This window comes from Neomonachus schauinslandi, chromosome 5 (assembly GCF_002201575.2).
Source record: "Neomonachus schauinslandi chromosome 5, ASM220157v2, whole genome shotgun sequence".
Taxonomy (NCBI): Eukaryota; Metazoa; Chordata; class Mammalia; order Carnivora; family Phocidae; genus Neomonachus; species Neomonachus schauinslandi.
The window spans coordinates 160,025,664-160,088,237 of NC_058407.1; the positions used below are offsets into that span (position 1 = coordinate 160,025,664).

The following is a 62,574-nucleotide window of genomic DNA, read 5'->3' on the forward strand; positions in this document are numbered from 1 at the left end:
AGAGTGAAAGAGAGAGTGAGCACGAGCAGGGGAGGAGCAGGGGAGGAGCAGGGGAGGAGCAGGGAAAGAGCAGGGGGGAGGGAGAAGCAGACTCCTTGTGGGGCTCGATCCCAGGACTCCAGGATCATGACCTGAGCCGAAGGCAGACACTTAACCAACTGAGCCACCCAGGCGCCCCTAGACTCCTAACCAACAGTTGAGAACACACTGATGGTTACCAGAAGGGAGAGGGGTGGGGGATGGGGATTAAGTAGTGCCCTTGTCCTGATGGGCAGAGGGTGATGTATGGAATTGTTGAATCATTATATTGTACAGGTGAAACTAATATTTTTATAATTTTTAAAAAGTTGCTCAGTCATTTCATACTAGTTGTTTTTAAATTACAATTTTGTCTCTTTATTCTGTTTTTACAAGAAAGTGAACATGACTGGAATATAAATGTGAAAAGTTTCCAAGTAATATTCTGAGTTCATTGCATAATTTAAACCCGTATCTTCTATGTCTATTCTAAACTAGAAAACTTGGGGCGCCTGGGTGGCTCAGTTGGTTAAGTGTCTGCCTTCGATCAGGTCATCGTCCCAGGGTCCTGGGATCGAGTCCTGCATCAAGCTCCCTGCTGGCGGGGAGCCTGCTTCTCCCTCTGTCTCTGCCCACCTGCCCCCCCAATGCTTGTGTGCTCTCTCTCTCCCTATCTCAAATAAATAAATAAAATCTTAAAAAAAAATAAACTAGAAAACTTGTTGCAATTCTGTTCTTCTTCCCCCTTATTATAGTGGTTTGTTGTTGATTGCGGTCAAATAAACATAACATAAAATTTACCATTTTAATCATTTCTAAGCGTACAGTTCAGTGGCATTAAATGTATCCACATTCTTGGGCACCATGACCACCATATGTCTCCAGAACTTTTTAATTTTCCCAAATTGAAACTCTGTACCCATTAAACAATAACTCCCCATTCCCTCTGCCCCAGGCCCTGGGTAACCACCATTCCACTTTGTCTCTGTGAATTTGTCCAAGTGCCCCAGATCAGTGGAACAATACAGTGTTGGTGCTTTTTTTTCTGGTTTGTTTCACTTAGCATCCTGTCTTCAGGATGTTGTGGCGTGTATCAGAATTTCATGCCTTTTTAAGGTTGAAAAATATCCCATTGTATATACACACCACCTTTTATCTACCCAGTCACCCATTAGCAGGCATTTAGTTTGGTGAATGTGAATAATGCTGCTATGACCGGGGGTGTACAAGTATCTGTTCAAGTCTCTGCTTTCAATTCTTTTGGATACATACTCCAAAATGGGATTGCTAGGTCTTATGATAATTCTATGTTTGATTAACTAATTAATCACACGTCAATTACACGTTAAATTAATGTGTTTTTTTTAAGATTTTATTTATTTATTTGACAGAGAGAGACATAGCGAGAGAGGGAACACAAGCAGGGGGAGTGGGAGAGGGAGAAGCAGGCTTCCCGCGGAGCAGGGAGCCTGATGCGGGACTTGATCCCAGGACCCTGGGATCATGACCTGAGCCGAAGGCAGATGCTTAGACTGAGCCACCTAGGCACCCCTCATGGGTTTTTTTTCTGAGGACCTGCCATACTGTCCTCCACAGTGGCTGCAGTATTTTACATTCCTATCAGCAATGCACAAGGATTCCAATTTCTCCACATCCTTGCCCACACTTGGTATTTTCTGTTTGTTTGTTTTTATTTATTTTTAAGATTTTATTTGAGAGAGAGAGAGAAAGAGCAGTGGGGAGGGGCAGAGGGAGAGAGAGAACCAGACTCCCTGCTAAGCAGGAAGCCCGAGATCATGACCTGAGCTGAAGGCAGATGCCCAACCGACTGAGCCACCCAGGAGCCCCTGTTTGTTTGTTTCTATTTTATTTTTTTTTTAAGATTTTAAAAACATTTATTTGAGAGAGAGAGCAGAGTGAGAGAGAACACAAGTTGGGGGGGGAGAGGCAGAGGGAGAGGGAGAAGCAGGCCACGTGAAGCCACACCCATTGCTGAGCATTTCACTTCTGGGATCTTCACTAATCAGATCCAGGCAGCTTTTGGGGCACCTTGCCTTTTTTTTTTTTTTAAAGATTTTATTTATTTATTTATGTAAGGAGAGAGCAGGAGGAGGGGTAGAGGGAGAAGGAAAGAGAGAATCTCCAGCAGACTCCAAGCTGAGCACAGAGCCTGACTCGGGGCTCGATCTTACGACCCTGAGCTCATGACCTGAGCCAAAACCAAGAGTCGGATGCTTAACCAACTGAGCCACCCAGGTACCCCAGGGGGCACCTTGCTTTTTGTGATGATTGATCCCAGAGCTGACCATCAACCTCTCAGAGGCCTTTTCTGTTCACTTGTCCACTTTAGGTCAACGTATATCAGACTTCTCTCTCCTTCGTGTGGATGTTGCCATCCCATATGACAACAGAAGAGCTCACTCAGCAGGTGTCTCCTAGTGGGTGCTTGCCCAGAAAATCCACTATATGGTGGCACTAACTTCCCCTAAGGCCCTTAGGAAGCTGTCCTTGTCATTAGGGTTGCTCACAAGTATTCCAGTTTTTCCAGGCATGTGGAGACATCTCTGTTCTGCCCCCTTTGAAGTTAGGTCAGGTTATGGATTAGTCAATACAATGTGAGCAGAACTGTCACATGGAAACTCATATCAAGATGGAGCCTCTTCCCTGAGTGACTGGAAGGAGCAGACCACCCCCCACTAGACATGCAGCATGAGTAAGAAACAGACCTTTGTTGTTATAAGCCACCCAAACTTAGGTGTTATTTGTTATTGCAACTTAACCTAGCCTATCCTGGCTGATATAGAAGCTATGAACATCTACAGAAATCTAGAAGAGATCGAGAAGGACAAGCAGCGAACAGCCTTCAGGATAGGGAGGAATTTCAGGATAAATGGGCTGCTCCAGCTCCTGAATTCAGTGTGCTCATTCCAAGGTTGCAGATAGTTCTGAAAGTAGGCAAGTGCCCTTCATTCCTTTTTAGCAGTTCCTCTAGATACTGAGTGGTCCGACCTATTTCTGAAACTGGTCTGTAGTCCTACAGTCCAGGCCCTCACAAAGAAAACCGCACCACTGAGTAGTCCTAAGCCATCCACTTCCAAAGTGTCTTAGACAAAATGCATAAATAAGGTTTATGAGCCTGGCACTGGGGTGCTATATATACAGTGTAAGAAATGATCTTTACCCTCAATAGGCTTATACTGGTTGTCTCAGTTAATGGAGTGGGGCCCATAATGTTTACATTAGAACTGAAGCAAGCTGGGGGGGCAGGGGAGGGGACTGTGTTGAACTGGTGAGTACATGTCTTATCCAAAGGGGCAGCCATTTGCTCAGGTCCACTTGTTTCTTGTACAAGGAACAGGGCCTCAGTATTGCTAGATTTCAGGAAAGTGGAAATCCATTTTTGCAGGAGAAATTTGTTGTTGTGCCAAACTAAGCATACACATCGGGCTGGATTTGATCTGTTTGTGGATGTTGCAGTAGTCCTCAGGATGGGTTCTGGAGTTCTAGGTTTGAATCCTGGCTCTACCACTCATCTGTCTGGGCCCCAGTTTCCTCATCTAGAAAATGGGATTCTACCTCATAGGATTCTTCTGAAGATCGGATGAGATCCTGAAAGCACTGAATTAATATGTGAAGTGGACACCTCATAAAGCTTACAGTGTAGTGAGTCAATAAATGAATTTCATCTGGGAATTACAGGAAGACTTCATTGGGGCAGTGGCATTTAAACAGAAACCTGAAGGATGAAGAGTAGAGAAGCGAGATGGGAGAAGGGGAAGGACCTAACAGGCAGTGGGAAAAGCCCTTGAGAAAGTCCTGAACAATCATCAAGCCAATGCTAAAGCAGCGAGGACACAGAGGAGACAATCATGTGGGAGCCAAGGATTTCCTGATAAGGTGGGAAATGGAAGGAGCCTCAGTTCAGCCTCAGGCCAGTCCCTGCGAACTTAAGACCCCACTACACTGGCCAGAGTTAACTTCCCCGGAGAGAAAAACCACACCCACCAAGTCTTCCGCAGGGCCCTCTAACCCTCTTCTCTCAAACAGAAGAGAGAGGAGAGCAGGGGTGCTGGCTTGGGGTCAGAAGTGAGTAGTTTTCCGGGCAGAGGAGGAAGATCAAGAAGACAGGTAAGAAGGCACAAAGGTGGGAAGCAGTCTCATTTGCTTTGGCAGCTGAGACGTCTAGAGGGATGCCTCCAAGCCGGGTTGGAGCTCAGGCTGGGCAGGACGCACAACCTACAACTTCAGGCTGAGCAATCTGGCGAGGCTGCAGGACCTCAGTCAAATGGAGAATGGGCGCCCCCTGGGAGCAGTGCTCGGTAGTGGACGCTGGAGGACTCAGATGAGGGGGGCGGGGGGTGGTGGTGGAGGAGGGGGTGCGGCTCAAGATGGGGGCCGACTGCCTGCTACAGTTTTCTTCTCACAGCAGCTAACCCCTTCCGGCATGATGGATTCCTGGGATCCCAGAAGAGCTAGGCAGGAAGGGACCTCGAAAAAGGAACTACCAACACGTGCCCCGTGTCAGGCTCAGAGCTGGGCACTTTCGTGAACATTGTCCTAACACACCTAACTCTACTTGGAGGTAGGTATCATTATCCCCATTTTTCAGATGAGAAAACCGAGGTTTGGTGACTTCCCAAGGAGGGGAGGGGATTTTTTATGACTTCAGAGCCTCTTTCTTCCCTGGCGTCCTCACGACCTGGAAGATACCGATTCCATGAGGTTTGGGGAACAAGCTTTGGGTGTGAGGCGCCCAAGCTTTCCGAGGGGACAACAGCGTGATGGTACTTTCGGCGAGAACCACGCCTCCCTTGTCGCGACAATACTGATTACTGTTGCTTTCCTTTAAGAGCCTTACCCTCAAATACGAAGTCCTTGCCACACGCGGAGGCGGACATTATATATTCCTTAGATCTCCCGGACGTCTTTCTCCCTCACCCGCACTGAGCCCCACTAGTGACATAAATTCTCCCCCTCCACTAGCGAGTGGAGGCGTGGGACTACAATTCCCGGCAGGTCGTTCAGAAAGAGGTGGTGGCGAGAGGAGGAAAGACACTCTCGCTTTCCGTAGGCTCGCAATTTGGCGTGTCCACCGTGATGCACATTTCAACAGCCCACGTCCTTTCTCTGGAGAGCTAAGGAAGGGACTACACCCCCCAGCAGGCACTGCCGCAGAGAACGAGCCATGGGCCGCCATCATCATTGTAGTCCTTTCCCGCGTTTCCACAAGGGAACAGTCTTAGCGCATGGACTACAAATCCCAGGTCGCCGTCTCCCCTTCCCTTCGACCGCCATCTTTGCTGGTTGTCCCCGCCCCTTTCCCCTTCCATTGTCTCGACCAAAGATAATAGAGCGGAGCTGGGAAGACTGCAACTCCCGTCAGGCTCTGCACCACCAGGAGGGGGATTTCGATGTTTCAGGCGGGCGAGGTGCCCAAGGTGGTAGAATGAGGCGACGGGGAGAGGCCAGGTAGCCTGCCATCTTTATGGTAGTCTCCTTATTCTCGTGGTTCCGCCATTCTTAAGGCACACTAGAAGGCTAGAAAACTACTATTCCCATCGCACCTCAAAAGACCGACTACTAGTCAGGTGTACGCCCCTCTTCCGCCATCTTGCTTGTAGTTCTCGTTCCTTTTCACCTTTCCATTGTTCCTGACGAGTAGAAATGGCAGCGGGAAGGCAGCAGATGGACTGCGACTCCCGTCAGGTACCACACACGCGGAGGGTTGTGGACAGGAGGGCGTGTGAGTGCCTGGGAAGGAGGTCAGGTCGGGGGAGAAGGCCATCTTGTTTGTAGTCATCGTTCCCGCTCCTTCTCTATCCTCTGCAACGGGGAGCCTCGGGGCAACCGGACTATAACTCCCGGCATCCTCAGCTCCCGGCTTGGCACGCCCTCCGCCATCTTCTTTGTAGTCCCCGCTGGCCCCAGCATCCCATTGTTCCCACGGTATCACCAGCGTCCGCAGGACTACGATTTCCGTCGTGCCCTGCGCGTGTTCGTCCTGGAAAGTGGAGGTGGTGGGGAGAGGAGGGGGCAGGGGGCGGGGTTCCTCTGGGAGAAGGAGGGAGTAAAGAGGAGGAGGAGGAGGGAAGGAGGAGGGAGGGGTGGGGGAAGAGAGGAGGAAGGAGGAAGGAGCTCAGGAGGGATGAGAGAGGCGGCCAGGGCCCCGGGCCGAAGCAGCGCGGGGCCGGGGGACCAGGGGGGCTGAGGCACCCCAATTGCCCCCTCCCCCTTTCCCTGCCCCCTTCCATCCTTTCCTTCCACCCTCCGGCTTGAGGAAGGGGATTTATTCAAATTTTATTTAAATCCCTATCTCTGGGGGGTCGCGCGCTGGGGGGAGGGGGAGAGGGCGGGGGCGCGCGCAGGCTGGGGGGGCGGGGCCGGAGCAGCTTCCTTCACCCCCCTCCACTCGCCCGGTAGCCCTAGGGCAGGGGGCCGCAGTCTAGGGGCGGGCCCAGGGGAGGGGGGCAGGTTACAGGGACCCCCCCCTCCCCGGGAACCGGCGGTGGGCGGGGCTTGAACCCCGGAAACGGTGGGGGGCCCAGGCCTGGCCCTGGACCCCTGGGGGGTGGGGGCCGGGAAGGGGCCAGTTAAGGGGCCGGGGGCGCTGGGGAGAGGCGGGGTGGGGGGAGGGGAGCTGTGACTCGGACCCCGGACTGAGTGGGGCCCGGGCAGAAGCTGAGCACCCTGCGCCCGAGGAGCCCCCGTTGGCCTGGGGGGGCTGAGGGACTGAGCCCCCCAGAGCAGGACCTCCCCCTGGAAGGGCCGCGCCGCAGCCCGTGGGAGGGCCTCGCCCCCGGCGCCCCCCATCTCCACTCGCCGCCGTCCCGGCCTCCGCCGGAGGGAGGGGCCGAGCGCCCTCGGGGGGCCGTGGACCCCGGCGTTCTGAGCGTTCCGCGCCCCGCGCCGCCCGGCCCCCCCGCCGCCGATGGCCGCCGACCCGCCGGGAGCTGCCGAGAAGGGAGAGATGGCTCCCGGGACACGTGTGAGGTGGGTTCATGCGGCTCCTCCTCACCCCCAGACCTGGGCAGCTCCCACTCCCATTCATCCTCAGCCCGGCCTCTCTCCACCTTCCCCGCCCCCAGCCTCGCCCTCTCTTTGCTCCAAACTCCTCTCATCTCCAGCCCTCCTTCCTGTTACCTCTCAACCCTGGGGAACTGGCCTTCCTTCCTAGACCCTGCTTCCCCTTGCAGACCCCCATCCCCGCCTGCAGTCGCCGCCCTCCAGGCCCCTCCCCTGGAGCGCTGGAGGGCCCCTTCCCCCCATGGATGGGTCTGGAAGTCCCTGGAAAGGGGGAAGCTAGGGTAAGACTCTGGCCACGAAGAGACCCCCTCCAGGCCTGCTGAGTCTGTATGGGATCTTGGAGGATCTGGTTTCCATGGGAAGGGGAGCCCAAGGGATTCTAGACAATTAGGGATGGAAAAGTAGCCTGGGAAGCTTGGGGGTGGGGGAGAAGACATGTAGGATTGAGCCCATCCTGAGTTCTGTGGAGATGTCAGGGTGGATTCTAGAATCCCAGGGAATCTGGGAGATTGCCCAGGCTGACCTGAGAGATCCAAGAGGAGGATGTCTTGGGGCAGAGGGAGCTCTGTGGGGAGCAGAGCAGTTGCGATCTTGGGCTGAGGGGGGGCTCTGAAGCAGCATGGGGGGGGTGGAGTGTCTCAGAGCCCTGGGGCTGGGGGAGGGCAAGCATCCCATTGGATCTGTTGACACTGTGTAGGTTTTGGGGGAAGAGAGATTGGGTGGTAGTTGTGTGCCAGAGAGAGAAAGGAGGGAGGAAGAAAGGTCTAGAGCTTCTACCCAGGAATTTGTGGGTATCTTGGAGGTAAGTCTGGGGGAATTTTAGGTGGAGTGCATTTGGATACCAGGGGAAGAGTTGGGGCCTCTCTAAGGTAACTCCACAAACTAGGAGCCCTGGCTTTCCAAGGAGCTTTGGTGTGGGGATGTCAGTGCAGAGGCCCCAGTCCCTTTCTCCCCCGGCTGGGCAAGGGGATGCTGAGGAAGTGTGAGGAAAGAGGAGTGAGGTCAGGAAGCCAGTTCTCAGGCTCCCAGAGGAGGCAGGTGAGCGCTTTGGAGAGAGGCCTTGAGTAGAGGGAGTGGTGCTCCCCCCCACCCCAGGAGGGACAGTCTCCTTGTTCCTTGTCTCCCCCGGGGTAGGAGAGCAAGCTCTGGCTGCCTAGGAATGGGGGGAGCTACCAGGAGTTTCCCAGGCCAGGGCCTTCCCTGACCCTGCTTCCGTTGACCCACAGCCCTCGGCGTTGCTGACGCCCCCAATGTCGTCGAGCAGCCGGGGGCCGGGGGCCGGAGCGCGCCGACGCCGAACCCGCTGCCGCCGCTGCCGGGCCTGTGTGCGCACTGAGTGCGGGGACTGCCACTTCTGCAGAGACATGAAGAAGTTCGGGGGGCCCGGGCGCATGAAGCAGTCGTGCCTGCTCCGGCAGTGCACTGCCGTGAGTTCTGCCCCCAGCCCACCCAACACCCCCGGGGCTTTGGGTGCCCTTCCCCAGCCGGCCCACGAACCTTTCTGGGCTGGCTGCTTCCTGGCACACACTGTAGAGTTGCTGTCTGTTCAGATGTCCACCAGGCCCGTTTTTGTCTCCAGTTGCAAGCGGAGGGTGATGTTAGGGCACCCAGAAGAATCTAACCCCGTGCTTACCTTCACGTTTTTCCCGGCTTCAGAGGCAAAGACCCATAGAGAGCTCAGCTCAGCCCCTCTTGTGCTCCTTCCTGGAGGAATCTGTGCACAGGGGCGCGCTTCCGGAGCTGGCCCAAGGGAATAGGTCTTAGCCTTCTCCAGCCTCTTCCCCACCTGCCAGAGTGGTCTCGGATTTGAGGCCAAGCTTACCCTTTGTGTGACCTTGAACAGACACTTTGAACCTCAAGGTACCTTTCCTGTGAAACATTTCCTCTGCTGAGTTGTAAAGATGAAGAAAGAGCGTGGATGTGAGTGTGCCCAGCACACAGTAGGTATCAGAGAACATGGGTTTCTTCCTTTGAGCCCCCTTTGTGGCCCTTCTCCAGCAGCCTTGAGGAGCCAGCTGCATCTTGCACCTCCTCCTGGAGGACCGCCACCTCCTTTTTCCTCCAGCCCCTCTGCTGCCTCTTTACCCTCCAGCCCCCCTCTTCTCTTTCTTTGTCCTCCAACCCTTGCCTCACTTTCCTTTTCCTCCTTTCCCTACCTCTTTTTTCCTTGGGCCTGTCTCCCAACCTTCAGCATCCCTCACATGACTCCATATTACCCTGTTCCCTCCACTGTCTGAGGGCTGCTCTCCCCTAGGACCAGCCAGCTGCCTTTAGCATGCCCAGGAGTCTTGCCAAAACCTGATTCATTGTAGGGTCCAGAGCAACCCTTGGGCTGCCCATTGTGCAAACTCAGAATCATCCCAAGCTGCGGCCACGTCCCCTGCAGCTCTCTCTTTCAACAGTATTGTCCTGTTTGCCATGGTTTCTATCCTTCCCCAAAGCCAGCAACAGTTTCAGGGTCACACACACAGACCCTGACTCCAGCTGCAACATTTGCAACAGCGATAACAACTATGTATCCAGTGCCTCCCCAAGTGATCTCATTCTTCCAGAGGTCTTGCAAAGGAAAAATGCCTAGCCCCATTTTACAGGTGGAGAAACAGACGCCAAGGAGGTTAAACCACTTGCTCAAGGTCATACTGCCAAAAAGGAACAAATTCAAGATTTGACCTAGCTTGACCCATGGGTTCTGAACCTCACCCAGCAGCTGGCCAGGCTCCCCAGAAGAAAGGGTCTTCCCCCTGTCGCTTGCTTTCGGGGTCCCTAATACTCCCTCTTCCCCAACAGCCCGTGCTCCCACACACAGCTGTGTGCCTCTTGTGTGGGGAGGCTGGGAAGGAGGACACAGTAGAGGGAGAGGAAGAGAAATTTGGTTTGAGCCTCATGGAGTGTACAATCTGCAATGAGATCGTCCACCCTGGCTGCCTGAAGGTGATGGCCCTGGGGGCCCTGGAGTCTGAAGGTGATGGCCCTGGGGAGCGCTGCCTCTGGGTTTACTGGCACCCTACATCCACTCCCTGCCCTCTGCCTACAGATGGGGAAGGCTGAGGGTGTCATCAATGCGGAGATCCCTAACTGCTGGGAGTGCCCTCGCTGCACCCAGGAAGGCCGGACCAGCAAGGTAGGGGTAGGGGCTGGGCTGGGTGCTGGGTTCTGCGTAGACAGTGGGTTGGGGAGCTGGAGAGAACCTCAACCCCAGCTTCCATCTCCCCAGGATTCAGGTGAGGGACCAGGCCGCCGCAGGGCTGACAACGGCGAGGAGGGCGCCAGCCTGGGGAGTGGATGGAAGCTGACGGAGGAGCCGCCGCTTCCACCACCCCCACCCAGGCGCAAGGGCCCCTTACCTGCTGGGCCCCCCCCAGAGGACGTGCCTGGGCCCCCCAAAAGAAAGGAGAGGGAGGCAGGGAATGAGCCCCCCACCCCAAGGAAAAAGGTGAGCCAGGGAGCATGCTCATTAGGTCCAGCCCAAGGGATTCTGGGAACGGTAGTGTAGTTCCTTTTTGGGGAGGGTGGGCCTGGGAGGCTGCGCTCTGTGGTTTCTCCAAGGGGTTGTTGGGGGATGTAGTTTAGGAAATGTTGGGCGGGGAGGGTGGAGCATGCTCAGTAGGGAGGAGAGGTACAGGTGAGGGGCAACTGGCACTGGGCAGGGAAGCTTTGGGAGCCCTGGGTGCTTCAGGTAGGAGGGAGAGAGCATGCTCAAATTAGCTGCTACCGAGGAGGAAGGAGGGGCTGGAAAGGGCCTGAGGGGGAAGAAAGAGAAGAGGAGAGCATGCTCAGTGAGCCAAGACACTGGTTGGAAGGTGAGCATGCTCAGAGTTCTTCCTGAGATGTGGGCTTCTGGGATTTGTAGTCTAAGAAGCGAGCATGGATCTTAGTTTTGTGGACAATGAGGGGCTAATGGGGCCTCTCCCTTTCCCCATATTTCCCTCTTGCTCTGGTAGGTGAAAGGAGGCCGAGAGAGGCACCTGAAGAAGGTGGGTGGAGACGCCTGCCTCCTCCGAGGATCGGACCCAGGCGGCCCCGGCCTTCTGCCCCCCAGGGTTCTGAATCCGAGCCAGGCTTTCTCGTCCTGCCACCCTGGGCTCCCTCCCGAGAACTGGGAGGTGTGCCGGGGACCTCCACCCTCCCCCTCCCATCTTTCCTTGCCCTACCCTCCACCCTGGAGACAGAGATCTGTCCCTTCCTGCTCACCTTGTCCTGCCCCTGCCCCATTTGGCCACAGTGGCATCTGGACTCCTGGGAAGAGTGGAGGGGGAGAGGTGGGTTGGGGCCAGCCCACAGGACTTTCCAGGAACCCCTCGGGTGTCATCTGACCCATTTGTGTCATCTTTCCAAACCTTAAAGGGAAAAGAACTGAGTTCAAATCCCTGCCCACTGACTCCCTGTGTGGTCTTGGCAACTTGTCAGCTGCTCTGAGCCTCGGTTCCTCCTCTGTGAAGGAGAGGATACTACCTATCTTATCCACCCATCCCACAGAACTGTTTATATCTAATGAAAGTAAATGAGATTTGTGAACTGTGAAATGTACTTAGATTTGAGGAAGATGAGGCCCAGAGAGGTTAAAAGACTTGCCCAAGGTCCCACAGCAAAGCTAGAATTCAGATGTCATCTTGCACTGACACATGAATGCAAGGGTCTGCCTGATTGTATTCAAATCCTGCTTCTGCCATTTGTCAGTTTGTAACCTCGGGCAAGTCACTCGGTCTCTCTGAGCCTCAGTTTCCTCGAGTGTAAGAAGAGTGGTCCAGGTTGCCACTCCGTTGGAGCACTGTGAGGATGTGAGTCCGTGAGTATGAGGTGCTCTGTCACTCTCACATCGTTGAGTAGACACTTGGAATCACCTAGTCCAGCGTTCTGTGTTGTAGATGATGAGGCCGGGGCTTCCCAAGGTCACACAGAGAGGTGGTAGCCGAGCCGATACTCAAAACGACATCTCTAACTGTTCTCCGTATTTCACTGCCTTTGGAAACTCATAAGCTATTGAAACCTGGAAGGCTTCTAATTCTTAGAATCAGTGCCTTCACGTGACAGATAAGGAGACTGAGGTCCAGAGAGGGACATGATGCGGCTGAGGCCTCACGTCGTTCAGGGGCAGAGCCATGGCTGGAACCCAGGACTGTCTCTCGGGCTGCTCATCCCCTGCTGACTCCTCAGGGCAGGGAGGTGGGCAAGTGCGTGCCAGGCCCTAGAACAGCCTCCCCCCATCTCCTTGCAGAAACCAAAGCCGCCTTTGGCCTCTGCTGAGGGCCCGGCAGTGCCATCCCCGTCCCCACAGAGGGAGAAGCTCGAGCGTTTCAAGCGCATGTGCCAGCTGCTGGAGCGGGTCCCTGACACCTCCTCGTCCTCCTCGGACTCGGATTCCGACTCTGACTCTTCAGGCACATCGCTCAGTGAGGAGGAGGCCCCTGGCGAGGCCCGGAATGGGCGACGGCCAGCCCGGGGCAGCTCGGGCGAGAAGGAGAACCGCGGGGGGCGGCGGGCTGTGCGCCCCGGCAGTGGGGGGCCCCTCCTCAGCTGGCCCCTGGGCCCCGCCCCACCGCCCCGGCCCCCACAGCTGGAGAGGCACGTGGTCCGGCCCCCACCTCGAAGCCCTGAGCCCGACACGCTGCCTTTGGCCGCTGGATCCGACCACCCGCTGCCCCGAGCCGCCTGGCTTCGTGTCTTCCAGCACCTCGGGCCCCGAGAGCTGTGCATTTGCATGCGAGTCTGCCGGACTTGGAGCCGCTGGTGAGTGGCCTGGACGGGCCTAGGTTCCCACTTGCCGTATGACCTGCGACAGCCAGTTATGATCTCTCTGGGTCCTGTTCTTACGTTGATCATACTCCTGTAGTATGGATGTTTTCTAGTCTGATACTTCCGTATTTGCTGCGTGCAAAGCCACTTTCCGTTGTTGGAGCTCATTTAACTCTCATAACAACTTTGTGAGGGTAGGTCCTATTATTCCTTTTTTACAGATGAAGCTGAGGTCAAGGTTGTGGAGAGGAGGTAGTAGAACCAGGAATTTGAACCCAGGCCCCATGGCTCCAGAATCTTTGCTCCTAATAACCGTCATTTATGAGCGTTAACGTGGCAAAGCAGAGCGCTAAGTGCTGTCACACATCACCCCGTTTGCTTTGCACAGTCCTTTCTCTGAGGACGGCCTCACTAGAGGTCCCATTTACACATGAGAAAGCTCTTTGCTGAGGTGACCCCTGCCCTCTCAGAGGCAGCCATACTTCAGGCTCCTGACTCCCCTTGTCACTTTTCTATGCCCCGGAGCCACCACCAGCTCCCTCTGTCTGTCCTCCCCCCATCTCCCCCCTGCTTCCTGAACCTTGCTTGTTCAGACATGTCGGTCATCCTCCCAAGCCCCTGGTTTCCCTCTTCAATCCTGCCCCTGACAAAGTCCTCCCCCAGTCCCATCAGACTCCCACAGCACCCTGTTCCCCTCACAGAGCACACAGAGGCTTTCCACATGTTGACGAGCCTTCACTCATTTATTCACACTCATGTTCTCATCGCTTGTTAGAGTGGGGCAGATACTGTGTCTGTTTTATCTGCGTGTTCCCAGCACAGGACGAGGGCAGTGGAGGTGCCCGAGAAGTAGTTCATTAAATGAGTACATTAGGCTCTTTCCCAGGCACTTCCTGTGCAGCAGGCGTCCTGGTGGGCACTTTGCAAATTGTGGGCCGCCTCGTTCCTTGTAATTGCAGCCCTGTGGGAGGATGAGGGACACCTGAAGTCACAGCGCAAACTGGTGGCTGAACTTGAACTCCACTCCTTTTCCTTGGGACTCTGGGGCACTAGCTCGCACCTCTGCTCTCTGTGGAGGCTGGAGAGCTGAGAGGATGGGAGTGCGGGCTCTGGAAGCAGATTGCCTGTGTTTGAGTCTTACTCTTCCCCTGATAAGCTGACAGCCACTGGGCTAGTTTCTTAACGTCTCTGTGCCTCAGTTTCTTCTTCATCTGTTAAGCCAGGAGAACCAAAGCATTTACTTCGTAGTGTCTTTATTTTTATTTATTTATTTATTTTTATTTTATTATGTTGTGTTAGTCACCATATGTTACATCATTAGTTTTTAACGTAGTGTTCCACGACTCACCGTTTGCGTACAACACCCAGTGCTCCATTCAGTACATGCCCTCCTTAATACCCATCACCGGGCCAACCCAGCCCCCCACCCCCCCCCCCTCTAGAACTCGCAGTTTGTTTCTCAGAGTCCATAGTCTCTCATGGTTCGTCTCCCCCTCCGATCTCCACCCCCCCTTCATTTTTCCTTTCCTGCTATCTTCTTTTTTTTTTTTTTAACATATAATGTATTATTTATTTCAGAGGTACAGGTCTGTGATTCAACAGTCTTACACAATTCACAGCGCTCACCATAGCACATAATTTCCCCAATGTTGTAGTGTCTTTATGAGCTAATGTACATAAAGAACCGAGGACAGTACCCAGGAAGTAGAAACTACTCAGTGCCCTAACTGTAACCTGTATTATTCATTCAGTTACAAATACTGACTGAAAGCACAGACTTTCTATCTTCAGAGTGCGGGCCTGGGCCCTTGAGGAGCTCCCAGTCAGCCTTCAGCACAGGAGCAAAGAGAGCGGTTGCTGGGGATCACCATCCCTGCACATGTAGTGTTCGGGGATATGTTGCTGGGGCCTCTTCAAGGCCAGCTCTGTGCTTGGCACGGGGGATCCAGGACTGAAGAGGCCTTAATTTTTACCTCAAGGAGAGACTTGTGACCGGAAGTGGACAAAGCAGAGAGGCTGGACAGCACAGTGATTTCCAGCTTGGGCCCTGGAGTCTGGCACCCATGGGTGTCATCCACTGTGACTCCTGTCCTGCTTGAATGTATAGCCGTGGATGGATAGCTCTACTTTTCAAGGCTTGTTTTCTCATCTGTAGTCTGGGGTTCATACTAATACCCTGTGGGGATTAAATGAAGTGGTTCTTGCAAAGCACTTATCGCAATACCTGAAAGGTACTAAACACTCAATAAAATGGTCGTTTTTGGTAAGGACGAGGGTAGGGTGGAGCAGAGGTACAGTGGGACCAGTCAGGAGGCTCTGTCAGGTCTAGGCACAGAAGTAGGGGCTGGAGGGGTAGAGAGGAGGGACTGGGGCTGAGAATTTTTTAAGAAGCAGAATGGCTTGTGTTTGGTACCTGGGCAGCAGGGTGACAACTCTTCAGCTGAGTTTCTGGCCCACAAGCCTGGGTGGGCAGCAGCGCTATTCCCCAAGCTCGGGAATACCAGAGGAGGAGCAGGTTCCGGGAACGCGAAGTGCTCAGATTTGACATGTTTGGTCCGAAAGGCCTGTGGGCCAGTCAGGAGCTGGCAGGACGGCAGATGCATGTACAGGTCTGATGCTGGAAGGATCCAGGTTTGGAAGTTTTCCCCCTGCAGGTAGCAGCTTCCAGAAAGAGGAGAGAAGACAGAATGTCAGTATCTGTGAGTTAGAGAAAGACCAACCAGAGACATGAGGGAGATGGTGGAAGTGTCCTGCAGGAGAGAGATTGAGGAAGGAGTGAATGATAAGAGTGTAGGATGTTGGCAAGAGGTCGTGGGAGACCAAGGACCACAAGCGGCAGTTGGATTTGCTACATGAGGCCCTGGTGTCCTTGGCTGCACTACGTGGGAGTAGGGCACCAAAGCCAGGTCACATGGGGTTGAGAACATCAGCTCCAAGGCAGGCACTTGATCTGTTCGTTGTGGTGTCCCTAGTTTCTAAGATGGCGCCCGGCATCCAGTAGGTTCTAAGATAATACTGGATGGATGGATGGATGGATGGATGGAAGTGAGGAAACCAGGATGGTGTGAGGGAAGAGGCAGTGAGGGTGGAGCCAGAGAGAAATTTGTAGGTTGGAGAGCAGGGAGTTGCAGGCTTTCCTGTCTGGTGGCTTTTATCTCCTCTTGGAACTGGGAGGCAAAGTGAATGTACCAAGAGCGAGGGGAGGGGGGCAGGCAGAGGAAGCATGGTAGAGTTGTTGAGGCACAGAAAAGAGGGTTGGAACTTTGGGGGACATGGGCAGAGGGTGGCAAGGAAGGGACTGGACCCCAAGGTCAAGGCCAGTTGGGGCTGGGAATAAAGGCCTGGAGACTGGTGGATAGGAGGACAGTGGTGGCATCGGGGAGCCCAGCGAGCTGAGAGGAAAGAACCAGGCTGTGAGCTCCTGCCCGGCACCAGTTGGGCTGGTACATCCGCATCCCCAAAGGGCCTCTGCGGGACAGAGGCTTAGGACTAGAATTCCGGATTTGGGAGGTGGGCTTAATAGGGCGCTGACTGGGTCGGGGTGGCTGGAGGCTAGGGTAAAATGAACTGGGTTAGGGAACTCGGACATCAAGCCCTGATGCCCCCGGATGAGGGCAGGCCGTGCCTCTTAGCAGTTCTTCCTGCCCCTCACCTTGGTGTCATTCCGCAGCTTAGAAAGGACCCATGCATGGTTCCCTGCTGCCCTCACAGTGAACTCTCACAGCCCTGTTGGACATTTGCACACGTATAGTATCTCAGTGCCTGCACTAAATGACGGTCCCACTGGGCATTGCGGCCTCCTTGCCACGGCGTGCCACCCCAGTCTCCTCTGCAGTCTCCCCCCTGCCCCTTCCTCAGACACAACTCAGGCGCTCAATCCAGACCAGCTTGGGTTAAAACCTGGTTCTGCTGCCACTTAGTAGCTGTGGGACCTCGAACAAGTTTCCCAACCTCTCTGGACCTCATTTTCCTTAACTCTAAAAAGGAGGTTATAGGGGCGCCTGGGTGGCTCAGTCGTTAAGCGTCTGCCTTCGGCTCAGGTCATGATCTCAAGGTCCTGGGATCGAGCCCCGCATCAGGCTCCCTGCTCAGCGGGGAGTCTGCGTCTCCCTCTCCCTCTGCCTCTCCCCACTGCTCCTACTCTCTCTCTCTCTCTCGCTCTCTCTGTATCTCTCTGTCTCAAATGAATAAATTTAAAAAAAAAGTCTTTAAAAAAATAAATAAATAAATAAAAAGGAGGTTATAGTAACAGTATTTACCTCCTAGGGCTGTTGTGAGGTTACCTGCCTAATGCACAGACCAGTACCTGGCCCATAGTAAACCCTTGATGAACAGTAGGTATTAATGCCGTGGTCCTCCCCATCTTTATTATTACTAACTCTCATTGTTGAGGTGAGGTGTGGATTGCCCTTTGTTCCTGCTGCCTGAGTTTCTCAGAGCGCTCCGTTTTCTCTCTGTATCCTAGGCCTGGACACTGGTTCTTCCCCATCTGGAACACACATTCTCTTCCCTCTTCTCACTGTCTCCCTGGGAGGCGCCCTGTCCAGTCCCCTTGTTGATTCTGACTGTATCCCTTGCTGCTTCAGTTACCGTGGACTGGCTGTGTTTCCTCCACTTTCCTGACAGTGCAGTGGAGGCTGGACACTTAGGATCTGTAGGGCCCTGAGTGATTATTGGCTGCCACTCTGAGGTTTAAACCCAGTGTCCTGGTCATTCAAGGGCAAAGGGACCAATTAGTTCAAGCCAAGAAAAGTCATGGGAGACTTCCCGGAAGAGGAGACACTGGGACTGAGTGTTGAAAGCTCTGGGTTGGTTGGCGTTTCGGGCAGAAGCACAACATGTACCAATATATGTTGGCACCAGGCAGCATTGTGTGTCTATCGGCGGGCAGGTGGTTGGGTGTGGCTGTTGTGGAGTATGATACAGAAGCAGTTGGCGGCCTGTGTGTGCCCCCAGGGGGGAAGGGTTCCTTTCTAGCCATGGAAGACCCAAGGGCTTCAGGGTGGTCGTGGCAGTTGAGCTGAGACTGAAGCCTGGGTTGGAGTGGGCAGGATTTCACCGAGGGGAATGAGAAAAGGGGCAGAAGCTCGGTTGAGGGTAGGCTGGGTTTTTTCCTTTTCTGTTTTGTAATGGGAGAGACTTGCAAGTGGTTATTGGTTGAGTGGAAGGAACCAGGAGAGGGAGAGGCTATAATACCGGGAGAGGAGGGAAAAGGAGGAAAGGGGGAAGGGGCGGCAGGCGGGACCAAGAAGTGGGGTTGTTTGGATTAAAGCCTTAGTGTCTGTGCCCCCAGTAATTCCCTAAAATGTCAGATGGGGCTCTGTGGAGAACGCCTGGCAGTTTCAAGTGGCACAAAACCATGGCTTAATCCTTCTATTAGTTTTGAAAAGGAAGTCTCTCCATTGGGTGCTATTGTATCTTTAACACCTCTCTAATACTTATCTCCCTGTTTAACAAAAATAGTCTTCAGGTGGTAGCCTAAAGCCTAATAATCCCGGTCGGTTTTTATTGTACGTATTTCCAAGGTTAACATTTTTATGTGAAGCAATACTGGTTTTAAGTGCAAGGAGGGGATCGATTGAAAGATAAATTCACATTCTGAGAGAAGGGGATAGCAACTAACTGGAGTTGGTAACCACTGCTCCAGCCCAGGGCTTCTCGAAGGGAAAGCCCTCAGAATGGAGGGTGGGAGGGAGGTCACACACAGCTTCCTGGGCCTTCCCCACCCCTGCTGCTTCTGACACAGTCCGTCTAGCCCAGTGGGAATTTCCTGACATGCTTTTGAGAACTGGAAGAGAGTTTTCAGACTAAGTCTTGATGAACTCTAGTGTGCCACAAAGTGTTCACAGATGACCTTGGGAGAGGTGGGGAAGGGTTCCTTGGTAAAGTTAAGTTTGGGAGGCCCTTCTCTGGTTCACTGCATGTCGGATCCGTCAGGGCTCTCAGGGATCAGGAAAGCTGTTTAACTTTGTGTAGGCCTCATTCATCTTTGGAACTTTGATTCCTGGGCCCTACCATGCCTTCCATAAACATTGAGTGGATAAATGAAAAGCTGTAGATGATGTGTGTTGTTGGGGAGCGCTCAGTGGAAGCTTCAGGGACTTCATGCCGGCTTCGCACCATTCATTCATGCAACAAATGTGCAACAGATAACCCCTGGCACAGTGCCAGGTACTGGCGCTACCAAAGGGGAAAAGCCGTCCTGCCCTGGTAGGGCCTACATTCTAGTTGGAGGGACACAGTAACCCGAGACAGGAGGTAACAGGGCTGGAAGTCGAGCCTTGGGCAGCTGGCCATCCGAATGGGCCAGATGTGGCTCAAAGGCAGAGATGAATAGAGGAGATGAGAAGTTCCCACGAGTCACCATAACTTAGCCAGGGAGAACTCCAGAAGCACAAGGTGGGGCTGGTGAGGGCTGCTGACAGATCCCTTTGGTGTTACGTCAAATACAACGTGTAGGGTGTTTGTGTCTTTGGCAGAATGCTTTATAAGCTGTAAGGTCTACAAACTGCAGTGACCTCATTTGATCTCACAGTAGCCCTATGGGGCAGTCTGAGTCTGGGTCATTATCTTCATTTTACAAGTGGAGCGTCTGAGGCTCAGGGAGAGGAATGGGCCTGCCTGGGGTCTCGCATCCAGTTAGTGATGAAACTGAGCCCCAAACCCAGTGCCCTTGGCCTGAGGCTGGGTACTTCCTGCCACCCCTGCTGTCTTTGTGGGCCAGAACAGAGCTGTGGCCAATGAACCCTTGAAGTAGTAGGGAGTTTCGCAGGCTCCCTAAGAGCTGAGGGCTCTGTCTCCCTCTTGTGGCTGATAGGTGCTATGACAAGCGTCTGTGGCCTCGAATGGACCTGAGCCGGCGAAAGTCACTGACCCCACCCATGCTCAGTGGTGTGGTTCGTCGCCAGCCCCGAGCCCTGGACCTCAGCTGGACAGGTGTCTCCAAGAAGCAGCTCATGTGGCTTCTGAACCGTCTGCAAGGTAGGGTGGGATGGCGAGGTAGGACAGGGTGAAGAGGGAGACAGTGCTGGGATGGAGCACCAACTTCCTGACCTCCCCTGCCCAGGCCTGCAGGAGCTGGTGCTCTCTGGCTGCTCCTGGCTCTCTGTCTCTGCCCTGGGCTCAGCCCCACTGCCGGCCCTGCGGCTCCTGGACCTCCGCTGGATTGAGGATGTTAAAGACTCCCAGCTCCGCGAGCTGCTCTTGCCTCCACCAGACACCAAACCAGGTGTGGCGTCTGTTGGCTCATCTGTAGAATGGGTTGGGCAGGGGAAGGGGGCGGGTATGAGGCCTCCAAGGTCTCTTCCGGCTCATGCTGGATGTTAAGAGATTTGAAGAAAGGGCAGAATGCATGAATTTGGTCAGGAGGCCTTGCTTGGCCACTGTTCATTCGTTTACTTCCCTGCTATGCATTGGGCCCTGTGATAGGAGCTGTGAGGGAACAGAGATGAAGGGGAAGTGGCCCCTGTGCTCCAGAGGGGAGATGATTATGTGATGAAACACGGTATAGGACAGGAAGATGGCATAAGAATTCTGGAAGAAGCCAGTGGCCTGGCCGATGGCAGATAGGAGTGAACCCACTGGGTGTGGTGGGCGCTCCTGAAGAGCCTCCTCCAGAGGGGGCAGCGGCAATGGCCATGGAAAATGCAGGCCCAGGATGGCCAGTCACTTCCATTCGTCAAGAGGAGCCAGACATGTGGATTTTCCTGTGAAATATCCTTGATTTTAAATGACAGCAGTTAACATTCTTTTAAAATTCATGTGTGGATCAGTACGTATATGGCTGAGCAATAGATTTGGCTTCTGTGCCCCCTTGCCCTACGGGAAAAGGATAAGGGTTTTCCTGAGGGAGTGGAGCAGAAAGAGGGATCCATTTGACTTGGAAGGTTGCATCAGGGTGGTGGTATCTTCTCCCGTCAGGCCTGCTACCTCTTCACCCTGGGTCAGGCCCGGGTACCCTCTCAGGTAAAGACAGCTTTTACTGTTGGACACATACTCTGGCCTTGGCCCTATATAGGGCCCTGGAGACCTCAAATAGCCCCAGTCCCTACCCTGGTAGAATCCCAGTAGTGCAGAAGAGAGAGAATCAGAAACAGAAGGTTACGGGGTGGTACAGTGGAGGATGTGGTTGGGCATGGGGAGCAGAGAGAGAATCCCTCCTTGAGGAAGTGCTGTTTGAACTGAGTCCTGAAAGGACAGGGTTGTCCCAGGGAGTGTGAGGCAGGAGTAAGCACTTTCGTAGGGAATGAGGCCCATACTGGTAGAGGGGAATGCTGGGAGCAGAGGCTGGTCACAACGGAGGTATGGGTTAGGAGCACTGAGGCCTGGGGGTTCCTTCCTTGTCTAGCCAGGAGATGGGATGCTCACAATAGCTTCTCTTGCCAGGGGAACCATCCAGAAGGGCAGATCTGTCCGTGTCAGCCCTGTGCTCTAAACTCCTCCTCATAATCTCCCAGTGCTCTTTGGATAAAGACTAATACATTGTCACTAAGGCCTGGTGTGGTCTGGCTCCCACTGACCTGTGCCATCCCCACATTTCAGCCTCCAGCCCTCAGGCCTTTGCTTAGTCCTCTTTGTCTAGAATGCTGTACCCCCCTTTGTCTAATTAACACCTAATCATTCTTCAGGCCTCAGCAAAAATGCCACTTCCTCCTAGAAGCCCTCCATAATCCTCCCCCCCCCCCCCCCGAGATCAGGGTTCCTTTAGAGCTTGAGAGCGGTTCCCTCCCAGCTATCACTGCATGGTGGTGAAGTGATTTGATGAACACCCATTTCCTCTCCCTGAGTTCTAAGCTTTGGGAGGGCAGGGGCTGTGCTCACCCCAGAGCCTTGCTTTCACAGCTCACTTTTCAGTTCCCTTCTTCCCACTCCACCGCCCCCTTCACAGCAGCCTTGGAAGGAGGTAGAGAAGCATCTAGGATTCTTCTTACTATCTGGACAAGGCACCAGAGGCCCAGAGGGGTTGACTGACTGCTGCAAGTCACACAGAGCTAGACTGGAGCACTCCCCGTTGCCCACTCTTACCGGAATCGGACTGAGCCAGGAAGATTTGGGTGGGGGTGAGGGTGGGCACTGGGAACCGTGGATTCCAGAAGGTGAGAAAGTGCTGGTTGGCGGGCACCGTGATACCAGTTCCTCCTGACTGAACTACCTCAGGAGCTTGCAGAGATGAGCCTTCCAGGCCCTGAGACCTATTGTAGTGTTGGGACTCTACACCCACTTTTCTTATCTTGGCTCCCTGGCTCTGGGCAGCATTCCTTGAGCAAAACTTAAAGTTCTTCTATTTCCTTATTTTTGTCCCTGCTGTTCTCTGCCTGGCCTGCTCTCGTCCCACTTCTCACATTCAAATCCTTGAAAGCCCAACTTAAATGCTGCCACCTCAGTGAAATCCTTGCAGATGCCCACTTCCCCTGTCCAAGCCAGAAGTGACCTGTCTGTCCTCTGCTTCCCTCTAATGACTTTTAGCTGTGGCCCACGATTGAGGGCATCTGTAGATGTAGCCCCTTCCCAGGCTCTCAGCTCCTCAAAGGAAAAAACGAGGCAGAATTCAGAGTTTGCCAAGTCAAGTGCCCACAAAGATGGCCTGGCAGGTGACAGAGGGGATGCGCTTGGGGAATGGCTTTAGGGAATAGCATCTTGCAACCCAGTTCCCAGCTAGTCCTTTTCAGGTGAAAGGGATAGCCCAGTGGTGCCAGATCTTATAATTTTTCAGAGGAAAGCTCTATCGAAATTTCTTTATGGAAATGCCCCTTTCGTAGCATTCGTCATTTGAGAAAAATTTCAGCACTGTGCAGATTCCATAACGCATTTGTGTAGGCTAGTTTCATGAGTTGGTGATATCTGATCTGGTTTATCTATGGGCTAGGCTGGTGCCTGGGAGGTAGATAGTGTTGTGGTATGTTTGGTCTGGCATCCTCATTTCAGTCATGTGACCTCGGACAGATTGCTTTAATGACTTGAGCCTCAAAGTTGTCATTTGTAAGCAGGAGTGATAATCACATAGCTGTGGTTCTTAGAGCGTGGTCCAGACGAGCAGCATCACCATTACTGGAGAGCTTGTTAGAAAAATAAGCTCTGAGGCCCAACCTTAGATTCCCTAACCTCTGGGTGGGTCCAGCAACGATTTTAGGCAGCCCTCCAGGGGACGCAGAAGAGCCCCTGGCCTAGGGGCAGGCCGCCACTTGGCCCCCTTGGCTGGTGCCTGGCCCACACTGAGTGCGCAATTAATGGTGGCTGGTGTTTAGGCGCTTAGTTTAAAAAACAAAAAAACATAGGCGCCTGTGTGGCTGTGAGTTAAGCATCTGACTCTTGATTTCCGCTCAGGTCATGATCTCAGGGTCGACAGATGGAGCCACCCGTTGGGCTCCATGCTGGGCATGGAGCCTGCTTAAGATTCTGTCTCTCCCTCTGCCCCTCCCCTCTCCTCTCAAAACCCAAAATGCAGGAACGTGGTAGATACAATAAAAGAAAAGCAGGCTACATGCCACATGCTTTGGGTGTAGAGATGAGGGACATGAGTTCTTCTTCCGTGGAGATGAGGGAAGAAGTGGTCTCTAACCTCAGATCTAAAAGCCAGGGACACCAGCCAGGCATAGGATTGAACATTAGGTGTCCGTGGGCAGAGTCTCAGAGCAGGGTCACCTGTGGAATTTGGCCCAGGTGTTTGGGAGTGTGGGAGGGGGGTTAGGAACAGAGACAGGGATGAACCTTTATGGGAACTGGAATGTTCTAAACAAGGAGGTGCCCTCAGAGTTTTTAGTAGAGGAGGAATGGTGCCTCACTTTTTTAAAAAAATTTTTATTTATTTGAAAGAGACAGAGATAGCGAGAGAGAGCACAGTGGGGAGGAGAGGGAGAAACAGGCTCCCTGATGAACTGGGAGCCGGACACGGGGCTTGATCCCAGGACCCCAGGATCATGACCAAAGCCGAAGGCAGATGCTTAACCGACTGAGCCACCCAGGCGCCCCCTGCCCCACTTGTTTGTGAGCACAGCTCTCTTTGAATGCCAGGAAGGAGAGGAGAGACTGGACCGGGTGAGGAGGCTGGGGCAGGAGTTGAGGCAAGAGTGGTGTTGTCCCTGAGGGGCGCCCAGGGAATGGAGAGAAAGGGATTCAGCTGGTGATGTTACTAATGGAAGGAGAGGGAAGTAGGGGGGGGCCTGGGGTGGCAGTTCCATTAGGGATGGCATTTGTCGGATGAGTGAATATATACTGAGCACCTATGTCTCAATTGCTAGGGATAGAGCAAGAACAAGACAAAAATTCTTGCCTTTGTGGAACTTACATTCTAGTGGGAGGAGAGAAAAAAATAGGTTCCATGGTGAGAAAAGGAGGGGGGGACAATAATGGCAGGGAAGGGGTAGGAGTATGTGGAATGTTACCATATCAAAAGGAGTAATCCTGGAGGGTCTCACCGAGGAGGTGATGTGAGCAATGGACAGATTAGATGAGGTCAGGTTGTACGGGTGTTTGGGAGAAGAGCAAGCCCTGTAGAGAACGCAGGTGGAGGCTCTGTTATTGTGGAAGCAGGTTTAGGGGGTGGCGAGCGATAGGAGTGTGGAGAGACGGCTGGTCTGGATGCTGAGGGGCAGGCACAGGAGTAGCCGGGGGTGCTGACCTCTTAACTGCCTGCCCAGGGCAAACGGAGAGCCGTGGGCGGCTGCAGGGGGTAGCAGAGCTGCGCCTGGCAGGCCTGGAGCTGACAGATGCCTCCCTGCGGCTCCTGCTGCGCCACGCACCCCAGCTGAGTGCGCTGGACCTGAGCCACTGCGCCCACGTCGGGGACCCCAGCGTCCACCTCCTTACAGCCCCCACTTCCCCACTCCGCGAGACCTTGGTGCACCTCAATCTTGCTGGTAAGCATCCTCTCTGTCCATCCTGCTAGCGTGTTGGTCCCCGTGGCCAGTGCCCACCCCCTACTCCCCCTCGTGGTCTCCCCCCCCCCCCCCCCCCCCCCCCCAGGTTGCCACCGCCTCACGGACCACTGCCTCCCGCTGTTCCGCCGCTGCCCGCGCCTTCGCCGCCTAGACCTGCGCTCCTGCCGCCAGCTCTCACCTGAAGCTTGTGCCCGGCTGGCAGCCGCTGGGCCCCCTGGCCCCTTCCGCTGCCCAGAGGAGAAGCTACTTCTCAAGGACAGCTAGTTGGGTGCCCCCCACCCTCCCCCAGGACTCATCAGGAGCCTGGACCTCGGGCCTTCATTTTATCCCTGCCAGGAGGCCAGGTTACCCACCTCATGACTTGGGATTCCTGCCCAGGGACTCGAGCCAGCCTCCCCCCTCTCTACCCCCTGCACTGATATCTCTGGGGGTCTCTCCTTCCCATCCCCTCTCCCTTCCACCTGCTTCATTGTCCATCCCCTGGGGGGAGTGGGTTAGAGGTACAGGGGGGTGCTGAGCCAAAGGGATGGTGTGGGGGGGTAAGGTGCAAGTTTGAGGGAGGGAAATGGGGAAAGGGTACCTGCACACAGGATACTGGGAGCCAGGGGGCTGGGGGAGGTGGAGGATGGGCTGGGGGCGGGGGGGGGGGGGGGCAGAAAGCAGACCACCAAGGGTTCAGGGAACAAAGACCAGATACTTGGAGTTGGTGGGTGGGGGTGGGGCCAAAAAGGGAAACCAGAGGAGCAGTTGGGGATCCGCGTGTCAGAGATGGGGGGGGGGACTCGGGGAACCAGGGGAAAGCCAGGGCTGAGAGAGGGGTGGGGGCAAAGAGCAGGTGTGGGGGCAGTAGTACCCCCTCAGGGGGTCACACCCCTCTCCTTACTCCCTCCCCAGATTTCAGTTCCTTCCCCCCCCAACCCTGACTCCTTGAACGTCACTGACAATGGCAGCTATTGCGAGGAGTGGGGGCCGCGGGCCTACCCGCTGTTCAGCGTGGCCCAGGGGAGTGGTGAGGGGTACCCCAGCCCCCTACCTGTCTCCCCGCACAATACTTGAACATTCATCTGTACTGAAGTGTTACTTGAACCGGGGGAACCTCGGACCTGGGGGAGCCGGAGTGAGGGGACTGATCGGCTTGGACTGAGACTGGACTGGTGGGCACCCAGTTTGGACTGCGCCACCCCCAGGCTCTCTCTTGCTTTACTGTATTGAGCAGCTCCACCCCTCCTGACCTAAGGTGGGGGTGGGGGTGGGGTGCCAGCCCAATGATGGGGAAGATGGGACTCCTCCAGCTTGGCTCTTCCCACTCTTTCATCGTCATGGAAACTTGTATCCCATTTGCCCAGGGAACTGCCACTCCTGGTTGCCATGGAAATAGCAGCCAATGGACACCTCCCGAAGCCAGTGCTAAGGCTGGAAATGGCCCCTCTTAGTTGCCATGGGAACTTAGTAACAGACTCTTGGCCCTCCCCCACCCTCCGGGGCGGGGGCGGGGCTTGGGGAGCCACGGGGAGGAGTTGGGGCCAGGTCCCGCCCCTCGGCCCAGGCCCCACCCCGGGGGAGCCGGGTTGTACCATGTAGGGGAGGGGGGATCTATCCACATACCTCAGGTAACAGGGAGGTGCGAGGGTGGGGGGAGGGACTGGGCGGACCAAAGGCCGGAGGGGAGGGGGTTCTGGGTATCGCGAAAGGCTTGAGGATGGGGCCGCTTGGGGGAGGGAGAGGAGGCAGCCCGGCGGGGGCAAGTGGGGGTCCCAGCCGGGCTGGGCCCCTGGGCCCCAGGTCTGTACAATACGGTTTGCTATAAAACTCAAAATCTTCCAGCCAGGGCCGCCGCGTTCGTGTGTCTCTCACCGGCGTTGGGGTGGGGGGGGAAGAGCTGGGACGACCGGAGTGCTCATCCTTTGGGCCTCCCGGATGGATCTGGGGGTCCTTAGGACCTCCCAGCTTCTCGGAACTGAGGATGCCGGACACCCTGCGGTGCCTACAGGTGGATGGGTTCACCTTCCCCCAGCTCACTACTTACGGGGAGGGGTTTGGAGGTCTGGGCATCTAGGGGGTGTCCAAGTGTGCCGAGTTGTCCAGGGCCCGGGAACTCCCAGTCCTAGGCTGGGGTCCGGGCGCCTGGGTGATAGTGAAGTGGCCTGGGGTCGCGAGGTCCCTCGGGATCTCTGCCGACAGTCTTTCGTTCCCCGCCCCAACCCCCGCCCGAGCTCCACCCCATCCTGTGGCCGTTCGGGCTCCGCCTCCGCCCCAGTTCCGGTTTCGGCCTCTACTATCCGGCTTCGGCCCCTGGGGCTCCTCGCAGACGCCTGCTTTCCCTGCTCCACACGGGCACCTCCTCCTGGGCGTCCGCCGCCGGCATCCCCGCTCGCCCCGCCCGGGGATGGGGCCTTCCACCGGCCTGGGCCGGCCCTCGTGGGACCCCCGGGGCGACTCGGCGCCCCCGTGACCACCCAGCCCGCCCAGTGCTGCGCCCCCCAGGATGAAGGGCGGCGAGGGGGACGCGGGCGAACAGGCCCCGCTGAACCCGGAGGCCGAGAGCCCCGCGGGCTCGGCCACGTACCGAGAGTTCGTGCACCGCGGCTACTTGGACCTTATGGGGGCCAGTCAGCACTCGCTGCGGGCCCTCAATTGGCGCCGCCTCTACCTCAGCCGGGCCAAGCTCAAAGCCTCCAGCCGCACGTCTGCCCTGCTCTCGGGCTTCGCCATGGTGAGGGGAGGGAAGGGGCGCACAGGGTGGGGGTGAGGCACATGGGGGCAGGGGGTCGCGGGCCAAGTAAACGGGTACCCAGGGGAGATGGGACAGAGGAAAGGGAAAGCAAGGGTTTTTAAGAGGTAAAGGAGTACAAAACAAGGTCCCAAGGGACTACTCGAGTCCCGTTTTACGGGTGTGCGTGCGTGTGTGTGTGCGTGTGTGTAAACAGACCCCTAGCATATACTGGGCCATAGGGAGTATAAACAAGCCTCCAAGGTGTCATGAGGGAAGACAAATCACCAAGGGGGATACATATGCGAGGGTGGGGCAGAGAGGTCCAGAAGGAGCGTGGTCCCAGACAGAAGTCATTACCAAGTTCACCGGAGAGATTCAAAGGCAAATCAGAGCTGGGTGGGGGCCCTATAAACAGGACTGGGAGAGTCAAAGAAAATAAACTGGATGCAGTAGTCCCCCAATTGAAGGCGGCCCCATCCCCAGGAGGATGACCAGTCCCTAGCAGGCACAAAGAGGGCTTGGTGTAACCCAGGACAGCTTTGAGCAGAGAGGATGCCCCTGAGGAAGCTGCTGGGGAAAGAAGGTGATTAGGAAGCTGATACCTGATTCCTGATCTGATAAACTGCAAGTGTGGGAGGATGATATCAGCTAACGGTCCCGAGGAGGCCTCATAGGAAATGGGACTGAAGGAGTCCCAGGGTCAGGAGGAGTCAGCAGACACAAACCCTGCCTCCTCTGGGCCTGTGGCCAGCTGTGTGACCCTGGACAGGCATCCAACCCCTCGAGGGCCAGTGGGAAACTGTGAGATCATAGAGGCTGTGCCCTCTGTAGCCTGCAAATAGCTGCCCCAGAATGAGCTGATTCTTGCCAAACTCTAGATCCCAGTGTGTCAGAGCAAGACACACATCAGAGATGGCTCAGACTACCTGTTTATTGGGCAGGCATAGAAACCAAGGGCCAGAATGGGGCAGTGCCTCTGCCAAGAGTGCTCAGCAAATGAATGCTGCAGAATGATCTAGGACCCTGGATCACTGAACTGTTGTTAGTCCAGAGTTTCTCCACCATCATGATGGGAAGGAGAAAGCAAGCTGGAGGGAGGCGGTCTTCATAGGAACCTATGGAGATGGGGATGGAGGGGTCACAGCACTAGGTGATTTGCGTTAGGCTCTGCCCTGCTCTTTACCAGAGCCTCTGTATTTGAATGATGAGAGGAAAAGTCTATCCCTAGGCGTCATCCAGGGTCTATGGTTTTCTCTTTGGGGGCCCAGTATCCATAGGCCAGCCCACTTTTCCTGATGTGGGGTCAGCTAGGGACAGGGAAGTGACTTCCTTTCACCTGTACAGACTGCAGAGGGAAGGAAGCGACTTCATGGACCTGGCTGAGGGAGGTCCCCCACCCCCATCCATCCCGTGGTCCAGCCTGTTCCCAAGGGGACAATCCAGCCTGCTGCTGGACTTGCACGTTGCCAGGGTGACAGCTTAAACGCCAGGACCTTCTCTGCAGGATCAAAAGGCCAGATGAGTGGGTTCTGGGGGCAGGACTGCCCCAGTCCTGCCAGGGGAGAGCAAGGCTGGGTCAGACTCTGGGAGAAACCAGGCCTAGGCCTGGCCCAGATCTCTGTCTGTGGAAACTGCTAACACTCGCCATGGCCCAGTTTCCCAAAATATTTAACTTTGTCTTCCTAACCACCACCCTCCAGACTGTACCTTCTTCCTTCCCCCAGCCCCAGAGCAATCTAATGGGTCCTGCTAGAACCAGGCATGGGGAAAGATCCAGATTCTGGTATTTGGGTACCCTGGGTTAGAATCACATCATACAAATTGTATTGCCCTGTCATGCAGTACCAGGTAATGTGTGTCCCATGTTATGCAGTACCAGCTTTTATGTGTACCACATTTATTATTCTGTGAAGTAGGTACCACTACTATGACCATTTTACAGATGAGAAAACAAATCAGAGATGTTAAGACACCTGCCCAGGATCCCACAGCAAGTAAGTGACAGAATTTGAACTTAGGTAGTCTGGCTCTGGAATCCAAATTTATACAACTCTAGAATAGGATCATCAACGCAAATGTTTGCAAAGGACAGGCAGGTATTATATGGACTGAGTGGGGATGGCTATCAGGAGACCCCATGACCTGTCCAAAGGGAGCAGTCATGACTCAACTCTAGCTGATAGTTGACATGTAGGAATGTGGGTCTGGTGTAACCAGATCTTCCAAATTTTCAAGGGGTTCTAGAAATAGGGATATTTATAGGAAATCTCTTGAGTTTTAAAAGTGCAACCTAGTTCCTTAAAAAACACACTGTATGAGCCAAGCAAAACATGTGTGCAAAGTTGGCTTGGGTTCATGGTATACCAGTTTGCAAACTCTGGCCTTGGACTTCATTCAGTGTTCTTAAGAGCCTTGCTCTCCCCTAACACTAATAATAACACTAGTATTAAGAACAGTTAATAACCAAAAAAAAAAAAAGAACAGTTAATAACCGTAATAATAACAACAAACACCTAGAGCTTACTGTGTGCCTTATACTATTCTTAGTGCTTGGTGTACATTATCTCACTTAATTTTCACAACAACCCTGTAAGGTAAGTAGGTATCATTATCAATCCCCACTTTCCAAATGAGGAAATTGAGGCATAGAACTAAATCACTTGCTCAAGATTCCGCAGCTTGTAGAGCTGAGAGTAAACCCAGGCGGCCCAGCTCCAGAATCTGCTTTAAAAAAAAGATTTTATTTATTAGAGAGAGAGAGAGAGAGTGTGTGTGTGTGTGTGCGCGCGTGCGTGCAGAGGGAGAGGGAGAAGCAGACCCCTTCTGAGCAGGGAGCCTGATGTGGGGCTCGATCCCAGGACCCTGGGATCATGCCCTGAGCTGAAGGCAGGCGCTTAACCGACTGAGCCACCCAGCCACCCCCACAACCTGCTTTTTTAACCCCCCTAACAAGGTAAGATTTTCAGAAATGTGTCATCTAATGTGTCAGCCCTCTCGATAGCCAGGTGCAGAAACCAAAGCCAGAACAGCACAGAGCCTTACCAAGGTGGCCAGTTCCTTCACTCGACAGAGACTAAGCACCTCCTTCCTGCCAGGCACCGTTCTAGGCCCCAGGGATGCACTGGTGATGTATACCAACGGGCAAAACAACCCTCTACTGCCAAAGAGGTGGTGGGCACTCAATCCGTCTCCTCTGTCCCCATAGGTGGCCATGGTGGAGGTACAGCTGGAGAGCGACCATGAATACCCGCCAGGCCTACTGGTGGCCTTTAGTGCCTGCACCACCGTTCTAGTAGCCGTGCACCTCTTTGCACTCATGGTCTCCACGTGTCTGCTGCCCCACATAGAAGCCGTTAGCAACATCCACAACCTCAACTCTGTCCACCAGTCGCCACACCAGCGACTCCACCGCTATGTGGAGCTGGCCTGGGGCTTCTCCACTGCCTTGGGCACCTTCCTCTTCCTCGCTGAAGTTGTCCTGGTTGGCTGGGTCAAGTTTGTGCCCATTGGGACGCCCTTGGGCACACCAGCCCCCGTGGTACCTGCCTCCCAGGTGCCTGGGACTCTGTTACCACTGACCACCTCCCTTCGTCCAGCTTCCAAGGCGTTCTCCACTTCTGTAGCTCCATCACGGGCTGAGCCATCTGAGGCCTGCCCACCCCGGCAAGGGTGTGTTGCTGGAGGAGGGGCCCATGGGCCAGGCTGGCAAGCAGCCATGGCCTCCACGGCAATCATGGTACCCGTGGGGCTTGTGTTCGTGGCCTTTGCCCTGCATTTCTACCGCTCCTTGGTGGCACACAAGACCGACCGCCACAAGCAGGAGCTGGAGGAGCTGAGTCGCCTGCAGGGGGAGCTGCAGGCTGTGTGAGGCCCACGTGCGCTACTGCTGTAAACACTGCCGCCCTCCTGTCTGCAAGAGGACCCCGGTCCGCAGACCCCATTCCCTGCCCCTGCCTGGAGCCGCTTCTTGTGGCCACTCTCAGGCAGAGACCAGATTCCTGCCTTCAGGGTCCTTTGGGCTGGGCCTTGGAGCAGCTTCCACATTCCCAGGGATTCTCCCTGTCAGTCTATCCCAGTCTGTCTACTCTACATCTGGGCTGGGAGGAGCAAGCGAGGAAGTAGCAGGTCTTCAGTCCAAGGATCATGGTAGGTAGAGGGGAGGCAGGGAGATCCTGGTCAGACCTTTGGTGCTGACCCTTAGCCACTTACCCCTGTACAGGATGTGGAGGTCAGAAGGTTACACACCCAGCCAGCTGCCTCAGAAGGCAGTCAACCCTTGCTTTATTTCTGTAGAATCTACTTTGTGGTTGGCATTTGGGGGAAGCTTTCCCCCATCTCCAGATTTTGATGGGTTCCACATTCTTGCTTTAGCTGCTGTAGAGAAGGATTTGTGTGGTTCTACCACAGACATAGGTCCAGCCTTACCTAGGAGGAGCCTCCCTATTTTTGGAGGTTCAAGTGCCTGCCCCACTGCCCTACACCCACACTTAAGCTTCTATGTCTGGTTCTCACTCTCCTAGGCCAGGGCTGGAGATCTTTGGAGACTGAGGGCCCATGTGCCCAACCTGACTCCCTAGAAAGGGTCTTGGGGTGAGAAGGTTTTAAGGGAGAAGGTCCAGTCACTAGCCCTTGGAATACAGAGCTATTCTGGCACTGAGTTTTTGATGCACCTTGTTTTGTATAATAAAATGTGTTTCACAGATGTCTCTGTAGCTTTGAATGGGGTGAAGGAGAGGCCGCCTTGGGATCAGGTGACTTTCTCTCTCTTATTTTTTTAGAGTTTATTTATTTGAGAGAGAGAGTGTGAGCAGAAAGGGAGAAGCAGACTTCCCACTGAGCAGGGAAGCCGACATGGGGCTCGATCCCAGGACTGTGGGATCATGACCTGAGCTAAAGGTAGATCCTTAACAGACTGAGTTGCCCAGGCGCCCCCAGGTGACTTATTCCTAAGAGCCAGGTGCGAGCAGGTATACCAGGAGGTGGAGAATGGTTCCAGATATGACCCCCTTCTGGCGCTGACGGGGGCCAGTAGCTCCTGATTTGGAGACTGAGTTATTCCAAAGCCAAAAATGTTTGCACTCTTGTTCCTGAGCCCAGAGTCTCCATCTCTTCCGTTGTGGATTTAGAATAAGCTTCTTTTGGTGTAACTTTCTTGAGTGACTACTACATACTAGAAGCTAGGTAACCTTATCTAACTCTCACAACCACCTCAAGAGACAAGTATCATTTGCATTTCAGAGATAAGGAAACAGACCTGCGAAAGCTGAGGGAGGATCTTGCCCAAAGCCAATGAAAACTTGGACTACCTTTACCATAGCATGGGGAATCTCTTTCTGATATAAAAAGCCAATACCTTTCAACTGAGACAAGAGAAAGGAATCTGCTCTCATCACCATGCGTTCATGAAAATTCAGCCTAATTTTCCTCAAAATTTTAAGGGGTTCTAATCCTCTCATCTATTCTTACCACGTTGCGACCTCGATCAAGTCCGTCTTTTCTCTTTTCCTGTTACTTAGAATTGTGAATTTGCATGAACCAGGCCTACCTTTCCTGCACTGTTCCGACGCCTACAGTAGTCCTGCGTGACAGGAATTAACATCTTTTCAGAGGAAGAATCTTAAGTTCAGAGAGGTCAGTGGCTTGCCCAAGGTCACACAGCGAGGGACTAACGTAGATAGAAATGTCTGAAAGCTAGGGCATCCTCAGCTCAAGCCGAGGGGTCTCCTGGGAGTGCCATTACCCAGAAACCAAGATGCCCTGCGTCCCAGCGAAAGAAAAGGATGCCCAGCCTCGGTGACCTCAGCGCCTGGGCCGGTGCTGCCCTCGAGCGGCGGGACCACGTAAGCTTAGCCCTCCCCCCGGCTGAAAACGGTGGGCACTGGGACCATGATGCTTGAAGAATCGACCATCCCAGCTCCAGTATGTACTAGTTTATTTTTCACAAGACCTGTTCTAGGGCCTTTAGGCCCCACAAGTCTTATAACATTACTTTGAGGTAGCCTTCGATTGAATCACGAATGGTGGGTGAGTATAGGTAAAATGCGGCACCTTCTGCAGGCCTCAGTCTCCCAGTCTGTCAAATGGGCATCTTAAACAGCTAGAGGCCCAAGGCGGATGGCGACAGGAAAACCTTCCCCGCATTATGTGCGACGCCAGGCAAACGGCCTGAGTCACCACTGTTGGTTGTATTTTTCCACCTTCTGGGCGCCCCTCCCAGCCCGCACGGTTTCGGTGGGTCCTACAGGAAGCGCCCCCGCGACGCCCGGCTTTACACGCCCTGGCCACGCCCTCTGCGCGCCGCGCCTTGGCCCCGCCCACAGGAGGGTCCGCAGATTCGCCAGGCCGGCTCTTCCTCAGAATTACTTGGGCCTCTCTATACTCGGCCGAAAATTCTCATAATACTCCGAGAGCAGCTTTGGGCCGTAGCCATTTCCCCAGGGTCGGAATTGGGCATCCCCTAAGCTGCGCTACTAAGAAAGATCCAGAAAAAGTGGCCAACTCTGCCAACAGGGCTTGGCTAACCAGGCATTATTTTCTTGACTCCAGCAAGGCGGGTGAAGGGAGGCGACAGTGAGGCCAGGAGCTGTGGCGAATCTGCAGCCTTTTAGGTCTCTGGCCGCGCGAGGAAAAGGCAGGAAAGAGGAGAGAAGGAGCGCGCATCCCGTCCACCGATTCGCCCCGCCCGCCTGACGAATCTGCGTCTGTTCAACGCGCCACTCAAATCTCCCCAGCTCTGGCTGGCCTCCTCCCCTCCGCCCCGCCCCCTTTTTCCTCAGGGATTAGTCGCTGCTTCCGTCGCCGCCGATTCGTCAAGGACCCCAGGCCAAAGCAGCTGGATAGTCGTGGTGAAGCCCACTCTCCGGGGAATGCGGCCAATCTCCAGGCTCCCTGGGCCGCACCTCTCGAGCCTTAAAGGGCGCCGGCCGAGGCGAAGCCGCTCTCCTCGGCCCCGTGGATCTCCTGGCGGCACCCGTGGCGAAAGTGCGAATGTAGACGCTGTGCCCGCTGGGCCTCGCGCAGGTGGCGGTGGTGTTTGGTGCGCGCGCCGGGGAGGTGGTGGTGGGGGGGCGCCGCCGCCGCCACCGCTGCGGGGCCGGGTCTCGCGCTGCCGCCGCCGCCGCCGCCGCCTCGCGCCGCTGAGGTGCCGCGCGGGGTGGGGGGAGGGGGAGCCGCTCGCCACGAGCGGGTGAGTGAGGCCTCGCCGCGCGTGCGCGGAGATGGGGGGGCAGATCGCGCCGGGGCGGGAGGAGAGGGCAGCGGCGCGCGTTCCCCCCACCCCCCCCGCCCGGATTCGGGGCCGAAGCCGGGTCTCGGGCTCGGTCTCGCGGTGTTTCCAACGCCCCGAAGAGGTGCCACCTCTTGGCCAGAGGATCGGGGCGCGGGGACGCGAGCGGGTGTGTGGGAGCGAGAGCCGGGCTTGGCCCGGGCCGCTGGCCGGTGAGGAGGCGGGAGGGGGCGGGGCCTGCCAGGGGGCGGGGGAGGGGTCTTGCTCTGAGGCCAAGTGGGGCGCGCGCTAGGCAGAGCGGGAAGGTAAGGGGGCGCGAGATGGGCCTGGGGGCCTGAGGGGAGAGTTGGGAGGTGGAGAGAGAATGGGGTGTTGTGGTGAAAGAGGGTACTTGGGGGACTATCTGGGGGAGTCACGGGTCATGGTGAGGTGTGGAAACTGGGGTGATGAGAGGACCTGAAGTCTGGGCTAGTCAGTGAGGGGCAGCAAGGGAGTCAGGCCTAAGTCCTGAACCCCCTTGCGTATTCCTCTTTCCTAACAGTGTAAATGAGCAAAGATGGATCAGGAAGGTGGGGGAGATGGGCAGAAAGCCCCGAGCTTCCAGTGGCGGAACTACAAGCTCATCGTGGATCCTGCCTTAGACCCTGCCTTGCGCAGGCCTTCTCAAAAGGTGTACCGCTACGATGGAGTCCACTTCAGTGTCAACGTGAGTGCCCCAGGCCTTGCCAGCTAGGGAACTCTGGGCCCCATTCGTCTCTGTTACCTCTGTTGAGCACCCTGAACTCCCATACCCATAGCCTGCCTTCTTAAAAGTGGGCCACCAGAACCCTGCTCTTTTGCCTGTGGGGCTCCAAATGTGCTTCCTAAAGCTCAACAGCACGGCTTTTTCACCTTGAGCTGTCTTTCTGTTCCTGCTTTCCTTCCTAGGACTCGAAGTATATACCAGTGGAAGACCTCCAAGATCCCCGTTGCCACGTCAGGTCCAAAAACAGAGACTTTTCCCTCCCAGTCCCTAAGTTTAAGGTATGTATCTGCTAGACTCTGGGTGTGGTGGGCCTTGTGGGGGGGGTGGAGGGGTGGAGGATCCATTCTCTTAGTTTAGTCTCAAGATAAGCTAATGAAAGGGGGAAGGGGCTTTTCTATGAAGGGATCATAACCAGATCTTATAATCTCTGAGGCTGTGAAACTGAGTTGTTCTGGAGAAGAGTTGTGTTTATTTTCTAGAAAGGTATAGGTGAGGTGTTCCAAGCAGGGGTGCTGACTTCTTGAAGAATGAAGTAAAGGTACGTTTAGTTGCTGTACCCGTCATTGCGTACTCCTAGAAAATGCACAGCATTACAGTGCCCTGGTGTGGTACCCCAGTTTCTCAACAATTAAGGGGAGTGACAAGGCCAGGGACTCCATCCTTGGGAGTCCTCTGCTCCTTACCCCTCGTTTGGTCACTTGATCCTGCATCTTGTTTCTTCAGAAGATTCCTATTTCCCTGTCTAGGCAGGATATTCATCAGGCCTTGGACTGGCCCTCGAAAACTGAAGGTTCTCGGTTTCCTTCACTAATTCTTTACTTTCCTTCCTTTTTAAATAAATCATTTGTAAGGTACTCTCAGTCCATTTTTTTTTCACTTTGTATATTCTCTCCAGACAGTCTTTTTCATACGCATGATTTTGACTGTAGCTGAAACATTGGTGACTTCCAAATTTCTGTTTCTAGCCAAAATCAGTCTCTTGAACTCCAGACTTGTATACCCTGATTGAGGGACAGCTTCATCTGGAGGCCCCACAGACATAGCAGACTCAAGAGATCGAAAACAAGTTATCTTTACTCCTTAATCCCACTTTCCCTTCCATTTCCCTTTTACTGATGAATGGTAAAACCATCTATTCAGCTGCACAAACTGGAAACCTGGGAGTCATCTTTTGATTGTCCTCTCCTGTATTACATAATCTGTTATCAAGTCCTGCTGACTCTTTTTCCTAAACCCATTTTCTTTTTAATCTTAATTTTCCTTTTTCCGTTGCTGTTTTTTTAATGCATACTCTTATATGTTATATGCCTCTGTTCTCTTTTCCCATTTCATGTTCCACCCTGCCATTTGTTTTTTTATTTTACTCTTACATTACTTTCATTGCCAAGTCCCATGTTTTGTGCATTGGCACATATGATTATTGATCTGGCCAAGCCTCATCTCCTGCCACACATGTGTTCCACTCTACCGTACGTTTTGCAGCTCCTAGAAAATGCCAAGTTATTTTATAGTTCTGTGTCCTACGAGTCCTTGTCATCCGGTGAACTCTAGCTACCCAAAAAGCCAAACAGGAATGACACCATCTTTATGAATTCTTCCCTGCCTCCACTCCTTCGCTGGGCTCCCAGACACCCTGTCTATACTTATGCTGACATTTGTGTCCTGTTGTGACTGTGTGTTTGTCTGATCTGCTTTTCTGAACAGGAATCTTTTTTTTTTTTCATCTTTGTATTCCTAGTGCCCAGTCCATGGCAAAAGCTAAACTAGTGAGTTATTCTCTATAATTAGTTTTTTCCGCATATGTTTATTTCTCAGTTGTACGTTTCTTTTCTTGGTTCTTGCGTTAATTTGGTGATGAGAAGAACTCAGAGCAGAGAGGGGTCGGTCTCACGTTGCACTTGTTGGGGCCCTTTCCCCCGTTTCTTTGCCTGTGTTTCCTGGTCTTCTCTCGACCAAGTTTCCCAAAGGGCAAAGGCACCGTGGTCAGTATTGAGACCCCAGACTCAAGACTCCTGTCCTCTCCACAGCTCGATGAGTTCTATATCGGACAGATCCCACTGAAGGAAGTGACTTTCGCGAGGCTGAATGACAATGTGCGGGAGACCTTCCTGAAGGATATGTGCCGAAAGTACGGTGAGGTGGAAGAGGTAGAGATCCTTCTTCACCCCCGTACTCGCAAGCACCTGGGCCTGGCCCGCGTGCTCTTCACTAGCACTCGGGGAGCCAAGGAAACAGTCAAAAACCTCCACCTTACCTCCGTCATGGGCAACATCATCCATGCCCAGCTCGACATCAAAGGTGAGGGCTCTCTTGCCTGCGGCCTAAGGTTGAGCTCCAGCAGAGACTGCACGTGCAAATGCCTGTTTGGGGCCAGGCGCATGGTCAGGTTCATGATTCCTCAGCTGAAACTCTTGGGGCCAGATATGTTTCTGAAATTAGAACTTTACAGAGGAATTATGGCTTTTATGTGTTTTCTGTCTGTGTGATCTTTGGCGAGGTTGGGTAGCGTCTTATAGTCTAGCACGTGGCTGTATTTGTAAGAATGTAGGAAGGGTCATGCTAGGTATGATCAATAAGAACTAGTAAATCGCCTCTGCTCAGATCAGATTTTGAGATCAAATTCCAAAAAATGCTTGGTCTGGAGTTTCTTGGGGTTTTGAAATTTTGGATCAAGAATTTGGGACCTGTACAGATGAGTGAAGTAGCCTGGGGTTCAGTAGGGAGGAGCGAGGGACTTGTGGTGGGGGGGGGTCGGACTGTAGAGTACTGTGCCATCGAAAGGAGGCAGCTGTTAGTTGGTATTAGCCAGTTTGCAAGTGAGAATGAGGACTAATGTTGCCAAGTAATGTTTTGTTATTAAGTCAAAAATCTAGGTTTTTGTGTAAATCTCAGGGTTTTTAAATGCTGCAACCCCCTCCCCCAAATTTTTTTAAGTGATTTTGTAGGGCAAATAAGAGACCTGTGGCCTGGATTTAGCCCTCAGGCTGCCATTTTGCAACCTTTAGTTTGTAGGATGAAGAGCATGGTGGGATCTAGCATCAGACGACCTGGGTTTGAATTCCAGTCTGCCACTGACCAACTTTGTGACTTTGTGCAGGTCAATTTTCTTTGAGCCTATAAAATAGGGGTACTGATGCTTCTCTCTCCTGGTGATCATCCAACTTAGTAATATAAGTAGAGGCATTTATTTATAAGCTGCAAAGTGCCATTTGGCACGTCGTTTGTAATATCGTTAGGTAGAGATGAGATAGAAGCTCCCAAAGATAGAGGTAAGGTAACTGAAATCTCTGAATCCAGGACTCCAAGAAATTGTAGGAAACTTGAGGTCTGAGAAAGAAGTGGGAAAAACAAATCAGGAAGGAGGAGTTTTTTCTGTCTGACTCTGATGGTTCCCATCTTCCTGCCTCCAGGACAACAGCGAATGAAGTACTATGAACTGATAGTCAACGGCTCCTACACCCCTCAGACAGTGCCCACAGGGGGCAAGGCCCTGAGTGAGAAGTTCCAGGGCTCTGGTGCAGCTGCTGAGGCAGTAAGTAGCTCATGGTTGCCGTGGCCCTCGCCACCTGGGCACAGTGCTTGGGTGCCAGGAACAGCATTTGGGAGGTTCTGGACTTCCCTGTTAAGGATAGCAAGAGCCAAGAAAAGATGCTGAGATGCTTTCAAAAGACAGGGAACTGGGGTTCGTGGTTTGGGGAAGGGCAAGCTGTCACATGGTACTTGATCTCTTCTTTTCTCCCTGCTCTACTTTTGCCCTCCAGACTGAATCCCGCCGCCGCTCCTCCTCTGACACGGCTGCCTACCCGGCAGGCACCACTGGTGTGGGCACACCTGGCAATGGAACCCCTTGCTCCCAGGACACAAGCTTTTCCAGCAGCCGACAAGACACCCCATCTTCCTTTGGCCAATTCACCCCTCAGTCCTCCCAAGGAACCCCTTACACATCTCGGGGCAGCACCCCCTACTCTCAGGACTCTGCCTACTCCAGCAGGTGCAGAGTGAACACCCTCTGGGACCCCCAGATTCTGGGAGTTGCCACTAGGAAGAAGAAATCTGAAGTCTCTCTAAAAGGGGAGTTGGGAGTCATTTGTCCTGGTTTCTCTGTGGATTCAGCCAACAAATCCCTGTCCTCAGGGAACTCATTGTCTAGCTAGAAACCCAACAGCGTTTAGATCTTCCTTTGGGGGCGTTGACTCAAGGGGCTTTGGGTCCTGAGAACCAGGACACTAGGGTTCGGTCCTACAGAGCTGAACCCAGCTAACTCCTGCACTCTCTCTCCAGCACCACTTCAACCTCCTTCAAGCCCCGGCGCTCGGAGAACAGCTACCAGGATTCCTTCTCCCGCCGCCATTTCTCCGCATCTTCAGCCCCCACGACCACCTCCACCGCTGTCTCCTCCACGACTGTAGCCACTGCCTCGTCCTCGTCCTCCTCCTCCTCCTCCTCCTCCTCCTCGTTGTCCTCGTCCTCTTCGTCCTCCTCTTCGTCCTCCTCCTCTCATTTTCGTGGGACTGACTCTAACTACCCAGCGTATTATGAGAGCTGGAACCGCTACCAACGCCATGCTTCCTACCCTCCCCGCCGGGCGACTCGGGAGGAGCCCCCTGGGGCATCTTTTGCTGAAAACGCAGCTGAGCGCTTCCCGCCTTCCTACACCTCCTACTTGCCCCCTGAGCCCAGCCGGCCTGCTGACCAGGACTACCGGCCTCCTGCCTCAGAAGCTCCACCCCCGGAGCCCCCAGAACCGGGTGGAGGCGGGGGTGGGGGGGGGCCCAGCCCTGAGAGAGAAGAAGCTCGGACCTCCCCCCGCCCAGCTTCACCTGCCCGCTCCGGCTCTCCGGCCCCAGAGACCACCAATGAGAGTGTGCCCTTCGCTCAACATAGCAGCCTGGATTCCCGCATTGAGATGTTGCTGAAGGAGCAGCGCTCCAAGTTTTCGTTCCTGGCCTCTGACACGGAGGAGGAGGAAGAGAACAGCACCACAGGCCCTGGGTCTAGAGACGCAGGGAGCGAGGTGCCTTCTGGGTCAGGTCACGGACCCTGCACGCCCCCTCCAGCCCCAGCTAATTTTGAGGATGTGGCACCTACAGGGAGTGGGGAACCAGGGGCTACCCGGGAGTCTCCCAAGGCCAACGGACAGAACCAGGTGAGGTTGGGGGTCAGCCAGCAGAGGTGCCTGGGATCTGGGAGGCAGGGTTGGGCCCGGCGGGGGAGGGAAGGGAATCAGGCAAGAGAACGGATTTGAGGAAGAGACCAGGAAATAGGCAGAAGCTTTCTGTGACTCTTCTCTGCACCCCTACAGGCTTCTCCATGCTCTTCTGGAGAGGACATGGAGATCTCCGACGATGACAGGGGCGGCTCACCCCCTCCAGCCCCAACACCCCCCCCCCCCCCCCCCCCCCCCCCTCCCCCGCCCCCTCCTCCCCCCCCCCCCCTCGCTCCCCTGCCCCTTGGTCATCCTCCCCCCCAGCCTGCCTACCTCCTTCCACCGCGCCCTGATGGGCCACCACCCCCTGAGTACCCCCCACCTCCTCCGCCACCCCCCCACATTTATGACTTTGTGAACTCCCTAGAGCTCATGGATCGACTTGGGGCTCAGTGGGGAGGGATGCCCATGTCCTTCCAGATGCAGACCCAGATGTTAACTCGGCTTCACCAGCTGCGGCAGGGCAAGGGATTGACTGCTGCCTCAGCTGGTCCCCCCGGTGGAGCCTTTGGGGAGGCCTTCCTCCCATTCCCACCCCCCCAAGAGGCAGCCTATGGCTTACCCTATGCTCTGTACACACAAGGGCAAGAAGGCCGAGGGGCCTACTCCCGGGAGGCCTACCACCTGCCTTTGCCCATGGCAGCCGAGCCCCTGCCCTCCTCCTCAATCTCGGGAGAAGAGGCCCGGCTACCTCCCAGGGAGGAGGCAGAGCTGGCAGAGGGCAAGGCCCTACCATCAGCAGGCACCGTGGGACGGGTGTTGGCCACCCTCGTCCAAGAGATGAAGAGCATCATGCAGCGAGACCTCAACCGCAAGATGGTGGAGAACGTGGCCTTTGGAGCCTTTGACCAGTGGTGGGAGAGCAAAGAAGAGAAGGCCAAGGTGAGGGGCAGTGCCTGGGACTGGGGAAACCTTGGGGCTCCGTTGGAGAAAGACTTCTGGCTTATGTGAGGCCCTTAAATCTCTGAGTTTTGATCTTCAACGTTTCTGTTTGTGGAATGGGAATGATAGTAGCTGCTTTGTAAGGTGGGTGGACTAAACGAGCAGACTTTGGAGAAAATGCCTGTACGGGGCTGGTGCAGGGGGGTGTGGCATAGATCTGTGTCAAATAGAGGAGTGAGGAGATGCATTTCTGTATTCCTGGGACCTGGGAGTAGTTCTCAGGCAGGAGGCAGGAGGGAGCGCCTGGGTTCTGGGGCTCAGTCCCCCTACTGCCTGCAGCCATTCCAGAACGCAGCCAAACAGCAAGCCAAGGAGGAGGATAAAGAGAAGACAAAACTCAAAGAGCCGGGCCTGCTGTCCCTCGTAGACTGGGCCAAGAGTGGGGGGACCACGGGCATCGAGGCCTTCGCCTTTGGGTCAGGGCTGCGAGGGGCCCTGCGGCTGCCTTCTTTCAAGGTACCAGAACTGATGTTTCCTCAGAGGGAGGTGAGGGTGGGCTGGGGACCTCCCTTCCGTGGGGTAGGTTCGGGTGCTTGGGATCGGTGAGTGTGAGTTCAAAACAGGCCCCATCTCTTCCCACGCCCCAGGTGAAGCGGAAAGAGCCTTCAGAAATTTCAGAGGCCAGTGAGGAAAAGAGGCCCCGTCCTTCCACTCCAGCTGAGGAAGATGAAGATGGTGAGTGGGAGGTCAGGTGGGAGCAGAAAGGGGAAAGGGTACTAGCTTCTAATAGGAACGCAGGAAGCAGTGAGAAAGGGGGAAGGTGTCTGAGGGCAAGTGGCCAAGTAGAGGTTTTTGCTACAGAGTTAAAGCAGTGCGGAGAGATGTGAGAAGCTTAAGATAGGGTTATTCCTGGGTCCTGGTTGTGGTTCTTACTCTGGCGTGCTGGTTGAAGCTTCCTGTGTTTCATAGTTCCCCCGTAAAATAGAAATGGTAACTTTAACATCTAGAATCCTAGGGTTTCAAGGTTAAACAGGTCGCTTACCTTGGTTTCCCATCTAATGCTTAAGCTCTTCTCCAACCTTCTTTCCAGTTTGCCTAGGTCTGAGCTGTGGGTTGATGGCTTACGTGGCTAGGCAACTTCCTTACTGAGTCCGATTGGCTTCCCTGGAGACCCATTGGCTTAGTGCTATTTTCTTGGGGCAGGCGTAACAAGTCCGTTCCCTCTTCCACCCGACCCCAAAAAGGACAAAAGGTGAAGCGGGTGCGGTGTGGTTAAACTATAGAAAATGCTAGGTAGCTCTGGGGTTTTTGTATTTCTCTGTTGAGCTTCAGCTTCTTGTCTGTAAAATGAGGTCTGTCTGGTCGGACCGTCAGGAAGATCAGGGGTGTGTGCAAAGCTCTTTTCAGACCAGGGGACGGGAACTGTTCCTACTGATGGTAAATTGCTCTCTAACTGCCACTCAACTGCGCCTAGACCCTGAGCGGGACAAGGAGGGCGGAGAGCCTGGACGTGCGGGGACCAAGCCCCCAAAGCGAGACGAAGAGCGAAGCAAGACCCAGGGCAAGCACCGCAAGTCCTTTGCTCTGGACAGTGAGGGGGAGGAGGCATCCCAGGAGTCCTCCTCAGAGAAGGTGAGGGGCCATTGGCGCCCGCTCCCTGCCAAGATTTCCCGTCCCCGTAGCCACCGCCTCTCTGGCCTGGAGCCCAGGTAGCAGTGGCCTCCTGGAGGACAACTGTCCTTTTCTTGTTAGTCCCTATTTGTCCTTTTCTTTAAGGAGGAGGAGGAGGATGAGGAAGATGAAGAAGATGAAGAACGTGAGGAAGCCATGGACACTGCAAAGAAGGAGACCGAGGCGTCAGATGGTAAGTTACAGACAGGACAGCCGAGTTCTGGCTTGGGGAAGAAGGGGTTCCGCTGCCTGTCTAGCCCTTCCCTGAGTCCACAGAAACTTCGTGCTGGATGTTTTGGCCTCCTTTGCTCTTCCCCAAAGCAACTGTCTTTCAGCCCCATCTGTTGGAACCCTTGGCCCATTGTAAACAGTAACTCCGACACCCAGACCGCTCCCTTCTTCTTACCTGCTGTGCTGACACATGGCTCTCGACTGATGACAACCCAGCAGAACTAACTTATTTTCTCAGCCCCTCAGGATGAGGGGTCCGAGTTCTCCTGCTGCCCCCTGGTACTACCAGACTGTGCCTTTCTGCCTTTGAGCACTGCTCGTCTTTGAAGGCCCGGCCGCTGAGCCGTGCGCCCCCTCATCTCCTCTCCCCCGGCTGCCATCCCCAGACACAACTCCGCTCTTCAGTTGGACACCTGTTTGTCCATCCACATCCATTGAGTCTGGGGCACATGGTTTAGTCTTGCTTCTCCTTCATTTGTTCAGTGCTAGCTGTTGAGCCCCTACTCGGTACCAGGCACTGTTCTAGGTATTGGGGACACATCTTTTATGGAACTTGGGATCGATTGGAGGGGAGGAGGAGACTTGACAAATGAACAGATAGCACCTTGGAAGACAGATTCATAGTTTAAAGAAGAAAAACTAGGTTACTGGGGTGGAGAGTAACGGATGGGGGAGCTGGGGAAAGATGGGCTGTTCTAGATATCTTGGAGAAGGAGCACCTCTGAGAGGTGCCATTTCAGCAGAGGCCAGATGGGAAGAATGATGATCTGAGAGGCTGTCTTTTCAGGAAGGCAGAGGGTGGGGTCACCTGCTCTAAGTGGGGAGACTGCCACACATCCACTTGGTCACCGCTTTCTGTCCGTTTCACTGCCTCAGCGTTTCTGGGATTTGTTGCCTTCTTTGTTCCTGCTGGCCTGTCGTTCTCACTTAGAGTCTTTTGCAGCTGTGTTGACTGATTTCCCTGTCTTTGGTTCCATCCTTCCTCCTCTATTCAGTCCATTTTCCAATCTGCAGATGGAATTCTCTTCCCTCCAGCACACACCTGACACTGTTACTTCCCTCCGTAAAGTCTATTTCTAGCTCCCTATTTTCTAGAAGATGACTCCTCAGCCCAGTACTTTGGGCCATTTATAACCTAGCTCCAATTTATCTGTTGAGCTCCATCTTGCCATCCTCCAGACCCATCTCAGGCCACCACCACCATCTATTCTAAATTCATCCACTTGTGTCAAATAAATAAATAAAATCTTAAAAAAATAATAAAAAATAAATTCATTCATTTGTGTTCCTCAGACACTTCAAAATTCTTAATTTCTTATAAAGTCCTTCCAACATATTGCCATTTCCCAGAGGCAGAGAGCATATAACACCTTTTTTTTTTTTTTTTAAGATTTTATTTGACAGCACAAGAAGGGGGAGCTGCAGGCAGAGGGAGAGGGAGAAGCAAGTTCTCCGAGGAGCAGGGAGCCCGATGTGGGGCTCCATCCCAGGCCTGAGCCGAAGGCTGTCGCTTAACCAACTGAGCCACCCAGGCGCCCCGTGCATATAACACTTTTAAAGCTCATTTTACCCTGGACTCCTTTTTATGAGTCTCGCCCCGGCAGCTTCTCTAAGACCCACCTTGGGAAAAGCTTTGGTAGTTAAAGCAGACCGCTTAGCGGTCTCTGGTCTCCCATCTCCCTTCACCTCTGACACCCCTGTTTAGCCCTTGTGTCTTCCTAGTGCATTTCTACTTGTCCTTCTCGACTTGAGCATGTCCCTCACAGGGATCCCTCCCCTGACTGGATCTTCGGCAGAAACCAGGACTTCCCTTTGCCTTGCTCCCCTGGTCTTTCATATTGAAGCTGGTCTCACTGTGAGCAAACAGTTGTACTTATCCAACTCCTTGAGGGTTGCACTTCCCAGCACCTGGCACAGAGCCTAACCTATCCATAGTAGTGAGTCAGTGAATAGACCCAGGGCTTGGCCAAGTAAGGGGTGTTCCCACCTCGCCTGATTGCCCCTTCTGGATTTCCAGGCGAGGACGGGGAAAGCGATTCGTCCTCCAAATGTTCTCTGTATGCTGACTCAGATGGTGAAAATGATAGCACGTCGGACTCCGAGAGCAGCAGCTCATCCAGCTCCTCATCTTCTTCATCTTCCTCCTCCTCGTCCTCATCATCCTCCTCATCATCTGAGTCCTCCTCAGAAGAGGAAGAGGAAGAGGAGCAGCCAGCAGCCGTACCCCCAGCATCACCTCCCCCCCGAGATGTCACCGCGCCCCCGCCAGCACCCGTGGAAGAGGCCGAGCCAGAGCCGGTTGCGGGCTCCCCAGCCACGCCTCTCCCTGAACAGGAAAAGTCTCCAGCAAGACCTGCAGGTAGGTGGTGCCGAGCCGGTGATTTGGTCTTTGTTTATGTTTGCATCTGTCCTTGTGAGAACAGTGGGGTCCATGTTTATGAATGATGTACTAGTACGTGGCTTTGTTTGAAAGCATACAAACTGGACAGAAGTCACCATCTCCTGTCAGTCCTCCCTTGGAGACATTTATGGCCACGTTCAGACTGTGCTGCCAGGGGCGGCTCGCAGAGCCAGAGCAGGCGTGTGGCTACCAAGGACAGCAGTGGTCTCTTTCACCACTCCCGCACCCTGCCCGTCCCGGAACGGTCTCTTTCTAAGTTAATTGAGGAGAAAATTCCCAATTTAACAAGTTCCCCCTATTAATTTTTTTGAGCTTCTGCTTTAATGTGTCATGTGTATTTGCAGGTGATTAAATGAACAAATAGGTGGAAGACACCTATGAACAGCTTTGGCTCAGAAGTTAATTTTACCTTTGCTTTGCCTTGTGGATTTGTACGTTTGACTGTTACTTTATAGTACGTACGCTGTTCATTCAGGCAGGGGATATTTATTTACTGAGTACAGTTGACCCCTGAACATGCGGGGTTAGGGGCGCCATCCTCCTGTGCAGTTGAAAATCCACCTGTAACTTTTGACTCCCCAAAAGCTTAACTATTAATAGTCTACTGTTGACCAGAAGCCTTACTGATGACATAAGTAGTCGGTTAACACGTTTTCTGTATGTTACACGTATTGTGTGCTATATTCTTACAAAAGAGTAAGCTAGAGAAAAAAAAAACCCTCGAAATCATAAGGAAGATATGTTTATGATACTCAGCCGTATTTCTCAGAAAAAGTGTGTGTGTAAGTGGCCCTGCACAGTTCAAACCTGTGTTGTTCTAGGGTCATCTGTACTTATGGCAGGTGTATGGGGTACAGTGGTAGGCACGATAGGCCCCGTTCTCACCCTCCTGAAGCTTATGGTCTATAGGGAAAGACCGTTTAGTTGAGTAATAAATACCTCAGAATATCTCTCAAATCTGATGGCAAACTGATAAGCCCCATAAGAGAGAAGAACAGGGTTCTCTGAGAACCTGAGCACATCTGTGGGGATGTCTTTGCTGGTCTTTTCTGCTGAAGCATCCTTGGGCTGAAATCAAGGCAGAGCAGGCAGCTGGGCTTGATTAGAATGTGCAAAGTCCCTGAGGGCAGAGGAAACAGCATGTTGGAGACATAAAACAGGCCGTCCGGATGGTGGGGAGCGAGGGGAAGCTGGAATGGCTGGAACTGGAGAGGTGAGCAAGGACGGGGCCGTACAAGAGGACTCGGCCTCATTAGGAATTTGGTCTTTATCTTGAGGGCAGTGGAATGCCATCAGAGGAGTGACGTGATCTTATTTGTGTTTTAAAAAGATGCAGTGCAGAGAGAACTTGGAGAGGGGCCAGAGTATGTGTCGGGAGGCTAGGAGGCTGTTGCAGTTAGTAAGTGAGGCAAGCAATGGCGGTAACTCGGAGTAGGGTGTTCTTAGCATAGCATCAGTAAGTCAGTTTTCAAGATAGGCTTCGTAAATGCATGTGGCCCTCCAGACACCTCTCTCAAATGGTACTGAGAATCTGTGGTCTGAGATGAACAGTAACTGCATAAAGACCTCCCAGCGCTGTTGCACTCTGCTCTGGTGCAGGCCTCTCAAGAGGAGTCGAGGCTCTCATTAATCCTAAGACGCCTCTCCCGGCCTTTCCTAATAAGCCCATCGGTAGCAGGAGAGCTGGTGATCAGAGGGCATCACTCAGTAGGGCAGGTAGAAAGAGTGGGGCATGGTCCGTTTTGCATTTCTCCAGAAGGATCATCCTGGTAGGAAGGGGGGGATTTGGAAGGGGTGAGGAAGGAGGTAGGGTGACCCATGTGAGGGTTTGAAGAGATGCAGGTAAGTGAAGGGCATGAACCAAAGCAGGGCTGGTTACAGTGAGGTGTAAGGAGTAGAGGTGGGGATGAGGATTTGAGAGAAATTGAGGAGATGAACCACTTGGTTAAACGACTTCCCAGGAAAGGGAAGATGAGGAGGACCGGCATTAGGAAGAAAGCTGATATGCTTCCTTGGGGTTGACTCTGGTATGCCTTTGGGACCTCCAGGTAAGAAACATCCAACAGGCAGTTGGATCACTAGATCTGAAGGTCAGATGGGAAGGAAATGTGGCAGCTTGGTTTTCCAAAGGATGGAGTGGTTGTGTAGGAGCAGGCCGAAAGAGAGGTTGTTAAGATAGGAAGAGCTTCTGTTGGATTTGGCAGTTAGGGGGTCACTGGTGACCTTATCGTTTTCAGTAGAGTGGGTCAGACTGGAGCCAACTTACGGGGTGTTAAAGGAGTGAGGGCAGGTGACAGAGATAACCAGTCTTGTGGAAGGGTAGACGACTACTCTGAAGAAGAGTCTAAAGGCCGTGATGAGTGATACTAGGTAATGTTTTTTGAGTGCTTCCTGTGGGCCAGGCTCTTGGCTTAGCACACTGCTGATTGTTTCCTCATGCAGGCCGCACACCATCCCTGTTACTCCCGCTTTCCAGATGAGGAATTTGAGGCTTAGAGAGATGCTTGAGGTCACCCAGCTGGGATCAGAGAGATGAAAGAGAATGCAGGGTTGGTGGAGGGTTCGTTTTTCAAAAACTAAAAAGGTGAAACAAGCATGTAGATTCGAGGCAGGTAGACGGGCCAGGAGAGAGCGCAGCACCTGTCAGGGTGGCCTACCTGGGGGTGGGCGGGTGACCTCTAGGCCTGACGCACGTACACCCATAATTGGGGAGGCAGAGAGATGTGGGCTTTCATGCCCAAGGACGCCCTGTTTCACTCTGTAGTAGGAAGGAAGGGCATTTTCTGAGCACAAAGGGATGGGTAGAGGAGGAGCCTTGGGGAAGGAGAGTGAGGAGTGAGGATGAAAATGGACAGGGCTCGCAACCCAGATGTCTTGCTGAGACTGGGAGTCGGGTGAAGGAGGAGAAAATGCAGGTGGTTGGGCAAAGTTAGGGTTGGGGGTCTCCAGGGTGGCAGCGGTGGCTGAAGGCTGTGGAAAGTGCTGTGAAAGGGGAAGACAGAGTGAGGGCCCTGCTGGCGGGCACAGGGGGCAGGCACAGGAATGAGAGTGGCTCATTTAGGAGGAGGGTGACAGGCTGGGGGAGCCTGAAGGTGGGAAATGGAACAGGTGCGGTGGCGTGAACTGAAAGGAGCTGAGGAATTGTGATCAGAGGGCAGGGCGTCAGAGGGTTAAGGTCCTGGGTGGGGCCATCTGGGGGTTACCAAGGTCATGTGTGCGAGTGGGGAAGGCTAGCTGAGAATGAGTGAAGGAAGGCACTGGAGAGGGAAGAATGGGGTGAACAGTCCTGGAAGTAGATGGCAGAGTTGGGAGAGGGAAAGAAGGTTAAGGCAGGTCCCTTGGCTTTTAGAGAACAATGGGGATGTTCGAGTTCCAAGGATGCAACTGGATAGAGAGTATGTGGCCCGATGGCAAGAGAGGACTTGTCTGGTGAAACCCAAAGATGGGACCTGGACACCTTTGGGATTTGCCTTTCTTCTGTCTTCTGGTCTGATTCATTCCTCTCCTGCAGATGGGCTTCCCTGCTTCTGTCCACCCCTACGGAGAAACCCACTCCTATCTTAGATCCTTATTCTCAGGGAAGTTTCTGGTTGGCCTGGCTTGGGTCAGGTTATCAGTTAATGTTGGCTGGGGGCAGGGAGTGGGGCAGGTCATGTTGTAGAAACCTTGGCTTTTGGGTGTTGTATAGACTGGGCAGATATCCCAAAAGTTGTCTCCCTAAAGGAAAAGCATGGCCAGGTTTCTTTGAGAACAGGAAGCGAAAGAGAAATCTGTGTGAAGAAGCTGAGCCAGGAGGGGAATTCGTTCTCCTCAAGAGCCAGGCTTCCAGAGGGCACAGTGGCTCGGTTGGGATGATGGGTCAAAGGCAGGGCTGCCCCAGAACAGCAGAGAGAAGGAGACTTGGAGAAACTGGAGGGCCTGGGACGAGCACCCGGCGCCTCACTAGCTTCAGAGTGTGGCTCACTGCTGGCTGAGACTCCGGCTGCTCTCCAGAGCCTCGGGAGACAGCAGGCGGAGGGCCTTGCTCGGGGTGCCTGCCTGGTGAATGTCTGTTAAGGTCATGGACACAGGTTGGCCTGGAGCTGGCTGCCCTTTAGTTCTGGGAGTGCTAGAGCCAGACGTCAAACCACCGAGTCCCACTGCGGGATGCCCAGAGCAGCATGGGGCAGTTGAAGAGAGCTCGAAGTTCAACCCTGGCCGCCTGAGGTGCAGATCTTATTCTGGCATTTGTGAGCTGTGTGACCTTGGGCCAGTTAACAACCTCCCTCTGCCTCAGTTTCCTTATTGGCAAGCTGGGTTTAATAATAGTACCCACTTCACGGGGTGGTTGTGGGGAACGAAATGAGTAAAGCGACTGCCTTCGGCTCAGGTCATGATCCTGGAGTCCCTGGATCGAGTCCCGCATCGGGCTTCCTGCTCGGCAGGGAGCCTGCTTCTTCCTCTGACCCTCTTCCCTCTTGTCCTCTCTGTCTCTCATTCTCTCTCACATAAATAAATAAAAATCTTAAAAAAAAAAAAAGAAAGAAAAAAGAAATGAGTAGTTAACATACGTCAAAGTCTTGGATTGGTGCTTGGTGCAAAATACTAGTTACCAGTCTGCTGCCGCCCTGAAGCCACCGGCCTTCTGGTTCTGAGAGGAAGTTACTACCAGCGTCTTGAGAAGTTGGGGTAGCCTTCACAAAGATGGCGTTGAGCTGGGGCTAAAAGCCGCATGTGAGCTTTCCCAGTAGGCAAGAAGGGAGAGGCAGGTCTGAAAGGCCATGCCTGTTCTGGTGGCTGAAACCTAGGAGCGGAGAGGGTCAGTCCACAGGACAGGGTCTGCCCCAGGGACAAGTCAGTGTACGTCTTGAGGTGTATTCAGACCCCCACACTCAGCAACAGACTTGGGGATCCCAACAGGGAGGATGTGCTTCCTGTCTGGTGGACTGGAGAGAGATCACACCACCTGCTCAAGACGGTGTGTCCCCTCCGTAGGCTATCCGCCCGTCCTTGGGATCTCAACTTCACCCTCAGCTTCTTTAGGGGAGTCTTCCTGAACCCTCCCCACTTTGGCAAACCCTCCTGCTACTTGGCAGGTGGTGGGAAGGAAACAGATTTTATGCAGTGTTTTAATACAAAGATTCAGCTGTTTACATTCTATCTTTTTCACATCACTAAACAGAGAACATTGTAGTTGAAATAACATACTTTAATTCAGAGAGGGTTAATTGCGTCCCCATCATGCAGTGCGGCCGGCAGAAATAGTCTTGGCCTGTGTGCCTAGTCTTTGGACATAGTTCAGTCACTGCCAGTCTTGGTAAAAAGGCTGGAGCCTAAGCATTGGTTTCTCTAGAGCCCCCATCTCGACTCTGCGCAGTTTGGGCTGTACATTTGTTTCCTGTCATTGTCCCCATTGGACTGTAAGCTCTGTTGAGGGTTTTGAAAGTGTTTGCTCGACTTGTTTACCCCGTGCCTGACACGGGAGTTGGTGCTCCGTGAATGTTTGTCGACTGTGTGAACGAGCAGGTGCAGAATCTCCTCCTGCCAAGGGAGCCCACGGTGCCGAGGACATGGCAGGCGTGAGGCAGCTCTGTCGGCCGAGCGAGGACAAGTGACCGCCCGAAGCGGAGGAGAGCCGGCAGCCTGCGTGCGGCCTCCCCGGCGAGGCTGGCCGGTGCCCCGCCCGCACGGAATCCCCTCTGAGGATGGCTGGCCCGAGTTGCTGACCCTCTGCTTCTCCCTATGTGCTTCCTTCCCCAGGTTCCACTGAGGAGCCGCCTCCCAGTGTGCCCCAGCCGCCCGCTGAGCCGCCGGTGGGGCCTGTGGCCCCCGCCCCCCCGCCCCATGAGCGCCCCCCCCCTCCTATCCCCCCCCTGCCCCCACCCAAGAAACGCCGGAAAACTGTCTCCTTCTCTGCCCTGGAGGAGGTGGCGGCACCAGAGCCGCCCCCAGCCGCCCCTCCGCAGATCAAGTCTCCTGGCCCCGTTGCCCGCAAAGCCCCCCGGGCTGTGGAGCGGACCATTCGAAACCTACCCCTGGACCATGCGTCTCTGGTTAAGAGTTGGCCTGAGGAGGTGTCCCGAGGAGGTCGCAGCCGGCCTGGAGGCCGCGGCCGCTCTGCTGAGGAGGAGGAAGCTGAGCCAGGGACAGAAGTGGACCTGGCGGTGCTGGCTGACCTGGCCCTGACCCCAGCCCGTCGCGACGACTCGGAGGCCACAGAGACGTTGGACGAGGCCGAGCGCGCGGGCCCCCTGCTCAACCACATCCTCCTGGAGCACAACTACGCCTTGGCCGTCAAGCCGCCGCCTTCCACACCGGCCCCTCGGCCCCTGGAGCCGGTTCCTGCCCCCGCCGCCCTCTTCAGCTCCCCAGCGGATGAGGTCCTGGAGGCCCCCGAGGTGGTGGTGGCCGAGGCAGAGGAGCCGAAGCAGCCGCAGCCGCAGCGGCAGCCGCCGCAGGAGGAGCGGGGGGAGGAGGAGGAGGAGGAGGAGGAGGAGTCCGAGTCCTCAGAGAGCAGTGGCAGCAGCAGCAGTGACGGGGGGGGCGCCGTGCGGAGGCGAAGCCTCCGCTCCCATGCCCGGCACAGGCGGCCCCCCCCCGCCCCCTCCACCCCCTCCGCCCCCCACCTTCGAGCCCCGCAGTGAGTTTGAGCAGATGACCATCTTGTATGACATTTGGAACTCGGGCCTGGACTTGGAGGACATGGGCTACCTGCGGCTCACGTACGAGCGGCTGTTGCAGCAGACAAGCGGGGCTGACTGGCTTAACGACACCCACTGGGTCCATCACACCAATATCCTGGGCCCTAGCGGCCGGCCTGCTCTGGACAGGAGGGCAGGCCTCAGTGGTGGGGGCAGTAGCCCCCTCAGGTTGCAGCTAGCCTCTGGGTTTATCTCCCTGTCCGGTGCTCTCTGCCACGGCCAGCCTGGGTATTTCTCACCTGGTCTCCAGGCCATTCTTTTCTTTCTGCCTCTTGCCCCTTCTCTGCCTCCCAGAGTTTTTCTGGCAGAAAAGGTGAGGTCTGAGACTTCCTTCTCTCCATCTTTCTGTCCTTCTCACACTAAATAATGCTTGGGACCTCCAGCTAAGGTCAGTCACCCTTCCCTTGGGCTGGGACTGGGGGGATAGAGGGGAGAGGGCCCCGGGGATCTGGCCAGTGAGGAACCCATTTTCTTCCTTAACACCCTGCACTCACCAACCTGAGCACTCCAAAACGCAAGCGGCGGCCCCAGGACGGGCCCCGTGAGCACCAGACAGGCTCAGCCCGCAGTGAAGGCTATTATCCCATCAGCAAGAAGGAAAAGGACAGGTACCTGGATGTGTGCCCTGTTTCGGCCCGGCAGCTGGAAGGAGCGGACACTCAGGTAAGGCTCTGCCCTGGTACCTGGCCCCCTGGCATCTCTTCCCGTGGTTTCTCCTTTCACTCACCTCCCCCCCACACCCCGACCCCCGTCCTGCTTCTCCCAGGGGACTAACCGTGTGCTTTCGGAGCGCCGGTCTGAGCAACGGCGGCTGCTGAGCGCCATTGGCACCTCTGCCATCATGGACAGTGATCTGCTGAAGCTGAACCAGCTCAAGGTGAGGAGCCGGGACTCGGGGCGGGGGGAAGAGCGGCTCGGAGGGAGGGCGGCATCACGAAGTCGCCTGGGGGTGGGCATGGAGGCGCGGGGCCAAAAGCACGCTCCTCCTCCTCTCAGAGGAGGGCAGCCAAGGCAAGGGATTAGGTTGAGGGAGGCACCGAGCAGCACCGTTTGCCTTCTGCCCTCTAGTTCCGGAAGAAGAAGCTCCGGTTCGGCCGCAGCCGGATCCATGAGTGGGGTCTGTTTGCCATGGAGCCCATTGCAGCCGACGAGATGGTCATCGAATACGTGGGTCAGAACATCCGCCAGGTGAGGCCCTGTACCCAGCCCCCAGTCAGATGGCCGCATGGGACGCTGGCATGAGAACCACCTCATCTCTGGGTAAAGCCCCACATGACCACCCAGTTCCAAGATGTAGTTGGTGAAACCTGCCTCTTTGTGTTTCCTTCCTTCCATCAACAGTTAGTAATGGGTACTCCTAAGCTAGATGGGAATGATCCAGGAAGAAGCAAGACCAGTGTTCTTTCTCGCTTTAAGGGCCTCCTAGTTCAGTGGGGGAAGACAGCCGCTGCACAAGGAACTGCACCGAACGATGGCATTTGGTCGGTCGGGAAGGGGAAGTTCAGGGAGGCCGCAGCGGTGGGCGCACAGTGATGTGGAAGCCAGGAGCTGAAGGATGACGACGAACTCCCAGACTCAGATGAGGGGAGGGGTGCTCCAGTTGCCAGACAGCGTGTGCAAAGGCCCAGAGACAGGATAGTCTTAGGAGGGCAAGGAGGTCAGTATGGCTAGTTGGAGAAACCAGGGCCGGCGGCCGCAGTGAAGGTTAAAGAGGCCGGTGGAGGCCAGATTCCGCGGAGCTTAGGAGCCGTGGTGGTGAGCTGGGGCCGGCTGTAGGGGGAGGGAGGCCGTGGCCAAGCGCCCAGTGGTAACGGGCTTTGCAGCGTGAAGGGACAGCCAGAGGCCATGACCGGCGGGGGCGCTGTCACAGGGATCCCATAGAGGCCCAGGTGGCCCGGACTAGGCAGTGGCAGCCTAGTGGCAGCTGAGGTAACAGAGGAGCCTGTGGGTCCAAGGCAGCTGGCAGCAACGGGCAACGAGCTGGCTCCAGTGAGCGGGGCCCGGGGGGAGGCGAGGCCATTTCTCAGCGCTGCTCGGAGCAGCTGGACGTAGCTCGGGCTGCCAGCGAGGTGGGCAGTGAGGAGGAGCAGCAGCTGTGTGGTCGAATGGAGTTCCAGTCGGGGACACGTGCCATTGCTGGGCCCCGGGGACATCTAGAGGATGACGCCCAGCAGCTCCACCGAGGTGGATTTTGGCTGGAGATGGAAGTTGGGGAGGAGTCCCTAGCACTTATCTGGCAGCTGAAGCCGTGGAAGAGAGTGAGATCACCCAAGGAGAGAGAGCAGAGGGTTGAGCGTCCCATTTCCTGGGAAATAGGAGTCACTCCTCGCACAGGACTGTGGGCCCTTACAGCGCCGAGTGGCAGCCTGTGGGTGCCTGTTTGGGAGAGAGAGGGTCCTAGGAGAAGAGATGAGTAGGGTTCAGCCTCTGAAATGGCCTTGTCATCTCGGGAACTGGCCTGCCCACTTTGGGCCAGGCAGGGTCTCCTGCCCACTGACCCCTGCAGACTTCCCCAAGGTGCCCTTTGGGAGACTCAGAATGGCAGCCAAAGGTATCCGGGGCAGGGCCGGTGGGGGGACCCTAAGAGACAGGGCTCCCGGAAGCAGACAGCACCTTGGGTTGGTGGGAGCCAGAGGAAGAGCTCTGCAGGTCCAGGACAGGTCGATGTAGCTCCCAGGGTGGTAGCTGGGGACTGTCTGGGGCCCCTTTACGGGGGCTGGTGGGGTCAGGCCTGGTCTGGCTGGCAGCTGACCGTGGCGGCACCCCGTTCTACCAGATGGTGGCCGACATGCGGGAGAAGCGCTACGTGCAGGAGGGCATCGGCAGCAGCTACCTGTTCCGGGTGGACCACGACACCATCATTGATGCTACCAAGTGCGGCAATCTGGCGAGGTTCATCAACCACTGCTGCACGGTGCGTGGGGTGGGGGGTCCCAGCCAGGGGTGGGGGGCGGGGATCCCGGGGCAGGGGCCACGGCTCACACTGCCCTCCCCTGTGCAGCCCAACTGCTATGCCAAGGTGATCACCATCGAGTCCCAGAAGAAGATTGTGATTTACTCCAAGCAGCCCATCGGTGTGGATGAGGAGATCACGTACGACTACAAGTTCCCGCTGGAGGACAACAAGATCCCGTGTCTGTGCGGCACCGAGAGCTGCCGAGGCTCCCTCAACTGAGGGGCAGGACGGGTGCCCGTGCCCCTATTTATTCCCCTTGGGGCTCCGCAGGCCTCACCTGCCCCGAGCCCAGTGAGGGAGCCTCAGTTCCTTGAGGCAACGTCTGCCTGCCCCGTCGCCCCTGCCCACCCACCCCCTAACTTTTTTTCTTTGCGGAGAAGAAGCTGTAAATGTTTTGTAGCTGCCAGCAGCTGTTTCCTGTGGAAACCTGGGGTGCCGGCCTGTACAGATCCTGTTCTTGGGGGGCTGCTAGCCCCTTTGCTTTGTGTTAATGGGGACTTCCCCTTTGTGCCCTGCGTGCACCCCTCCCCAGTTTAGGGGTCTCTAGGGGCAGTGGCCATGTTCTCCCCCTGGGGGGGGGGCCCTGTGCCCCCAGTCCTAGGGACTCCGTGCCTGGAACCCTGCCTCATCTTCTGTTCCTGCCAGACCCTGTGGGTCACCCTCCCACCCTGGCGTCTGGAAGCTCCTGTTCCGGCAGGCCAGGATGGTGGGGGGTGGGCCCTTCCTGTTGGGCTGGATTGTACATATGTTAATAGCGCAAACCCAACGCCACATTTTTATAATTGTGATTAAACTTTATTGTACAAAAGTGCTTGGTCAGTATCTTTGGGGAAGAGTAGGTGGGGGGTGAGGGTTTAAGGACAGAAGATGGGTTGAGTGAAGAGAGGGGGAAATGGGTGGCCTGAGGTTTGGGGTGGGTAGACGTACAGACTCAACCACCATTGCTCTGGGCCACCTATTAGGCTGGAATGGTCATCCAGAAATCCCCCACCAAGGTCAGCTGGAGCTGGGCCAAGGTCGGCCTCCCTTCCCTTCCCAGAACCACAGCTGCTGCTGGGCTTCTGGCATCCTGGGAAATCCAGCAAGAGGGGAGGACCGATGTCATGCAGTAGGAATGAGGTCACCGCACCCGCTCCGTCCTCAGTGCCCACCCAGCAGGTTGTGGCTTCCCCAGCCCCCTTCCCCAAGTTCTTTGCTGGAACCAGCTGCCAGCGGACTGCAGAGTGGCCGCCAGGGGGCGCCCTATGGCAAGAGTGCTGGGGACGGAGGGGTGGAGGCTGGGCTGGTGTCTGTTCCTGGAATGGGCCAGGAGGGAGGAGGAGCAAGCGGAAGGGGACGGTGTGGTGGCCGGCTGGCCCAGGCGTCGAGAGAAGACGGCCCGTCCGGTGGCCAGTTTGAGTATCCTGGGAGCGTGGCTGCAGGTAGGCCGAGGTGATGCTAGGGCCCCAAGGTCCCTTTCCCTAGTCACAGCCCTTCCCGTCTCCCTCTCCTTTCTTCCTCAGCTCTTTACCTCCTGCCCTCCATTTTTGTCCCAGAACCACCCCCTCCAGCTCAGCCCCTGAGCCCTTCCCAGACGCCAGGCCCTCAGCCTTCTTCTCTCAGGAGCTGCAGTTGGCAGGCTCAGAGGGCAGGTAGCCTGGCTGCTGCAGCCCCAGCAGCAGGTTCGGGAGCCTACCAGGCCAGAGGCGGCAGCGAGGGGTAACAGGTGTGCTGCCGGCACCGGGTATGCGGGGGCAGGCAGCTCGGGTTCTCTTCCCCAGCCAGGCATGGCCGAGTCCACAGAGGTCCGGAAGCTGGTGTACCTGGTCACAGGTGGCTGCGGCTTCCTGGGGGAGCATGTGGTGCGGATGCTTCTGCAGCGGGAACCCCGGCTCTCGGAGCTGCGGGTCTTTGACCTGCACCTGGGCCCCTGGCTGGAGGAGCTGAAGACAGGTGACCATGGTGGGGAGGGACGCGAGGGTGGGGTGGGCGGACTCCGCTGGCCGGGGTGGAAAAGATGATGCGTGTTTATATCTTCCAGTGCACATGGATGGGATGAATGAGTCACCTTGGGAACATGTGGCTCCTAAGGGTGTAGGCTGAGCCCAGCAGCTGGCCGGCGGCCCCAGCTCTGACACTGCCTCTGGCTGCCCCCATCCCTACCAGGGCCCGTGCAGGTGACTGCCATCCAGGGGGATGTGACCGAGGCCCACGAGGTGGCAGCGGCTGTGGCTGGAGCCCACGTGGTCATCCACGCAGCTGGGCTGGTGGATGTGTTTGGGCGGGCCAGCCCAAAGACCATCCACGAGGTCAACGTGCAGGGTGAGGTGGCTGCTTGTTCCCCACCCCCTCTTTGACCTTGACTTCTGGGATTCTCCTGTGTCTCCTCTGGACACTCCTGCCCCCGCGGTAATGGCGGGTCCGGCGGCCCTCAGCCCCGCTGTGGTTTTCCCTGGGCCCGGGGAAGGAAGCCCGGGGCCGTCATCCAGATTTGAGATGCGGGGTGGGAAAGATGCAGAGAGGGAGGAAGTTGTAGCTCGGGTCCACCCTTCCCCTCCCCACCACCTCTCCCAGGCACAAAGAACGTGATTGAGGCTTGTGTGCAGACTGGAACACGGTTCCTGGTCTACACGAGCAGCATGGAAGTTGTGGGGCCCAACATCAAAGGCCACCCCTTCTACCGGTAAGCTGAGGTTCCCCTCAAGACTCTAGGAGCCCCATCTCCCCTCAGCATTAAGAATTTTCCCTCTCCCTCAACTAGGGGCAATGAGGACACCCCCTATGAAGCAGTCCACAAACACCCCTATCCTTGCAGCAAGGCCCAAGCTGAGCGGCTGGTCCTGGAAGCCAATGGAAGGGAGGTGAGACAGGAGGCGAAGAGACACGAAGCCGGGGTGGGGAGGGCTGCCAGTGCCGGCGGGACTTCTCCGCAGCCTGCCCTGGGCACCTCCCTTCCATCTCCAATTTGAAGGGGCCGGGCCAGAGGGCAGGCTGCCGGGTCCTGGGCCTTCACCATGCCTGCCTTTCGCCCCCAGGTCCGTGGGGGGCTGCCCCTGGTGACGTGTGCCCTGCGTCCCACTGGCATCTACGGCGAAGGCCACCAGATCATGAGGGACTTCTACCACCAGGGCCTTCGCCTGGGGGGTCGGCTCTTCCGGGCCATCCCAGCCTCTGTGGAGCACGGTCGGGTCTATGTGGGTAAGGCCCCGGCTACACAGTGGGGAGGCTGAGAACGGGGCAGGGCCCGTGTCGTCCTGGGTGGGCGGTGTGCGCCCCCGGCCAGCGAAGGGTGAGCCACGTGTGGGCCGGAGCAGCCGGATGCGCGGGCCTTGCCTGCACGACCAGAGAGGAAGCGGCGTCCGTGCGAGCTGGGAAGGCGAACGGAAGAAATATGTCCCCGGGCGAGGACAGGACCGCGGTTACGGGAGCCGCATCTCCCCGGGAGAGGCCAGGGGCAGCACCCGCACGGGAGCCGCCGAAGCAGTAGCCTCCACCCAGGCTGGCCCTGGAGGGCAAGTGGCTACAGGGGCTGGGGAGAAAGCAGCCTTTACAAGGGCCGTAGTTACACGGGCGCGTGCACGTGAGCCCAAAGCCGGGGGCGGGGGCCGGAGTGGGGGGGTGGCTTGGACACCGGCCGGCCCGGGAAAGGGCAGCCTCTCCGCGGGCTCCGGGGCACTCGGGGCCACAGCCGCCTCCCTTCCCCCACCGGTAGGCAACGTGGCCTGGATGCACGTGCTGGTGGCGCGGGAGCTGGAGCGGCGAGCGGCACTCGTGGGCGGCCAGGTGTACTTCTGCTACGACGAGTCGCCCTATAAGAGCTACGAGGACTTCAACATGGAGTTCCTGGGCCCCTGCGGGCTGCGGCTGGTGGAAACCCGCCTGCTGGCGCCCTACTGGCTGCTGATGCTCCTGGCTTTTCTCAATGCCCTCCTGCAGTGGCTGCTGCGGCCGCTGCTTCTCTACGCGCCCCTGCTCAACCCCTACACACTGGCCATGGCCAACACCACCTTCACCGTGAGCACCGACAAGGCTCAGCGCCACTTCGGCTACGAGCCCCTGTTCTCGTGGGAGGACAGCCGGACCCGCACCATCCGCTGGGTGCGGGCCATGGAGGGTTCAGCCCAGTGACGGTGGAGCTAGGGCCTGGAGCATCCATCCGGGTCCGGAGCCCTCAAACCCTGGAGGGGGGGGTGGGGAGGCTGCAGTCTGGAGCTGGAGCAGGGGTCTGGGGCCAGCCTGGCTGTCCCTACAGCTCTCCCCGTGTCGCATCCACGAGCCTTGAGTCGGTGTCCTCGTGCCTCTAAGTTCTAGGGCGGGGCTTTGGGACAGGCGTGTCTTCACTCTCAACCCAGGCCTGACGGCTGGTGGGCGAATGTCCGATGCCCCTGATGATCTCAGCTACCCCGTCCCATTTCTGGCTTTTCAAGCAGAAAGTGGGTAGGACTTCCACGGGCTTCGTGCTGGCCTTCTGAGGTCCAGGCCTGGATTCGGGCCTCCATTCGGCGGGAAGATTCTTTCTGGCTCCTCCCACCACCTTTGGCCCTCCTTGGGGGTCATAGTCCCGTTCTTTTAAAAATATTTATCACCTTTAGACAGCCCTCTCTTCTCTTCAACGAAGCCTAAGCAGATCTGCGCATTCTCCCTTCTTCTGCCCGCTCCACCCAAATTAGTTCCTACAATATTGTGCTGTACGTGGCCGAGCCCTGGATTAAAGCTCCCTACCCAAGCCTGTGTCCATCTACCTGTCCGCTCCCCCCTCCTGCCTCCCACCCTGTCTCCCCCTCCCCACGGCGCCTGTCCCATGTGGGGACAGAAGGAAGTGAGCACACAGCACGCCCGCTGTTGGATTGGTTGCTATTTCTCCCGTCCCACGGGGCCCAACCCGGCCCGCGGTGGGGGTGGGGGGGCTCTGGGGACAGGACATGCAGGGCGGGGTGGGGGGGGCAGAATTTTCCTGTGTTTTATCCATTTGCAACTTGGTCACCAATAGAGAGAGATGGGACTCTGAGGGCTAACAGGAGAGGGTGGCCTGGCTCTGGGCCCCCAGCCAGGCCCCAGGAGTCCTGTCCCCTCCGGAGAGGAGAGGGAAAGAGCTCTAGAAACCAACGGAGAAACAGAAGGGGCAAGGGCTCATGTCAGCAAACACGGCTACGTCACGTGACACGCCAGCGACACGGAAACACACGCCAACGCACACGGCTGCACAGCAGGCGGGGGGAGCGGGGGGCCACCCATCTTGTCCTGTGCGGGGCGGGCTGGGGGGACAGGGCGAATGCATAGAACACATCATGTACACACGCTCAACGCGTGGCAAGAGTGTGCATCGCCCGACAGGCACATGGGATGGACACGCAGTGTGCTTCGTGAGAGGCAGGGCTGGGGGGGGAGGGGACAGGAAAGCAGCGAGGCTCGGCCAGGCCCAGGGCCACCCACGGGGCACACATGGGCTTGGGGGTCGCAGGTGCGTGGAGGGAGAGCCGCACACACTCGTCCGAGAACATGCGTGACACCAGCCCCCAGACAACGGTCCACGACACACACCGACACAGCAGCCGACAAGCGGCCGTCACATGATGTGGGGACTTGAAGAAGCTGTGGCACAGCAGCCCCTCGGGGATCCTCCCAGAGACGTGGGCCTGACACCACTCACGGAGGCCACGGCAGCACTCCAGCCGCGGCTCCGCCCTCGCGCTCGTGGCCCCAGGGCTGTGGGAATTCCGGAACACCGGGGCTGCAAGGCTGTCCTGGCTCGGCGGCAGGAAGGGGAAAGGGCGGGGGTGCCGGGGCCCGTTCTGATGTCCCCAAAGGTGGCTGACATGGGAGCACGAGGGCTGTAATTAGATGCCGGGGCAAACTTCCCGTCCTGCAGAAGGACATTCTTGGAAGGGACGGGCAGGCTCCCCTCCTCGAGAGAGCCCACCGTGGGGGCTGTAACGACCGGCCTCACACAGGCGGGGCTCAGACAGCTCAGGTAGGGAAGGGGTCAGCTACAAGAGCTGGAGAGGGGGGGCGGGCGGGAGGGGTATTGTGTTCTGGAAGGCCACATCTGCATTGGCTCCCTGTCTCTGTGTCTCTCACACTCACACACACACACACACACACACACTGCACAGGAAGCGGGACCCTGGGAAACAATCTGCACACACGTACGCGACCCCTTCACCCTGTGCACACGCACACCCAGCCCTGGGTGTACACTCCCGTCCATGCGGGTCCTTGGCTCATGCACCTCCCGCCTGCCACCAGCCTCGCAAACCCACCCGTGCCTCGGGCAGGTGTGGTCCACGCAGCGAGGGAGGTGCTGGCCTCTTCCTCACCCTCAGACACCCGGGCCCGTGCGTCACCTCAGTCTCCACCCGGGGCATGGGAGGGGGCGGGCAGGGTCGGGGACAGCCATGGCCAACATCTAGCAGGAGATGTGTCCAGGGGAGGGGTCCTGGGACTCAGCTCCCCTGGGGCAGAGGCCGCCACACCGGCAGAGCCCGGGGCATCCAAGGGAGTGCTGAAGACACACACTGGCCTCTCCCAGTTCTGAGGGAAACGTGTGCAAGGCGCGAGTGCCCTCCTTTTCAATCTGTCCGGGGCAGCCCTGGACATGCCCCTCATCGGTAACATCTCCCACAAAGAGCCCTTCCAGGCGGCACCGGCGTGTGGGCAGCTTGGCCGCGTTGGCGGACATGGCCGCGCCCGGGGCTGGGGGGGCACCCGCGCGGGGCCTCCTCGGCCTGGGCACGTGTGAGCACACGGACGTATCCCCGCTCTCCCAGCTGCAGGGCTACCCTCTGGCAGAGACATAGAAAAGACTGGCACGTGGGCATGTGTGCACACAGGCTCGGAGACCTGGCAGGGCAGGAAGCGCCAGTTGCACAGTGTTGGTGGAACGGTGTGTGGCCACACCAGATGTTGGTCAGCAGCTCTGGGGAGAGAGGGAGAGGGCAAATACAGCTGGATGAACAACCCTGGACGGGGCACACAGGTTTAAAGAAGCACACACGTGTACATAGGATACACAGGCGGGCAGAAACACACTATGTAGAAAGCCTCACACTCACTCACACGCACACTCACACACACACACACATATTCTACATAGCAGAGAAATACAGATTTTTTGGGCCCACCCAACACGGAGGGCTCCGTCTGAGGAGAAGACCTATCAACACTTGAAGCACATCCTGGACACACACGCACACGCACGCACACACGTACTCCTCACACTACCTGCTGGGAGAAGT

The 62,574-nt window shown here is 55.7% G+C and overlaps 4 protein-coding genes and 1 long non-coding RNA gene across 9 annotated transcripts; 4 read left to right on the forward strand and 1 right to left on the reverse strand.

Annotated features, from left to right (window-relative positions):
* The first annotated feature begins 5,682 nt into the window (after window positions 1–5,682).
* FBXL19 (F-box and leucine rich repeat protein 19) lies at window positions 5,683–25,251 on the forward strand. Of its 3 annotated transcripts, none has more exons than XM_044915686.1 (11): window positions 5,683–5,724; window positions 8,268–8,468; window positions 9,829–9,972; window positions 10,076–10,162; window positions 10,256–10,474; window positions 10,983–11,015; window positions 12,257–12,768; window positions 19,592–19,755; window positions 19,841–20,002; window positions 24,411–24,629; window positions 24,736–25,251. In XM_044915686.1, exons 1-11 carry the CDS (start codon window positions 5,683–5,685, stop codon window positions 24,912–24,914), a joined length of 1,962 nt encoding a protein of 653 aa, XP_044771621.1. In that variant the 3' UTR covers window positions 24,915–25,251. The 3 variants fall into 3 exon arrangements, with proteins under 3 accessions (XP_044771621.1, XP_044771620.1, XP_044771619.1); XM_044915685.1 differs by lacking the exon at window positions 5,683–5,724 and adding an exon at window positions 6,895–7,008 and having other exon boundaries at window positions 10,983–11,144; XM_044915684.1 differs by lacking the exon at window positions 5,683–5,724 and adding an exon at window positions 7,287–7,322 and having other exon boundaries at window positions 10,983–11,144.
* On the reverse strand, window positions 14,914–26,700 carry LOC110589951. The gene is made up of 3 exons (XR_002480913.1): window positions 26,677–26,700; window positions 15,188–15,435; window positions 14,914–14,950 (listed from the first exon to the last, which is right to left on the reverse strand). It is a non-coding gene; the product is annotated as an uncharacterized LOC110589951 (long non-coding RNA).
* Window positions 26,701–26,901: 201 nt separating this feature from the next.
* ORAI3 (ORAI calcium release-activated calcium modulator 3) lies at window positions 26,902–32,058 on the forward strand. 2 transcript variants are annotated; one of them, XM_044915687.1, is made up of 3 exons: window positions 26,902–27,363; window positions 30,569–30,898; window positions 31,013–32,058. In XM_044915687.1, the coding sequence occupies exons 1-3, from the start codon at window positions 27,136–27,138 to the stop codon at window positions 31,229–31,231; spliced, it is 777 nt and encodes a 258-aa protein (XP_044771622.1). In that variant the 5' UTR covers window positions 26,902–27,135; the 3' UTR covers window positions 31,232–32,058. The 2 variants fall into 2 exon arrangements, with proteins under 2 accessions (XP_044771622.1, XP_021556292.1); XM_021700617.1 differs by having other exon boundaries at window positions 30,569–32,058.
* Window positions 32,059–34,525: 2,467 nt separating this feature from the next.
* SETD1A (SET domain containing 1A, histone lysine methyltransferase) lies at window positions 34,526–56,172 on the forward strand. Its single transcript, XM_021700619.2, is given in 20 exon segments — window positions 34,526–34,549; window positions 35,130–35,294; window positions 35,516–35,611; window positions 37,361–37,631; window positions 38,744–38,865; window positions 39,095–39,324; window positions 39,615–40,479; window positions 40,636–41,421; window positions 41,761–41,937; window positions 42,069–42,156; window positions 42,896–43,053; window positions 43,198–43,285; window positions 45,341–45,682; window positions 51,464–52,293; window positions 52,295–52,496; window positions 52,895–53,067; window positions 53,171–53,281; window positions 53,473–53,592; window positions 55,181–55,318; window positions 55,406–56,172. Coding segments are annotated over 19 exon segments (5,121 nt in total). The 5' UTR covers window positions 34,526–34,549; window positions 35,130–35,144; the 3' UTR covers window positions 55,580–56,172.
* Window positions 56,173–56,641: 469 nt separating this feature from the next.
* Window positions 56,642–60,196, forward strand: HSD3B7 (hydroxy-delta-5-steroid dehydrogenase, 3 beta- and steroid delta-isomerase 7). Of its 2 annotated transcripts, none has more exons than XM_021700495.2 (7): window positions 56,642–56,781; window positions 57,121–57,292; window positions 57,506–57,661; window positions 57,914–58,022; window positions 58,101–58,200; window positions 58,375–58,537; window positions 59,052–60,196. In XM_021700495.2, exons 2-7 carry the CDS (start codon window positions 57,127–57,129, stop codon window positions 59,465–59,467), a joined length of 1,110 nt encoding a protein of 369 aa, XP_021556170.2. In that variant the 5' UTR covers window positions 56,642–56,781; window positions 57,121–57,126; the 3' UTR covers window positions 59,468–60,196. The 2 variants fall into 2 exon arrangements, with proteins under 2 accessions (XP_021556170.2, XP_021556171.2); XM_021700496.2 differs by having other exon boundaries at window positions 56,682–56,781; window positions 58,155–58,200.
* The last annotated feature ends 2,378 nt before the right edge of the window (window positions 60,197–62,574 follow it).

What these genes read in the sequence shown, in the direction of transcription:
- FBXL19 (XM_044915684.1), top strand. Translation starts at nt 7,287, where the DNA reads ATGGGTCTGGAAGTCCCTGGAAAGGGGGAAGCTAGG. An exon ending in AGGAAGGCCGGACCAGCAAG is followed by an intron (nt 10,163 to 10,255) that starts GTAGGGGTAGGG and finishes CCATCTCCCCAG; the next exon opens with GATTCAGGTGAGGGACCAGG. An exon ending in GGTGCACCTCAATCTTGCTG is followed by an intron (nt 24,630 to 24,735) that starts GTAAGCATCCTC and finishes CCCCCCCCCCAG; the next exon opens with GTTGCCACCGCCTCACGGAC.
- ORAI3 (XM_021700617.1), top strand. Translation starts at nt 27,136, where the DNA reads ATGAAGGGCGGCGAGGGGGACGCGGGCGAACAGGCCCCGCTGAACCCG. An exon ending in TGCTCTCGGGCTTCGCCATG is followed by an intron (nt 27,364 to 30,568) that starts GTGAGGGGAGGG and finishes CTGTCCCCATAG; the next exon opens with GTGGCCATGGTGGAGGTACA.
- HSD3B7 (XM_021700495.2), top strand. Translation starts at nt 57,127, where the DNA reads ATGGCCGAGTCCACAGAGGTCCGGAAGCTGGTGTACCTGGTCACAGGT. An exon ending in TGGAAGCCAATGGAAGGGAG is followed by an intron (nt 58,201 to 58,374) that starts GTGAGACAGGAG and finishes TTTCGCCCCCAG; the next exon opens with GTCCGTGGGGGGCTGCCCCT. An exon ending in GCACGGTCGGGTCTATGTGG is followed by an intron (nt 58,538 to 59,051) that starts GTAAGGCCCCGG and finishes CCCCACCGGTAG; the next exon opens with GCAACGTGGCCTGGATGCAC.